The sequence below is a fragment of the Quercus lobata genome, chromosome 11, assembly GCF_001633185.2.
Source record: "Quercus lobata isolate SW786 chromosome 11, ValleyOak3.0 Primary Assembly, whole genome shotgun sequence".
Taxonomy (NCBI): Eukaryota; Viridiplantae; Streptophyta; class Magnoliopsida; order Fagales; family Fagaceae; genus Quercus; species Quercus lobata.
This window is the reverse complement of record NC_044914.1, coordinates 25275327-25347415: the sequence shown is the minus strand read 5'-3', so window position 1 is coordinate 25347415 and position 72089 is coordinate 25275327. Positions and strand designations below refer to the sequence as shown.

The window sequence follows — 72089 nt, the reverse complement described above, 5'->3', positions numbered from 1 at the left end:
CCAGGGGATCATTGTGGGGCTGCTTCACTCCTGCGGCGTCTCTTTCCCTGAAAGACATGTCCTGGTATGTTCGTCGGTGCTTTGACGGAGGTACAGCGTGGACGCTGTTCACCTGTCTCTGGTATGCCTTTTTGAGTGATCTAAACGACCCTCTTAAGAATGATCCTCCTGTGATTGTGTTTATCTCCCCGATCACCTTGTGTGGAGGCTGGGATGTATGGTCGTCATCTCGAGAGAAGGCTTCATGCTGGGTTTTATTGTTGTCCCTGAACTTACCATATTCTCTTTTCTTTACATACTTCTGTAACTTCCCTTTCCATATTAACTCCTCTATTTGCTCCTTTAGATCCCTGCAATCCTCTATATGGTGACCATGGTCTCTGTGGAACCGGCAATATTTGTTTTTGTCCCGGACATTGGGGAATGAGTGTAATGGCCTGGGCCATTTGAGGTAATGCTCGTCCTTGATCTGCGTGAAAATTTTATCAACAGGCATAACCAGGGGAGTAAATCTTACCGTCCGAGGACTTTTATCATCCTTCCTCCTGTTCCCGTCATTGTTCCGACGGTCTGGTCGATCTCTCTTTTGCCCCCTACGGTCGTCTTCCCTCTTGGCCCTGTCTCCTGGCTTCTCGGTATCTTTTATGGCAGCTAGAGCATCTTCCGCATTCATGTATTTTTGTGCCTTCAGGAGCATCTCCGCTATCGTCCTTAGGGGGTTCTTCGCGAGAGAGGCCACGAGATCTCTGGACCTCAGCCCTGCTTTGAAGGTCGTCAGCTGCACTTTGTCATCAATTTCGTCCACCTCCAGAGTTTCCCGGGTGAATCGTTTGACATATGATCTCAGGGTTTCCTTCTCCCCCTGTTTTATGGTGAGTAAGTAGTCTACTGGCCTCCTTGGGCGTTGCTCTCCTATGAAGTGGCGCAAGAAGGCACTACTCAGCTGATCGAAGTTGTCTATGGACGAGTTTGGCAACTTAGTAAACCATTCTCTTGCAGCTCCTTTGAGAGTCGTTGGGAAGGAATGGCACAGTATCTCATCAGGTGGTTGTTGAAGTTTCAGAGTCGTCTTGAAGGTATTAAGGTGATCCTGGGGGTCTTTTAGTCCCTCGAACGGCTTAAGCTGAGGTAAGCGAAATTTTGAAGGCACAGGGCATTCTAGTACCGCGGCGGTGAAGGGTGAATCCGTAGCTCTTACCATTTTGTCCACGCTTCGGTCCATCTTTTCTTTAATGGCGCTCCTCAGCTCGTCCATTTCCTTCCTCATTTCTCGAAGGAGGTCCGAGTTCTGCTCATCCGGAGTAGTTGGTCTATGAGGGGTTCCTCTCCGTTGACTATCCCCTTCTTCCTCCAAGTTATCTTTGGACCTGTTCTCTTCCTGTTGAGCCTGTTGGACTTGCTGGAGCCGAAGCTTCATTTCCTGGTTCTGTTTGGTGAGTTCTTCAATGGTGGCTGCAAGGGCCTAGACTTGCTGGGCCAAGGCTGCTGAGTCTGGGTTGGATTCCATCTGAATGTAGAGGGTTGATGGGAACTACGCTCTCAAATATGAATCTAAAAATATCGTCCCCACACACGGCGCCAAACTGATGAGGTGCAAACTCGTCAGTCACAGTAGGCAGACGGAACTCCCTGTCAACAACTGATTATCTTCAGGTAAGGGGGTCACCGGTGTGGTGCCTGCCACAGCGCCTCCGATGCCAAAGTTAGAACAATACAACAATTCACAGAACTAGAAAGAAATAGGTATTTTTAGTGAGCCTTAGTATATGTGTACCTTCTGCTGTCAATGTGAGGACTTTATATATGTGAGCTTGACTGCTAGCCGTTGGGGTGTTAATGCCTCTTTCTTGTAACGCCTTCAGCCCAATTATGGGGCTTTTATTAGGCTCCAACGGTAAGCTTTGCTGGTTTCGTAACTGTCCAAGTTATCTGCTGGCGCCATTGAATGATTTTCTTTTCCTCGTTGGTGATGACTCGTTTGTCATCAAGGTTTACCTCGTCACTAGTGTTGATCTCGTCAGGGTAATGTGATCTCGTCATTCCCATCAAGATCTATATATTTGGTGTATATACATTAGATTTATAGAATGTTTACTTGATTTGTGTAGAGTGTCTAACCCTTACATACAAACAAACCATTTCACGTTCTTACAAAAATTCAGTATGTTTCTCTCCTTACAACTGATTATTTAATTGGACTAGCCTTTTAGGCCTTTCCAATTGAGTTTTAGTATGTGGCTTAGAGTGGGACCAAAAGGGAACAAATAAGACACTAGCTCCAACAGGCCTTGAGCTTTTTTGTCAACTCTTGACAAATTCAAAGTTACCATTAATTATATTTAATACCACTATATAAATATAATTGCACTCTAGGCCTTATTAATAAATTATATCCCAAGACTTTATTATACATGCAACCCCTTCATAAAATATTTGTAGTAATACAAAGTCATTAATGTAGACTGCCACTTTGTAGATTACTACATCTTAATCCTTGAGTACCCGGTTTAATTCTTTTAAACTATTCATCATATATTTGTGAAAACCAATTTCATAAATATATATTTTAGTAATTCCTTACTAAAGTAGTTAGACCTAACTCTCTGAATAACCGAATCCATTAAACTTATCTCAAGAGAATATTTTATATCTCCGTTAGGAGATTATGAATTCCATCTTGAGAATATATGTTCCATCAACACTAAATGTGGCTGCCCAACATACTGAGGTTTTGACCATTATTTTAAATCTCACTTCTGATATATCAAAGCAACCTACACTCCATGATTAGGTCCATTATTCTCTCAGGATTAAGAGTTCATGTAAATAGAAGTTGTGAAATTTATTATTCATTTGATAGTCGTTAGAAAAATAATAAATCTCATAACGGTCTAGTTCAATATGTCTTAACTCTTAAAACATATCAACATATTAACTAGAAGTCTCCACTTCCATGATCAAGACAAATCAAATTAGTTGATATGTTATAGTTTTTGCAGATGAAATGCCCAATTTCATCACCGACTACGAACTAAAATTTTGAGTTTATAAAGAACTTGTGATTTATGTGAAAATTCACAGAAGATATAAATCACAAGTTCTTTATAAACTCAGAATTTTTACATAAATCACATACTATGCATCTCATGAATTATATGATAATGTCTGAATATTCATGTTACAATTATTTTAGATAATAGTAAAACAACTTTATTAATCACAACATTAAGTCATACATAGGGTCCGTTTGGATTGAGCTTATTTTTGCTGAAACTGAAAACTGAAACTGAAAACACTGTAGCAAAATAATTTTTAAATATGTTAATAGTATCGTGGAACCCATTTTTAATGAAAAAGTTGATAAAAAGTGAAATTTGTGGGTCCGTGAACAGTGCACGAATGCACTGTTCACAGTTGATTTAGTCCAAATGTGTGGCTAAAGTAAAAAAAAAAAAAAAAAAAAAAAAAAAAAATTTCAGAAAACGCAGCTTGGATTCAGCGGAAAACGCTGAATCCAAATGGCCTCATAATGTCATACATAATAACGTACATAGCATCATACAAATAACGTACATAGCATCATACAATAGGATTTAAGGGCACTAATCCTAACAAAATTTAATATCCATGCTTACATAATGGTTTGTCCTAGTACTTTGTTGAATATGTCATTGTTAAGTGATTTTCTTTTCCATTGGACATACATGAGCTTGTATGCTAGCTTCTTAGTTAGCATTGCAAGTTCATAGTCCCACAATAAATTGGCTTAATCCAAACTCTTTTTTTTTCAATTCATTTTCAAATAAGTACTCAAAAAAAAAAAAAAAAAAATTCCAAAGAGTATTTTCAAATTTTGCCTAAACATGTGTTCGTTGTTTCAAAAAAATAAAAACTCATGAGACATTTTCTTTAAATCCCTTCTAGGAAATTTTTATTTTTTTAAGGACAAAATTTAGTTACGAAATTAGTTATAATCTAAGGCTACAATCTTACTCAATATCTTTTTATTGGAGGTGAATTTTGATAAATTAATCATTAGATTACATTTTCTTCTTATATCCTTCATGCTTACAAAATTTCTAGAAAATTAAAGATCAATAGTTATGTCATCAATAAATAGTTTAAATTGCAAATTTTTGTAGTTTAAAATTATGAATGAAATATAAACTTATAGATTATATAGCAAATAATATCTTATTGTCATAAAATTTGGCATAAAGTACATGCAATTTAACGGTTAGATTTTCAAAATATATAGTAATGTTAATTTTTTTAAAGAAGGTTGTAACCTTAGGCTACAACTAATTTTGTAGCCAAACTTTGTCCTTTTCAAAAGAGTAATGAGATTTTTTTTTTTTTAATTCTTTATAGGGAATTTTAAAAGCAAAACTCATGAGATTTTTCATTAATCCTTTCTAGGGAATTTTTCCAAAATCCATGAGATTTTCACTAAAATTACCTAAGGTAATCTACCACCAAAAACCAATGAGATTTTTACTAAAGTCCCTTAAGGAAATTTTAAGCTAAAACTCATGAGATTTTCAGTAAAAAAATCCTTCTTGACTTCTTGGGATTTTTTTTTTTCTTTTTTTTTCATAAAAAACTTAGGAGATTTTTATTTTTTATTAAAAAAAAAAAAAAAAAAAAAAAAAAAAAAAAAAAAAACCCATCTAGGGAATTTTTCACCAAATTTTTTTAAGATTTTCATCAAAAACCCTTTGAGGGAATTTTTCATTCACAAGTCATGGGATTTACATTAGATGCCCTTCAGAAAATATTTTTCAAAATGAAAACCCATTTTCAAAAATATAAATTCTTTTCCAAAATATAAATCCCTTTCCGAAATAAAAACGCTTTTCAATACACAAATCCTTTTCCAAGGCAAACTCCAATATTCAAATTAAAAACCATTTTCCCAAGTGGTTTATAAAAAAGTGATGCTTGGCCCATGATTTAAATTAATTAAGCCAATATACCACAAAAGCAAGCCAACATATCTCCCCTAGACTGACCTTTTATCCTTGATTACTATTTTGCATGAGTAATTATACGGAGAGTAAATTAATAAAATTTTCTTCGCTTTTAAAGGAGTGAGGTACCACTGTGCACCTTTGACACGATAGTCATTTCACAAGTATAAGTGATTTTGAAGTGTAGGAGGGTAATGAATGGGGTTCAAGTCTCTAGAAAGGAGCTTCACACACATATACACTTAGATTGGGTTAGACTCATTAGAGTAGAATTTTTATCTTTGTATAAAAAATAAAAAATAAAAAGAAAGAAAAAGAGTGAGGTAACCCCTATTTAATTTATCTTTCTAGTCAATGTCATGCAATCAAATACTTAGCTATGCTCTTTAATCTTGCTTTCAAGAATAGATTGCTCACATGCTTGTGCATTTTACATGCCATTTTCTAGGATAGATTATGTGTTCACATATTTACATGCCCATGCATTTCACATGCCATTTCCTACGATATATTATATGTGTTCGCATGCTCACATGCTATCTGTTTGGGAAAACCATATTTTATGTTTTTTTTATTTTAAATTTATTGATCAAGTCCTAAGATTCCTTAACAAGTCCAAAACAAGTCCTAAGATTCCTTAAATGGATCTTTTGATATATTGGTGTAAAAGTTGATTTTATTTTCCTTTTTGTTATTGTATTTAAAACTTTAAAAAAGGAAAAAGAAAAAAAAAAGAGATTTCTGTTGAAGTATAGACACTCCAATTTGTAGTGGCCAATATTCAGAGTCCCCGGTCTTAATTAAAAAGATGTTTTTTTTTTGGGGTCAAGTTTGCACTCTTAAGGAAGCAGTTGGGGGATGTATTATGGAAAGAACTCTTGCAGCTTTTTAGCATTTATAACTTGGGTTCTAGCTATGTACACTCTGCTTGTTTTGATAAAAAAAAAAACCTTGTGTAAAGATAGTTTTTCGTGTTTTCTAATATTTGGCAGTATCAGAATAAATGAGTTAATGGAAAACTATTTTTGGTCAACAAAAAAAATATTGACTTATTTTTAGAGATTGTTTTCCCTTAATCTTTTTTGGAAAACAACTCTATCTCACAGCAAGCTAAATAAAAGAAATTAAGAAGATTGTTTTTCAACTCATTTAAGATTGCTATCAAACATAGGAAAATGAGATAGTTTTATAGAAAATACTTTTTGAAAAGTGACTCATTTTCTAGAAAATATTATCACCGAAACAAACAGAACGATAATTTGGGATGCTTTGAATGTGATAATGCAATTCATGGTTAGCCCTCAAAAGTCCCCTATTCGATTCAAGGTTTCGATATTAGTCTTTTATTAGAAACACTAGTCTTTTCTTGCAATACTAGTCTTTTATTATAAAATTTGTGGCTTGGAATTTTAATTTTATTCATGGATGTAGATAAAGGAATTCCTTTTCCTACAATGTTGCTAAGTGGGATTATGATTGTAATGCTAATGTGCCAATATTCCTCACTCTCCTTCTTCCTTGAACCTTTGATTGTTGAAGGGGAGATGGTCTTGGCTCATCTTGTGGTTTTTGAATCTTTGTCTCTATTAATAATACATTTTTTTTTAGAGAGTTTCAACCTATGACGTCTACTCTTGATGATAACTTTTTATCATCAGATTAAGACACTAATTAATTTTTGGTGTAAGTGGGGATTAAACCTCAGATCTCTTATACAACCATCAAGTATTAATAATACATTAATACTTGTTATTTAACAAAAGAATAAAAATCAAATCAAGTTTAGGTCTTTATGGACATGGCATAAATTCAACACAACAATATGCATACTTGTGTGATCAAAAGGTATCCTTTTAACTTTTCCATTAGATTATTTGGTCATTTGAATTTTCTATAATCATTAGTAAAGCAATAATGATTTTTAGTAAAAACTTGTTGATAGATAAGCATACAATATTCTCTTACCAAATTAAGCAACTATTATGATAAATTTAGCTAAACAAGTAAGAATGCTTATTGATAGCGAAGTCAATTTTTTTGCTATGTTAAATAAACTCAAGTCACACACACTCGTGGACTTGAAAACCTCCAAAAGGGTGGCATGCCGTTGGGATATATACCCATTGGCTAACAGAAGCCTATTTGAGATTTACATAGAAAATATAGTATTACTAGTAAGAATTTGCCACATCAATAGTTTGTAAAAATATTATGAAATAATTTATGCCTGTAGCATTACTCTAAAACTCAGTACATATCAAATTTCAAAAGTCCTAGTATGAAAAAATAGTTATTTATACAATTATTTTTTTAATTAAAAAATGTTGTGGAACTAAATTGGATTTTGAGCATAGTTTTCAAACTTTGACCGTTTAAAGAATCGGAAAAAAGAGAGAAGTTTAAGACTTTTAAGGTTGGACTGAGGATAAATATCGTGATGAAAATTTACCCAAAAAGATATAAAGCAATTTAAATAAATTTCAAATGAATTTTCATTATTTTAATAAAGTGAATAGAAAATAATAAAATATAAACAAGCTTTAAAAAACTGTGTTTACTAATGAAGCATTTTAATTAAAAATAAAATCATTTTTAACATAAATTTACAAATTTCACATTCACATTCACATGTAATGACGTAAAAACATAATTCTTGATCACAAATAAATGTAGCAAATATTATTAAGTAAATAGTGATAAAATTAAATGCTAAACTATTAATCTTATAAAACTAAAATAAATAAAATATAAATTCAATGGATGACACAAAGAAGTCAGCTAGTGTAGTTAGTTTTTACTTATGAAAGAATATTATTGAATATTATTTAATACATATTTATATATCATGCTTTTGGGAGATAACTCTTTGTACACCGTACACTTAGGGTATGATTGGTAATTGCTTTTTCCCCTTATTTTCTGTTTTCAAAAATAATTTTCTATTTTTAAGACTAAAAAACTTATTTGTCAACCCAAAATGGGCTGAAAACAAAAACTGTTTTCAAAACTCAATTTGTGAAGAAAACTGAAAACATGCAAAAAACTGTTTTCAATTTCTAATTTTCAAAAGTGAAAACATGCATTTAATTTAATGAATTTATCTCATTTAATGACTTAACATTAAAATTCAAATTCTAGTAACAACATATTTTAGTATTTTCTATTATTTTCTTCAAAAAACTATATTTTTTAATTTCAACTAACTAAACATGTTTTTTATTTCAAAAATACAAATTTTTTTTTTTATATTCCCAAAAACAAGTTTTTGAAAATAGAAAACAAAAACTATTACCAAACGTAACCTTAGTGTTTCCTTGTTATTTTTTGACATTATTTTTTAAAGATATTAGACTCTCAAGACCTAACAAATTGCATCAAATTAATATCAACAACTCAATTAATAAAGTTTATGATACTTAAATAAGAGATTTAGGGTTCAATTCCTGCATACACCAAAAACCAATTGATATTTTAGTATGATGATAAAGAGCACAATACACAAATCACCAAAACATATAACAATAAAAAAAAATAAATAAATAAATTTGAATGTAGAGTTAAGCAGAAGCCTCAATTCAATAATTTTTTTTTTTAAAAATCTTAATATCTAAAAATTAAGAGAGAGAGAGAGAGAGAGAGAGAGAGCGAAGGGAAGATGATAGCCAAAGAGAGAGGTTAGGCCTATAAAAATTGTTCTATGAATTGTTTTTGTAGGGGTAAGGGCCTAAGATCATATATTGGGATTTGGGCTTCACCTGGGACGTTGACAAGTCCGAGGAGAGGCAAATAGTTGTAAAGGGATCCCCAGTTAAAGTCTCATAAACAGAGAATGAATGGAAGATGATCCGTGGAGGAATACCTCCCTAGACGCAACGAATGTAGCTCAAGTGTGTACTCTAGCAATTAGAGGAACCCCCCAAAAGGCTCTAGCGATAAGAATGTGTCTCATGAACATACGAGAAAGAAGGAAACTCAAAATATCTAAGGAAAAGCTGCTATCACCGCATTAAATGCATTGCAACTACTTTTCTGGCCGCATTTATGTGGAGAAGACCTCTGAATAGTGCTACCTTGGTTACCACAACTCACAGAAGGCTGAAAGGGGTGTTTGATGGGATGAGCACTCAAGTAGGGACTCAGATGATCAACAAGTGTAGAATCAAGATGGTCCAAAAGGGGCTATATAATATGAGAGACCTTCCATGAGAAGGGGATCGGAAAATAGAGAAAAAAAAATAGTATAGCAATCTAAATCATTCTAATATCCAAGAGTGATCATTATGTACAGGTTTAACCTCCTCGAACTGAAAGTTTATTGATATCAGCATCCTTTATTTGTATTTGATCGTCATGCAATTCAATACTAGCTGTTGTCCAACTCATTAGGACCTGGTTCTTTGACCCATTCTCTACAAATTCATTGTGCTCATTGGACCAAGACTCCATACATTCTACGCTTAGGCCCTAAATTGTGACCCTACAGTTATATATATTTGTGTATTAAATACTGTTTAAAAAGAAAACTGTTAAGAGAAAGTTAATAAGAACAAAAAGATATTATTAATCTGATAGTAAAATGTTAATGGTAAAAGTTAATAAAATAATAATTATATATAAAAATTATATTAGATGAAGAATTCAAATTATAATCAAGTTAGGTTTTTTAACACAAAAAGTTTTTTTTTTTTTTTTTTTAAAAACACTTAAAAATTAAAGGAAAAGGAGATAAGAAATACATAAAGGATAATATACGTGACTGTGTATTAAAAAATATACATACTTATGCTTATATTGCTTAAATAAAAATATTAAAATGTCTTCAAACTTTGCTACACGTCCCCTGGGATATGTTCTTGAGTCTTGACTCCATTAGTAATAATCTCCCATTTGTGAAGAAGCTCATACTTCACAACTCTTTAAATTAGAAAAAGAAGCAAATGAAGTGCATAGTTCACGTTTTGAAAGTATATCATAGAAGAGGGTTTTTTTTTTTTTTTTTTTTTTTTTTTTTTTTTTTTTTTTTTTTTTTTGGAAAATAGAAGAGGGGTTGATTATAAGAGAATGAAACAATGTGGTTATAAGTGACCCAAAAAAAAAAAAAAAAAAATGAAGGTAGCGGAGAAAAAGGAAAAAAAAGTTAATAATATAATTGATAAAAAGATGAAAAGAAAATTGGTATCTATAATTAAACTTTTATGTCTATCTTAAAAATTGATAAAATAGTATAAAGAAGTTGTGAGTTCAAGTTAGTTCAATTGGTAAATTTTTTTATGATTGTATAAGAGATATGCCATAAGTTTAAACTCTCTTAAAAAAAAAAAAAAGTTGATTACAACAATTAATTAAGTTGTTAAGAAAGACAAATAATTTTTCTTACTTTTTTAAGATATAAAATTTAATTAAGTTTTATATTCAAGTTCGGCTACTATTTGTTTTTTCTAAAACGGAGAGATTGACGAAATTTCACATCAATGAACAGTTTTCTAGCACATCCAATAAATTTGTTTTTGGAAATATGCTAAAGATGCTAGCAATTTTACTACATGATCTTTAGAAATTGACGTAACAATTAATTTATAGTTTTAAAAAAATAATAAATGAGTGTTATTTTTTTTTTTTTTTTTTTTTTTTTTTTTTTTTATGATTGATGACACATCAATTGAAAAATGTCATGCAATAAAATTTGTAGTATTCATAACATTGTTCTTTTTTTTTTTTTTTTTATAAAAAATAGATTTTATTTATTGACTACTAATATTTGGGATTTAATTAATACTCTCACAAGTAAAAATATATCCCTATTGATTAAAATTTGGAGGTCTTAGGCAGATGTCTAATTGGCCTAGTGCTTGAGCCAATACTAAAATAGATCCTGAACCCAAGGGCAACCAACAAAAAAAAATGTAATGATGACATATTTTGTATAATATAAGAGAAATGCTACACCCACAACATTTTCACAATAAATCATAGGTGGTAAATTGTTATTAGTTATAATTTGAATCTCCAAATTAAATTACTTTTTTGCCTACCCATATATAACAACCAATAACAAATTACCACTTATAATTTGTTATGAAAATATTGTTGACATTGTATTTCTCATAATATAATGGCCAAAATGCAAAAAGACCTCCCTACACTATCAATGTTGTATTGCTGTTTGTTGACCCTAAGATTTAAGAATTTTATAAATTGATCCATTCTTGATTTTGTTAACTATAACTAACAGTCACATGATGTGCATCAAACCACTTTACTTTAAAAAATTATTTTAAAAATAATTTGTGCATATCACATAAACCAATTTCTATCTATTATAGTTAACGAAATTGAGATGGAGTCCATTTGAACAATTGTTAAACCTCGGGGTCAATTTTAAAAAATTCATAGCACAAGGGTTAGTTTGCAACAGACCTAAACTAAAAAAATTCATGGCACAAATGTTAGTTTGGAATTGGAAATGTCCTAAACTTTGAGGGATCTTTTTACATTTTGCCCTATTAATATCATGCCAAACTAACTTTCATGCAAATAATGTGTCAGCAATTTACTTAACAAAACGACTACTAAAGAAATTAGACTGAGGCTATTGATTCATTATCTTGTTCTCTGGCTAGTAGAAATCATGGCTTCTAAACAGCCACATTATGGTGTTCCCATGGCTGGCATTTGGCCATATGATACCATTTCTTGAGTTGTCCAAAAAGTTGGCAGAAAAGGGTATTAGAATTTCCTTCGTTTCTACCCCAAGAAATATTCAGAGGTTGCCTTCTATACCTCCAAATTTAGCGGGCAACATAAAGTTTGTGCAAGCTCTGATACCATTGACTACCCAGGAGAGAGCACAGCAGTAATATAGAAGCATAAACAATGATAAAATAGTTGATAAGGAAGAAAATAGCAAAATAGATATAGTCAAAATAGATTAAAACAGAGTATGGAATATGAAAACTGAAACAAATAAAATCTTACTTGAAAATACTTCTATCTTTGATTAAAACTGAAAACTTCTGTCTTTCTTACAAGCTTTGAAAATAAATACTGTCTGAAGAGTTACAAGATTACAAAGTAAAATCTGTAAAGGGTTACAAGATTGTCTGTCTGGAAAGGTAAGGTTACAAGATTGCAAAAAGAAAGTAAAGTACAAAAGTCTTTCTAAGGGAGAGTACAAAAGTCTTTCGGGGAAAGGGAGAAGGAAAGCTGTAAAGTCTTTCTAAGGGAGAGAGCTATCTTGGATCTATTGGACCTTGGAATTGAAATGGAAATTTTGGACCTTAGAACTGGACCTCTGTTCTAGACCTGTCTTCTGTCTTCGGAGTCTGTCCTTTTATAGATGAAGTGAACCATCAAAAGTAACTTGAGTTAAGTGAAGTGAACTCAAGTTAATCTGTCGATGGAATCTTGAACAGTAATAGTCTATCTGTCGGTAGAATCTTGAACAGTAAAAGTCTATCTTGAATAGTAATAGTCTATCTGCATGTGAATAAGAAAAGACAAAATATTAATAATATTAAAGATAAAGAAATAATAAAAAAAGGAATGGTAAAAGAGATGAAAGAAATATTTGAAAGACAAAATAGTGAAGATGTAGGGAAAGTAATAATGATGGACAAGCAAAAACCAAAAACAAATAGTAGTAAAGAATCTCTACATAGGAAGATAGAAATTGAAGAAAAGATGAGACATGAAAGAGAAAATGTCAAAGTCAACAAAGGTAGGAAAAACATTAATGGTAATTTAAAAGAAAATAATGATAGTGTAGTAAAAGTGGAAGTAAAAGACAAAAAGTGTAATAATTTAAAAGAAATGGTAGATGAAAGACTAAAATTAATTGAAAGATCTATAATAGAAACCCAAAATGATAGTTTGACAGAATTAACTCAAAAAATGAAAATTTTAAATACACCCTTACAGATAGACAGAAATAGAGATATAACAGTTTTAAATACTACTGAGTTATCAGATAATGAGAAAACTGATAGACATGTTAGTAATACTATTTGTCATAAATGTAAAAAATATGGACACCATGTTACGGATTATAGAAAGGAAGAAAAAGACAAGAAAGAAAAGATAAAAATAAAAATAAAACAAGTAAATCTACAAGACTTAATGACAGAAGCAAAAATGGTGAAAAAGGAAATTAAAGAAATTAAGGAAGAAAACTCCACAGACATAAATGAGCGAAATATTGCAGAATTGATAAACTTAAAAGAATTTTCTAATCCCACAGACAGAAAATTTGATAATGATGACAATATACAGAATTTCTTAAGTCTAATTGACAGAGTGATTTTCCAAAAATGGCTTACAGAAATTACTTTGGTAATTAATAAAGAGTTTTCTTTGACAGAAATTGCTTTGATAGATTCAGGTGCTGACATGAACTGTATACAAGAAGGATTAATACCTTTAAAGTATTATGAAAAATCATCTGAAAGACTAGCTCAAGCTAATGGAGAAAAATTAATAATTAATTATAAAATACCTAGTGTTCACATATGTAATGATGGAGTTTGCTTTGAAACAGTTTTTGTTTTAATTAAAGACCTTTCTTCTAAAATCATTCTAGGAAACCCCTTTATGACTTTACTTTACCCCTTTTTAAGGACAGAAGAAGGTATTAAAACTAATGTGCTAGGGAAAGATATACTTTTAAATTTATTTTACCACCAATTCCAAAAGATATTTATTCACTTAATACCATAGTAAAGGAAATTGATAGAGAAAGAATTGACAGAAAGAATAGACATTTGGAATCTTTAAAGACAGAAATAAAATATAAAAGAATAACTGATCAATTAACTGACCCCAAACTAAATAATAAAATAAAGTTATTTAGACAACAGATTGAGACAGAGATTTGTTCTAGTCTACCTACTGCTTTTTGGCACAGGCATCGACATATAGTACAGTTACCTTATGAAAAAGATTTTAATGAAAGACAAATACCTACTAAAGCTAGGCCAATACAAATGAATAATGAATTATTAGAACATTGTAAGGAAGAAATTGAAGATCTTTTAACTAAAGGATTAATCAGAAAGAGCAAGTCTCCTTGGAGTTGTGCTGCTTTTTATGTTAATAAACAGGCAGAATTGGAGCGAGGAGTTCCAAGATTAGTTATAAACTATAAACCTTTAATAAAGCATTACAATGGATAAGATATCCTATTCCCAATAAGAAAGATCTTCTTGACAGACTTCATGAAGCAACCATATTTTCTAAATTTGACATGAAAAGTGGATTTTGGCAGATACAAATAGATGAGACAGATAGATACAAAACTGCTTTTACAGTTCCTTTTGGTCATTATGAATGGAATGCTATGCCTTTTGGTTTGAAGAATGCACCCAGTGAATTTCAAAATATAATGAATGACATATTTACACCTTTCACAGATTTTTCCATTGTTTATATAGATGATGTTCTAATCTTTTCTAAAACAATAGATGACCATTGGAAACATTTGAATATATTTGTTAGAGTAATCAAACAAAATGGTTTAGTTGTTTCAGCCTCTAAAATAAGTCTATTTCAAGATAAAATTTGATTTTTAGGCCATAATATTTATAAGGGAACTTTAAGCCCTATTGACAGAGCTATTCAATTTGCAGATAAATTCCCAGATGAGATAAAAGATAAAAATCAATTACAGAGATTTCTTGGCAGTTTAAATTATGTTTCAGATTATTTTTAAGGATTAAGAAAGATATGTAGACCCTTGTATAAAAGATTAGAAAAGAATCATCCACCTTGGACAGATAGACATACTATGATAGTCAGACAGATTAAAAAATATGTTAAGCAACTTCCTTGTATTGTTATTCCCTCTCCTAATACTTTTAAAATTGTTGAGACAGATGCTTCTGACATAGGTTATGGTGGAATCCTAAAACAGGTAACAAAAAATGATGCTAAAGAACAAATTGTTAGATTTCATTCTGGCTCTTGGTCAGCTACCCAGCAGAATTACAGTACTATTAAGAAAGAGATTTTATCTATTATACTATGTATTTTGAAATTCCAAAATGATCTTTTTAATCAAAAGTTTTTAATTAGAGTTGATTGTAAAAGTGCTAAAGAAGTTTTACAGAAAGATGTTCAAAATCTTGTTTCCAAACAGAGTTTTGCTCGATGGCAGGCTATTTTAAGTGTTTTTGACTTTGACATTGAATATATTAAAGGGGAAACTAATTCAATTCCTGATTTTCTAACCCATGAATTTCTACAGGGAAGATGAGTTCCCCTGCAGATAAGAGCAAATCCCCAAAACCCAGAACCAGACAGTCTTATGCTGCTCCCCCGATTCCTCCTCCCCCTAGCAGATTCCTCCCTTGCCCCTCTTTCACTTCACCCACTTTCTCTTCAAATAAATCTCTAGACAGATCCCCATTAATCTGTAGTCCAAACCCTTTCCAACCACTCTCCCCCAGCCCCAATCCAACATCCAAACAAACTTATGCCCTACCCTCAACCTCCTCAACCCCTCCTTTAAAGAAACCATTTAATGTAGTTGCATCTTCTTGTCCTCCTTTGGCTTCTCCTTCCAACCAACCAAAATATAGATCCTCTACCTCTCCTGAAACCCAAACCCAAATCCCAAAAAAATATCACAGCATTGAAATCCCAAAAGACTCTTGGAATTTTATTTTGTGGATTGAACCAAAATACCAGCACATAAAAGACACCCTCTCCCTTGTCAGACAGCTCATACCCCCATGATGGGAACATCCTAAGACAGAAACTTTTAAGACCCAGACATTTTATGAACATATTTTAGTAGATACAGACTCAATTTTAGTTACACATATGCCTTGTTCCTAGGAACCAAACAGAATTGGTTATTCTAAAGTTGTTATAAAACAGATTCTCACCCCTTCTCAGTGGAAAGCACAACCCTGGATCACCAGGAACTTTTCTGTACCTTTTGAGCCTCAGTTTTATAATTATTATGACTATATGGAAGCTTGGGACAGATTCCTTTTATTCCAAAATAATATTAACAGGCATACTTGGTTTTTCCGGTTTGATATGTACAGAAAGAAAGACATGATGATTCCAAGATGGTTCATTGACTGGTGGAATTCCTATGGTCCTGAAGCTATGATTCTTCCCCCTGATCTTTTAAAAGCTTATGAGACTTTCAAGAAAGAACCTAACATACTGCATCTTAGGGATTTCCCACATCTTTTACAGTTCTTTTACAGGTTTTCAGATCTCCCATGGATCATTAGATGGGAATACAAGATAGAAAAGCATCCCTAGTATCCTTTTCCTATGCTCGCCAGAAAGTTTAAATTAAAATGGTGGAATAAGTTTAATTTTGATCATATTTGCCAAGAATTACAGAAAAAGACCTCTTCCTCCCAGACAGAAAGTTCTAATTTCTTTTTAGAAAAGAGTCAAGTTCAGTGCCAGCTTGCCTTTGTTTTAGACAGAAGACAGCTTAAAAAGCAACAGCTTGAAGCTGCATCACAAATATCAAACGATGAAGATGACACAGTAATGGAATCCTCTTCTCCAAACTACAGAACTCATCCAGAAGCATTTCAAGATTCCCAAGACCCCTATGACACGTGACAGATAAGACAAAAAGAAGACAAGAGACCAAAAGATAAAATGACAGAATGCAGACAGATATTTTGACAGAATATTATTGTGACAGATAAGACAAAAAGAAGACAAGAGACCAAAAGATAAAATGACAGAATGCAGACAGATATTTTGACAGAATATTATTCATACGCAGATTCTCACAGACAGAAAGTTACTATTCACTAGCATGCGTACCCGGACAGACTGCCAGCTAGACTACCTTTGCTGTTCAAGATTCTACCGACAGATTAACTTGAGTTCACTTTACATAACTCAGGTTACTTTTGAAGACTTACCATGGTTCACTTTATCTATAAAAAGACAGGCTCCGAAGACAGAAGATAGGTCCAGTTCTAAGGTCTAAGTTTCCAGTTTAATTCCAAGGTCCAAGCTTTAGAAAGACTTTACAGCTTTCCTTCTCCCTTTCCTCGAAAGACTTTTGTACTCTCCCTTAGAAAGACTTTTGTACTTTACTTTCTTTTTGCAACCTTGTAACCTTACCTTTCCAGACAGACAATCTTGTAACCCTTTACAGATTTTTACTTTGTAATCTTGTAACTCTTCAGACAGTGTTTATTTTCAAAGCTTGTAAGAAAGACAGCAGTTTTCAGTTTTAATCAAAGATAGAAGTATTTTCAAGTAAGATTTTATTTGTTTCAGTTTTCATATTCCATACTCTGTTTTAATTTATTTTGACTATATCTATTTTGCTATTATCTTCTTTATCAACTATTTTATCATTGTTTATGCTTCTATATTACTGCTGTGTTCTCTCCTGGGTAGAATAGCAAAATAGATATAATCAAAATAGATTAAAACAGAGTATGGAATATGAAAACTGAAACAAATAAAATCTTACTTGAAAATACTTCTGTCTTTGATTAAAACTGAAAACTTCTGTCTTTCTTACAAGCTTTGAAAATAAACACTGTCTGAAGAGTTACAAGATTACAAAGTAAAAATCTGTAAAGGGTTACAAGATTGTCTGTTTGGAAAGGAAGGGTTACAAGATTACAAAAAGAAAGTAAAGTACAAAAGTCTTTCGGGGAAAGGGAGAAGGAAAGCTGTAAAGTCTTTCTAAAGCTTGGACCTTGGAATTAAACTGGAAACTTAGACCTTAGAACTGGACCTGTCTTCTGTCTTCGGAGTCTGTCCTTTTATAGATGAAGTGTACCATCAAAAGTAACTTGAGTTAAGTGAAGTGAACTCAAGTTAATCTGTCGGTGGAATCTTGAACAGTAATAGTCTATCTGTCGGTAGAATCTTGAACAGTAAAAGTCTATCTGGCAGTCTGTTTGGGTACGCATGTTGGTGAACAGTAACTTTTCTATCTGTGAGAATCTGCGTACGAATAATATTCTGCTAAAATATCTTTTTGGTTTTTTGTCTTCTTTTTGTATCTATCTATCTCTTGTCTTCTTTTTGTCTCCTTTTGTCACATGAGTCCTGTAGTTTGGAGAGGATAAATGAGGATTTCATCTGTCTGTATCTGTTGGAAACTAATCTGGCGCATGGGGATAGTGACCTGGCGCAGTGTCTGTCTTGTCTGTTATTTTGTCTAACCACTTGAATACACTGTCATTTTTGACCCTGTATTCTGAAGGGATATTATCTCTATTGAGACGCCTTCATGCTTTAATTGAAATCTGTATTAAAGATTTCTATTTTTGGCAGAATTTGGTCTGAGATTTTAGCCTTAGAATGGCTATCTTACTTGCCAGGCAATTGACCGTTAATTTTAAAATTAACTAATTAAAGGTTATTATGAAATGGTAAAATATATGATGAGAAAGGACAAGAATAAACTAAAGTCATGAACCTATAGTACAAGACAAAGATCCTGGCAAAGGGATAGGAGAAATGATGGAAAGATACGTAGGAACAAAAGAAAGACTAGAATAGTCAACAAAAGTAGGAAATCATCTTTCTTCTTTCTTTTTCTTTTTTTAATTTTTTTTATATATACATATACATATATATATATATATATATACATACTTAAGTATATATATACTTAAGTACTACTGCTACTGGGTAGAATAGTATTATCTACCATTGTAGGAATCTCATCATCATCTATCACTAAGTCTGCCATTGTAGGAATCTCATCATCACTTTTATCTTTTGAGATGGAAATTTCTTTCAATAAGTGTATATCTTTGGGGAATGGGGGTAGGAGGAACTTAAAGAAAACTTCTGTCTTTAAAATATTAGTACATATTCCATTATCTGTCGTGAAGAAAGGGTAAATTAAAGCCAAAAAAGGATTTCCTAATATAACTTTAGAGGACAAATTATCTGTTAAGAAGAAAGGTGTTCTGAACTTGATTCCATTATTATATATGTATGCCTTGGTTAGCTTATTACTTATTTTAAGTCTATCACCATTAGCCTGAGTTAATCTGTCTGTTGTAGATTCATAATACTTAGAGGGTATTAATCCTTCTTGTATGCAATTCATATCAGCACCTGAATCAACAAGGGCAATAACTGTTAATGAAAATTCTTTATGAACTACTAAAGTTATCTCTGTGTACCATTTTTGAAATATCATTCTATCAATTATATTTAAAAATTCATCTTTATTATCTTCTTTATGAGAACTTTCACCAGTATAATTATGTCTGTCAAGAAGAGATGAGTCTGTCAGAGGTTCATTACAATATTTAATTCTATCTTTTATGCTAATTACCTGCGCTGTTATCTATTCTACCATGCCTTTTAATATGAAATTTTCTGATTTTAATTTTTTCAGTTCATTTTTTAGGCTATTAATCTCTATTTGTAGGTCTGTCACAGTTATAGGTTTATTGAGTTTAAATCTATCAGTAATTTTTGTAAAATTATAAGTTGACTTATAATCTTTTAGATCTATTTCAAATCTATCAGTTTCAGTTAAAGATTCTTTTAATTTAGATAAATAGTCTTTTTTAGATTGTAGATCTGGAAGTTTATCTATCAAATCCATTATTATGTCTTCTTGTTTTGTTAAGACACATATCTTTAATTTTCTTTTACAATAAAAATTATCAGGATTATTACAGTTACAAAACTGAACATTTCCATCATGTGAAGAAACATCTGTAGAGGATGATGAAGTGCTGTTACTATTATCTATCTGGTGAATTCCATTATCTGTTTCATCACTATCTGTCAGTTCTATTATACTCATTAATTTATCCTTTAATTTTCCTGATATATCAAGTTTATTTATCTATCTTTGAAAGTTACAGTATCTGCTAGTGTGTCCCTTTTTCCCACATTTGAAGCAAATAATGTCACTTTCCCTACGTCTATCATGTTTCTTTCTTTTGGATTCTTCTTTCTTGTCTTTAGACTTACTTTTATAATATCTTCTATTATTTTTCTTATATCTATCACTTCTGTCATCTTTCTTTTCTTTTCTTCTTTTCCTAGAGGGAGCAATCAATGGATCAAAACCATATTGCTCACAAAAAGTTCCTAGCTCTTTTTTAGCAAATCTTTTTTCTTTTTCTATCTGGTTTTTTAGCCTTAAGTCATTACATGGCCATAAACCTGTTTTATTAATTGAAGATATTATGTCTCCATATGTTAGGCTAGGATAGTCTATAGTTCCGTCATTATTAACTATATCAAGTCTAACTTTCTGAGCAAAGAAATAGGGTAAACTAGCAATGAATTTTTCTTTCTAGTAGGACTGTTGGCAATCATTCCTACTTAAAACTTTTGAAATAAAAACATCTTTATACCATCTAAAATCTGAAAGTTGTGGACATCTTAAATTAATTAAAACATCTGAAGCTCTTTCTTTATATTGATTGGGATCACCAACAAAATGTTTAGTTATAGTAAAAATTAAAGTATTAACTGCATCTTGTGAAGGCTGTCTGTCTGTCATTATAACACTTCCATTTGTTTCTCTTTTAACAGCTGTCAATATTCCATTTCTGTCATCATTATTTAAATAATGATCCCACCAGCCTTTCAACTGGCCAGTAAAACCAATGACTATTAAATGAGCTATCTGATGATTCTATTTTCCATGATTTTTATAAACATTAGCGAGCAAAGTCATCTCATGTAAAAGGTTTATTATTTCATATCTGACATTCCATCAATATTCCATTCATAAATTAAATCTGGCGAATAAGACGAATTAACATAAGTATGTCTTTCTTCAAATTGTAAATCATGGGGAGTAGGTTTAGGATACCAATTCTTTCTGGGGTATAAGTCGTCAATTCTTCCCTTTTTACGATCTTGTGATGAAGATGCTAAAATTAATTTATTAATTCGTAATTTATCTGTAAATTGTGATTCCAAATTATTTAAATCTGTCAATTGATTGTCTTCTGATTCTTCATCCTCTAAAGAGTCAGTTCTTCCTTTTGTATTTAATGTTATAATATTCTTATTTTTTAATGGCTCCATATCCTTTGATGATTCTAATTTCATTAAGTCTAATTTTTTATTTATTTCATTAAGTAAATTATCAGTTTTCTCTGTCATGGGTTTCTTTAAAGGTGCTCTAAGGTGAGGAGGTATCTCATGAGGGATAAATAAAGGGGTATTAGACGTGTTTTCTTTTTTTATGGAAGTAGAAGGGGGTATTAGTCTATCTTCTATATCTTGTAACTTTTGACCAATAGTTTTTAGATAAGTATTGGTGTAATTGTTCTGTTGAATTATACTGTCTAGATTCTTATTATCATCACTTAGACTGGGTCTTTTAATAGGTGTAGCCAAAACTTGGACTCCACTATTTTGACTCAATATAGTTGATTCAAATGGTGGATAAGTCTGATACACTTTCTCATGATTTTCTGTCTTTGTCCATGATAATATTTTCTCTATTACACTTATCTTTTTGTTATGATAGTCCAAAAAGTCAAAGAAACTAAAGTGTGTCTGTAAGTCTGTCATCATTTCAAAATACTTAGTTCTTAAATTGTTTCTTTCATGTTCATTATATTCTTCAAAAAATTGGTTCTTTCTGTCATTATTTTCAGGTTTTAAATAATCATATTTTAGTAGTTCTTTATCTAAAACAAATTCTTTAGATAAAACATTAATTTTTCTATCACCTGTAAATCCTAATATATCTGTGTGGGTAGGAGAATCAGGTTAAGGTTGGGGCTGATAAAGAGGTTGGTGAACATTAGGGGTAGGTTGTGTGGTATCTGTCAGATAATAAGCTGGCTCTGTTTGAATAAGGGTTTTCTTAGTATTTATAGGGGGAAGGTGTATAACTGGAGGAAGATTCTGGGGAGGTAAAGGTCTGGAATCAGAGAAAGGTGTCGTAGAGGAAAAGGAGCTTCTAGGGGTAAACATCATTGGGGTCTTTTTGCCTGTAGAACTACTAGGTCTTATGAGACTATCAGTATGTCTGTCATTATTATTAAAAGAAATAATAACTGTACCATCTGTATTTTGGGCTATGAAGTCTGGTTCAGTGTTTTCTATTTTTGGTGTGGGGGCAATAGCTTCAAGTTGCCATCTTTCAGGAAGGGTTATATCTTTCCACTGTATTTGTTGAGGTACCCGTAATCTAGTATTCCGGGTTGAGGCTTGCATAAGGAGAGTCTGTCCTTTAGGGGAAGGATCAACTATGGATTGAGGGTCTAAAGTGGTTTTCATTAGTTTATAATAAATCCTATAAATAATAGCTAAAGGTTCTGAGCCTTCTTTCATGTAATAACCATTTGTTTTTACATTTAAAGTTAAAGCATCCATAATATTTCTGTCAGATAGGCTTAAAGCAAAGTTAGGATAACAATTAAAATATACTGGTCCTTTATGTAGACTTGTTTCCATCATTCCAAGAAGTGAGTCATCAAATCTTAAATGTCTGTCATCTCTTAAGCAAAGTAAAACACTTGCATTTAAAGCTTCTCTTGTTAATGGTTTAACAGCTACTTGAACCAAACCAACATGTAAAAATGCATATTTTTGTCTATGTCTGTCAATTGAATCTATTGAGAATAACTGAATTGTTTCATATTCATTAAATAAAGAGTAAGTTCTTTCAACAGTTTTTATGGTATAATCTGTCAAGAAAGATAATTTAGAAAAAGTAGTCTGTCTGTAGATTTTATCAGTTCTTTCAGTTGGTATATTCCATTTATTCCATTCTAATAAATTTCTGTCTATATCTCTCATGCTAAATTCTTCAGAATTAACTATCTTATCACTTTCCATGTTCAGATTAGTGTGTGCCTAACCTAAGTGTGTCTTAGCAACAGATAATGAGCGACTAAACATATTCATTTTAGAACTGTCATACCATTTAGCCTTATGAGATAACCATATATCACCTGTCATGTCTTCTGTTCTGATAAATGCTGTAGAGACTAATACTTTAAAAAGATACATCCATCTGTCATAAGAACTTGTTATAGCTTTATGAGTTAATATATTATGTTGGATTTCAGGGGGTAAAGTTCTAATAGCAAGTCTCGTTTTTTGCTGAATCTTAGGGTGGAGCTTTGAAAAGCTTGTTCCCATAAGATAGCTTTTTAGAGACTGTAGTTCTATCTTTTTGGAGCTTGAATCTCCATCCTCCTTGCCAGGGAGTTGACAACCGAGTGCTTCAATAAATGCCCCGGTGCTAACAAGATGTAATTCCAAAGCTTGAAGGGTCATTTGGAATAAGGATTTCTGTCTGAGGGTGAATGCTGCCTGTAAATTATCAAGAAGTAGTTTAGTAAGAAGAGGAAGGTCTATAGATTCTCCGTCTTGAAACATAAGATCACTGTCGAGCACTTTTTGCAAAATTACACTTTTATTACCACATGAATACATTGCCTCTGCTAGCAACATGTCCTGAAGGGATATTGTCTCTATCGAGACGCCTTCATGCATATCCGAAATTTTTACTGAGGGCTTTCGGAAACCTCTGGGTTGCACCGCTGGTGCCTTGCCCTTGTCTTTCTGAGAGAATCTTTTACTCGTGGTAGTCTGCAATTGGGTTTTGGGAAAAAGATTATGTTTGAAATAAATATTTTCTGTCAAAGCTTCTTTAAAATTTATTTTTGAAATTCTTTTGCCAATGTCTTTCTGTGAAATTCTTTTGAAATGTTTTATATGGAAAGCAAGAAAAGCATTTATAAAACAAACAGCATTTATAAAACAAACTTTTCTTTGTACAGTTTTGTGCTCTTTCTGAGTAGCAACAGTATTAGAGTAGTCATGATGGGATCTGTCTGGGTAAGTGATATTCAGAATATTTCTAAAATCTAGTATGATTCTATCCATGCATGTACAACTATATATCTCATCGTAAAGTCTTTCACTAATAGGACAATCTATCAGGGGATTAATTCTGTCATTATTCAAGAGATTACCACAATTAATATTTTCTTTAATGATCAATAAAGAAGAGTCTGTCAAAGATTCTTTTATTAAAATATGAATATTTAAAGATGCTATAAAGGGTGTACATTTGTCATTTATTATTATTTTGTTTAGTACTTCTATCAGTCTTATGAGACTATTAGTATGTCTGTCATTATTATTAAAAGGAATAATAATTGTACCATCTATATTTGGTGTAGGGGCAATAGTCTCAAGTTGCCATCTGTCAATCCATATACTATTAGTCCATGCATATTGATTACAAAAGATTGTATTCATATTTCCGTCTTTTATAAGTTCTTCTGTAGATTGGACTTTATGTAAAAAAGCAATAGGAGAATAAAAACATATCTCTATCTCTTTGTCTTTCAAACATTTCTTTTTGTCATTTTCTGTCAATTGATTAACAAGTAATATTTCTGTCTTTAAAGATGACAAACTTCTTTCAGTTCTATAGATTCCTCTTTCGTTGATATCTGTTAAAATAGTAACCTTTTTGGAAGAGTGTATTTCTTTCAAGACAAGTGGTACAATGAATTTAAAGAATATATCTTTTTCCAATATATTAGTTTTAATTCCTTCATCTATTACTAAAAAGGGATAAATTAAATTCATAAAAGGAGTTCCTAAAATAATTTTAGAAGGAAAGTCTTTAATTAAAACAAAGGCTGTCTCAAAATATATTCCATCATGGCATATATGAACATTATTAATCATTAGTCTTTCTCTATTGGGCTGAATTAATATTTCAGAATATTTTTTATAATACTTTAAGGATATTAATCTTTCTTGTATATAATTCATATCAGCACCTGAATCTGTCAAAGCAATTTCTGTCAAAGAAAACTCTAAAGTAATTTTTGTATGCCATTTTTTGAGAATTACCCTGTCAATTAAACTTAAGAAATTCTGTCTATCAAATTTATTACTATTGTTTGAAACATTAATATCTGCAACCTCTTTATCTATGGGAGGATCAGGGGGGTCTATCATGGGTTTAGAAAATTCTTTTAAACTTGTTATTTCTACAATATTATGTTCATTTATGTCCGTCGGATTTTCTTTTTTAATTTCTTGTTTTACTTTCATTTTTATCTTTTCTTTCTTGTCTTTTTCTTTCTCTTTCTTTCGGCATTCTGTAACATGGTGTCCATATTTCCTACACCTAATGCAAGCAATAGGTATTTCTATAGAGTCTTTCAATTTTAATAAATATTCTTTTTTGTCTTTATGGTGATTCGGTAGATTGTCTATCAGTTTTATTATTATGTCTTTTTGTTTTCTTTTTGTTTTATTAATTTTAAGTGGGTTGGTTGATTTTAACTCTTTCTTTAGTTGATCTATTTCTTCTTGTTTAACATTAAATATTTCCATCAATTCTTTTATAATATCTTTCTCAAATTCTAATTTACTAATTTGTTTAGTAATTCTATTATGTCTATCACATTGTTTTTTAGTATGTCCATATCCTTTGCATTTATGACAAATAGTGTTATTAACATGTCTGTCAGTTTTCTCATTATCTGATAACTCTGTAGTATTTAAAACTGTTATGTCTCTTTTTCTGTCTGTCTCCATTGGTAAACTTAAATTTCTATCTTTTTAGCCAATTCTATTAAACTGTTATTTTCAGTTCTATCAATTGTTTTAAGTCTCTCATCAATTTCTTCTTTAAAACTATTACACTTTTTGTCTTTTACTTCCATTTTTACTTTTACTACACTATCACTATTACCATAATTATTTTTCCTACCATTGTTGACTACTTTTTCACTATCTCATTCTATCTCTTTTGTATCTAACATCCTACGTACCATTTCATTGTTTTGTCTTTCATACAATTCTTTCAAGCTATCATCATTATTTCTAGGACTATCATCTTTTAACTCTTTCTTTGTCATGTTTCTTTGTTTTACTATATCTTTTCCTATATCTAATCTTTTACGTAGAGTTCCATTGTGTTGACTTTCTATTCTTTCATACATTTCTTTCATCTCTTTTACCATTCCTTTTTTTTATTATTTCTCTATTGTAATCTATTAACTTCTCATGTAGAAATTCTTTCTTGTTTGTCTCTATTAGGCTCTTTTGTCTATCTGTGTCTAGCTCTTTACATATAATTTGTACTGAACTAGAAACTTTTCTATTATTTTGCTTTTCCACTATTTCTTTTAGTCTGTCATTTTCTATAGTACTTTTTTCTTTTGTGAGATCTTTTATTTTATCTTCTACACATGTTACTCTTTTCTTAATTGGGTCAGTTTCTTCATCAACTTTTCTGTCAGTTGAGTGATATGAACTTACAGATGTTAAAAACAACTGACAGAAAAGTTGATGAAGAAACTGACCCAATTAAGAAAAGAGTAACACGTGTAGAAGATAAAATAAAAGATCTCACATAAGAAAAAAGTACTATAGAAAATGACAAACTAAAAGAAATAGTGGAAAAGCAAAATAATAGAAAAGTTTCTAGTTCAGTACAAATTATATGTAAAGAGCTAGACACAGATAGACAAAAGAGCCTAATAGAGACAAACAAGAAAGAATCTCTACATGAGAAGTTAATAGATTACAATAGAGAAATAATAAAAAAAGGAATGGTAAAAAAGATGAAAGAAATGTATGAAAGAATAGAAAGTCAACACAATGGAACTCTACGTAAAAGATTAGATATAGGAAAAGATATAGTAAAACAAAGAAACATGACAAAGAAAGAGTTAAAAGATGATAGTCCTAGAAATAATGATGATAGCTTGAAAGAATTGTATGAAAGACAAAACAATGAAATGGTACGTAGGATGTTAGATACAAAAGAGATAGAAAGAGATAGTGAAAAAGTAGTCAACAATGGTAGGAAAAATAATTATGGTAATAGTGATAGTGTAGTAAAAGTAAAAATGAAAGTAAAGTACAAAAGTCTTTCGGGGAAAGGGAGAAGGAAAGCTGTAAAGTCTTTCTAAAGTCTTTTTGAGGGAGAGAGCTATCTTGGATCTATTGGAATCAACCATGTGCCTAACCTTGGACATATGAAAATTTATTTAATGATTTTCTTTTTTTTTTTTTTTGGGAAAGTTTCTTTAATGAAACTTGACCCTTGGGAAAGTAAAAGAAAGCATGGTCCGTTATTTCCTGAACTCTATCACTAACGTGACTCGAACAAATATAAATAGTTTCACACTTTGAAAGTCTAACTAAACCATTCAAGTAATTAAAAAAAATGGTTTAGGTTAGGATCTAAGGGTGTCTATGATGTAGAAATTGGGAAGGGGGAGATCGAAGAGGGAATAAAAGAAAATGAGCTAAGTATAATATTTTCTAGTTTGGTTTATAGACAGAAGAAATTAAAGAAAAGGACGGTTTAAAATTAAAATACAGTTGACACTTAAGATTGTTAAGGAAATACAGTAGTTCATAAAAAATTTAAATAAAAAAAAGGAAATACAGTAATTAGGAATAGTAAAAGGCTGGCTAGCAAATTGTGTTGCTTCAATGAAACGGTGTCGAAAGCAGTGAAAAGACGCATCTTTTCTTCATTACTCTATTTCTCATTTCTATAAAAACAAAATAAATTTAAAAAAATTTAAACATTTTATAACCAACAATGTCATATATTTTTTGGGGACAATCAATAAAATTGGAGCAAAACAAAAAGATGATATAAGAAAATAATGATTATTTTATTGTAAAATAAATTTGACCACTATAGAAAACCGAGGGAAAAAGAAGTTTTTTTTTTTTTTTTTTGGGAAATTTTAAATTACTATTTTTTTAATTGTAAAATAAATTTGACCACTTTATAGAAAACCGAGGGAAAAAAGAAGTTTTTTCTTTTCTTTTTTTGAAAATTTTAAATTACTACAAATTTTATTATATAAACAATTCCTTACAAAGTGATGACAAAATATCAATGGAGAGAGAGAGAGAGAGAGAGAGATACACTTGGTATATATGTGTGAAACTTTCTCCTGGAGATTTGAATCCTGACCCTTGCCCCCCACACCCCACAAGTACTTATTCTTGTGGAGTTACCATAGTACCAAGGGTGTGTCGTGGTACCACTCAATATTTTTTAATTGGATGAAAATTTTGATAAATCTACTATTAGATCACATTATCTTTTTATATTCTCCATACTTGCAAAATTTCAAGGTAATAAAAAATTAATAGCTATGTCATCAATCAATTATTCAAATTCAAGTTTTTATAGTTTAAGATAAAGTATAAAAGATGAGTTTATGGATCGAATGGTAAATAACATTTAATTGATATGAAAATTGACATGAATGTTAAAAATATATAGAACATGTAATTTAAAGATGAGATTTTCAAAATATGAATTTTATAACAAGTTATTGGGTAATGTAATATTATTTAGAGTTATATTAGGTGTAACTGGAACTCAAATATATATTTAATTACATTTTTTTGTGTGTTTAATACTTGATACATTAGTTTGTATGGCTTAAATAATAAAATTTATAATATCCTTATTATCACTTATAAACTATAGCCTTCAATGCAGCAAAAGACACTTTAAAAATTATCAAGATGTCAAATTGATGAGATCAAAAGGTACGGCCTTCAAAGTGGTAAAACACACTTTAAACTAGAAGTGCACATGAGTTGGGTTGGAGGGTTTTTTCAACCCAATCTGACCTTGTCAAGCTGAGAAATTCTCAACCCATCATAAGTGTTGGTGAGTTGTGCATAATGCATACTTGTTTTTATGCCTTGTAAAAAATTAGACGTTGATCATTTATTTAAACACTTTTTTCAATAAATTATTACAATTCATATAATATATCTGTTGATGTTCATTTTTGGAAGCCCGATAGAAAGAAGAAGCCCAACAACATGGGCAGAAAAGAGTTAGTAAGTGGATAGAAAAACCATTAAGCCCAGATGACAGGATTAATGGATTATAGGCCCATAAAACAAGTAAATGGGCCTTGAGGAAGTAGACGGGCCTAAAAGAGCTTGGAAAGAGAGAAGAAGCAAACCCATGGGCAGTATGTGATGTAGAAAAGTGAGAATGGACCACAGCAGGCCTGAAGTAATGAAAGTAAGGAAAGTAAGGGGTTGATGGAAAGTCCATGAACCCCAAAGATGAAGGATAAGTTAATTGGACCAGAGAAGTCCAAAGGAGTTAGTAAAAACCCATGGGAATGCAAAGTCAGGAAAATGGCCAAAAAGGCCCAAGGAAAGTAAATGAGCCAAGGATGCCCAACGTAACCAAAAAAAGCTCAAATGACTATACTAAGTCATTGAGGGAAGAATAAGCAACAAGCCCAAAGAAGCCCAACGGGCTTGGGTCAAATAACACCACGGCAGGAATGACAGGGCAATACGACAAGACACACAAAGATTGCAGAAAAGAACAAGAGAATGGGCCAAAGGAGGAAAAGCCCATGACCAAGCAAAAGTCCAGCCTCGAAAGGAGCAGGCTTTAAAGAATGAGAAGCTAGAAAATGGTTCACGCCATAAGAAGCCAAGGAAGGGCAGCAAGATGTGCAGACAAGTCTCCAGACTACGGCAGACACGTGAGCAGCAAGCAGATTTCGGATGTACATGGAAGTGAAGCATGCGCAAGGCTTAGATCTCGCCAGCCTATACCCAGCCAATACAGGAGGTGGTGAGGTCATGGGTCAGAGGTAAGAGGGCATGGTCTGGCGGTGGGGAGAGGGGAAAACCTATTCTAGGGTTCCTACTCGGGCTCTTTTGGGGGATACGTCCTGCTGGGATGACATACCACCTAAAGGAAGCAAGGATGAGCTGGGACCACTAGATGCATGCCATGAGGGATAAGGAGAGAGAGAGCACTCACTGTAGCACGACAGGTAAACAAACAAAATAGCCTTCTTTGCCTGGTGCCATGGCCAGCGCAGGTAAGTGGTGGTGGCTAGCAAACCAGTAAGTGGTCAGCAAGGACACCCAGACCAAACAAAGGTTGTTAAAGGCTAAAATAGTAAAATCCAGTCACAACAGGCACTATAAAAAGGGGCTTTGCCATGCACAGTGAAGGGGGGGCATCACAATCACAATCACGATCACAAACACTATAATAATAACCTCTAAAAGTGAATCGCAACAAAAGCGAGTAAACACTGAGAAAGAAAAGGAAGAAAAGAAGAAAGAAAAGAAAAACTAGGAAGGATAGAGAATAGAGAGTATAGAATGGCAGGCATGCACCGATAGGTGGATCTCCTCTCTCCCTCTAAGGCCCTGCTCTCTATCAAAAAGACAGAGGATCACCCATTAAACATAAACCATTCATGCCCATTCCCTCAAAGCAATTAATTTCTTTCCCCTGAGAAATTAGTTGCATAGAGGAAGTGGTTTACCTTCTTGGTTTCAATTCCACGACATTACTTGGCATGGCAGATCGATTTTCCCCTCTTTAATACAATAACCCCATTATTATTATTCCTCGTTTATTTCTCTATTTTCGGCCTACGAATTGCCTCTTGTCGCTCCATTTTATTCATTTTTTCTATCATTTTTCTTGTATTGTCTTTGTCATATTTGCCTGCCATAACTTACCCGCAGTAGTTCTGCCTACCATAGGCCTGTCATCAAAGCCTGGCAAACGGGGCATAGTTTGTGCACAAGTCGGACCAAAGTGAGTTGCAGCTAGACTAGTCCCAACTCCCTCACTCAGAACATTAGGGTCTAATACCGCAGGAGGCAGCCCAGCCCAATATTATAAAAAAGGCCCACTACAATACCCAAATTTCCAAATTCAACAAAATTAATTCTCCAAATACGAAAATCAATTAAACTAAAAAATCAAAATAAGGATTATAAAAAATAAATTTATATACATAGTAGGTTGAGTTGAGTCAAATGAGTTGAAAAAACTATTACCCAAACCCGATCCAACCCAAGGTTCAAAATAAAATTCCAACCCATGAAAATTAACTCGAGGCATTAGGTTGGGTCGGTTTCGTCAGGTTGGTGGGTTTGATGCACACCCCTACTTTAAACACAAAATAAAAATTAAGGACCTTAAACCAACTTGATTAAGCTGACAAAATAAAACAATATCACAACTCACAGCACACCTTTTTTTTTTTTTTTTTTTACTTTCCCTTCAATCCTTTAACTTTCTTTCTAACTAGATAGGTACCTCAAGTCAAATGTGGCCAAGCTCAGGTTTTCAGTCTTTGTTGCTTTCTTCTTTCTTGCTCTCTTTGTTGATTGTAAAAGGAAATGCTGCGGTGTAAAGCCAGATATTGTCGTAACAATTGAAAATAAAAATGCCCACCTAGCAATCCCAAACAATTGGAATCCACATCGTTGCACAGTCAGCTGATTATGCTGTCCTTGACCCGATGATTGTATTCATTTTTACCAATGTGATGGATTCTAAAAGGGTAAAAATTGGCATGACGGACCTTCGTTCAGTTGGGCTTGACGAATCCTAGCCTATGGGCTGACAGTGGGTAAGCCCAGGGCATAGCAGAAACCCTGACTTGAAATACTTGCTACACACGCCTGAATCCTGGTAGAATCCCAAAGGAAATAGGAATTCTAATACAAGAAGAATTCTGGAAGATACGCGCGTTAATGAAAGACCCTCTCTACAAGGAAAAGTCCTGTCCATCACATTTGGGATTATTCAAGAGGATTCCTATAAGGAAAAGACTTCTACATCAAGAAAGAGAGGCCAACCTTCTACTACTATAAAAGCCCTAATACCCTCACAAATCAAGGTACACATAATTTACCCCTCTCTAGCACTCTAGAGTTGAGACTAGTTCTAACTTGACCTTCAGATGATATTTGGTCGGCATCACACCGATGCCCTCTGTTAGATCACTTCTTTCTTCTTGCAGGTTGCTATTTCAAGCGTGCGAGGATCATGTAGCTCACTGGTGATTTTACGGCATCATCAGTTGGTGCCGTTTGTGGGAAACGTCAAGTTTAGCCAGACTATCGCTTCCCGGACATAAGAGTTGCATGGTACTCACTCGCTCGATGGCTACCACCAACAACGTTTAAGGAGACGAGCCACCGCGATCCACTGCATTGGAGAGGCAGATCCAAACTTTCATGGCAGCAGTGGAACGTCTCACAAAACAAAACCATGATCTGGAGGAACAGCTACGCCAAAGGGATGCAGGACACAACGTTCAAGAGAAAAACCAAGAAGGTACCAGTGCCGAACGAATGGACCAAGAGAGGCCAGAGGGTAGTAATGCCCCAAGCAGACCAAAACGGCAAAACATGAGCCTTCCATCTCTCATGGATACGGCCCCCTCACCTATTGTCGCAGAGATGCAAGCGATGAAGGAACAGATGGAGGTCATGATGAATGCCCTCAAGGGACGAGTGTCCAATGATCTCGATGACCTAGTAAACAGAACCAACTCACCGTTCACTACCTCTGTCAACTTCTTCCCCCTACCACAGAAATTTCGCATGCCCCAGATTGAAAGCTACGACGGGGTCAAGGACCCCCTCGATCACCTAGAGACTTTCAAGACCCTAATGCACCTTCAAGGAGTACCAGACGAAATCATATGTAGGGCCTTTCCTACGACATTGAAGGGTCCTGCAAGAATTTGGTTCAGTAGACTGACGCCGAATTCCATCAACACTTTCAAGGAGTTGAGCGCCCAGTTCACCTCGCACTTTATTGGTGGACATAGGTACAAGAGGCCTACTGCGTGCTTGATGAGCACAAAGCAGCAAGAAGACGAGACGCTGAGATCCTACATAACTCGCTTCAACAAGGAGGCCCTTTCAATAGACGAAGAGGATGATAAGATACTCGTAGCAGCATTCACTAATGGGTTACGGAAGGGTAAGTTCTTGTTTTCTTTATACAAGAACGACCCAAAAACCATGTCGGATGTACTCTATAGAGCCACCAAATACATAAACGCGGAAGACGCATTGTTGGCCCGCGAGGAGAAGCCTAGAAAGAGGGAAAGACAGGAGGACACACGACAGGATAGGGGGCGAAAGATGGCTAGAACCGGAGATCGACGAGATGAAAGGCGCTCTAGACCCCCCACTGGGAAGTTCACGAGCTTCACCCCATTAACCGCCCCGATAGATCAAGTCTTAATGCAGATCAAAGATGAAGGAGCCCTGATGTTCCCTGGTAAGCTCAAGGGAGATCCCAACAAGAGGCCAAGGGACAAGTATTGCCGCTTCCACCGTGACCACGAGCACGACACAGCCTACTGCTACAATTTGAAACAGCAGATTAAGGCTCTTATCAGACAAGGGAAGCTACAGAGATTCGTTAACAAGGAAAGAACTGATCCACCCTAGGAGCAGGCCCCACAGAGGGAGAATGAGCGCCCTAGACCACTTATAAGGGACATAAGAATGATCGTAGAGGGCACAACCGTTGCCGAATCTTCTAAAAAAGCCCACAAAACCTACCTCAGAATGGTCCATAGCATCCAACTTACAGGATCCGTACCTAAAATGCCACGAATAGACAACCCCATCATCGGATTTTCAGAAGATGATGCTCGGAGACTTCGCCATCCGTATGACGACGCACTTGTGGTCAGCTTGCAAATAGGAGATTTTAACATGCATCGGGTCCTTGTCGACAACAGCAGCTCAACGGATATTCTATACTACCCGGCATTCCAGCAAATGAGGATTGACAGGGGACGATTACCCTCGACGAATGCCCCTCTCATGGGATTTGGAGGAACGAAGGTGTTCCCCTTGGGCGTGATCACACTATCTGTAACGGCGGGTGACTATCCTCAGCAGATCACTAGGGAAGTAACGTTTCTCGTAGTCGACTACTCGTCCGCCTACAATGCCATTCTAGGACGACCCACTCTCAATTCCTGGAAGGCGGTGACTTCAACATACCACTTGATGATTAAATTCCCGACGGATTACGGGGTGGGAGAACTGCGAGGAAACCAAGTCACAGCGCGGGAATGCTATATTGCCATGTTAGAGATGGAGGATCAACAGCAAACGATGTGCATAGGAGAACAATGAGCACTAGAAGAGCCGGTTGAGGAACTGGAAGAGGTGAAGCTTGATAACACACGGCCGGAGCGGACAACTAGAATTGGCACACTAGCTAGTTGGCCAGTACGCCAAGCGCTCACGACGTTCCTCAGAGATAACCAAGACGTGTTCGCCTGGAGTCACAAAAACATACCAGGAATTGACCCCTCAATCATAGTTCACAAGTTAAATGTGTCGCCCTCATTCCCTCCAATCCGACAAAAGAAACGAGTGTTCATTTAGGAGCGAGACAAAGCCATAGCGGAGGAGGTTCGGAAATTATTAGAGGCAGATTTCATCCGAGAAGTATACTACCACGACTAGTTGGCAAACGTCGTCATGGTTAAAAAGGCCAACGAAAAATGGAGGATGTGCATGGATTTCACGGATCTCAACAAAGCTTGCCCTAAAGATAGCTACCCACTCCCACGAATAGATTCTTTGGTAGACTCAACTGCAAGACACTAGCTCTTGAGTTTCATGGACGCTTTCTCGGGCTACAACCAGATCAAAATGGAAGAATCTGATCAAGAGAAGACCTCCTTTGTCACAAGCCAGGGACTATTCTGCTACAAGTTGATGTCATTCGGACTCAAAAATGCTGGGGCTACATACCAGAGGTTAATGAACAAAATGTTTGCACACCAAATTGGTAGGAACGTACAAGTCCACGTTGACGACATGTTAGTAAAGAGTCTGCATGAAGATGATCACCTCAACGACCTCAGGGAGACCTTTGACACGCTCCGGTCATACAACACGAAGCTGAATCCAAACAAGTGCGCATTCGGAGTGACGGCAGGGAAATTCCTAGGCTTCATGGTGTCTCAAAGAGGTATAGAGGTCAACCCGGAGAAGATACGGGCCATAATGGAGTTAGAACCGCCAAGGACGGTTAAGGAGGTCCAGAGTTTGAACAGAAAGGTCGCAGCCCTGAACAGGTTCGTCTCAAGAGCAACGGACGGATGTCTACCCTTCTTCCGCACTCTAAGGAAATCATTCGAGTGGACGAACGGATGCCAGACGGCATTTAACGACTTAAAGGCATATCTTTCATCTCCACCATTGCTCAGTCCATCCAAGCCAGGAGAAGAGTTTTACCTATATTTAGCCGTTTCACAAGCTACTGTAAGCACAGCTTTGGTAAGAGAGGAAGACGGATCTCAGAAACCAGTCTACTTTACTAGCCGAGCACTCCGAGGGGTAGAAGAGAGGTACCCTCAAATGGAGAAGTTGGCTTTCGCGTTGATAATCACAGTGCGAAGACTTGAGCCATACTTCCAAGCGCACACCATCGTTGTCTTGACGGACAAGCCCTTGAGAAAAGTTATGAGTAGTCCAGAGGTAGCAGGAAGAATGGCTTTGTGGGCAGTAGAGCTTAACGAGTTTAACATACAATACCGTCTGCGAACGGTTGTGAAAGGGTAGGTAGTGGCTGACTTTATCGCCAAATTCACCATCGGAGACGGCCAGGGGGCAGAGGAGAAGAGACAATGGAATATTTATACGGACAAATCTTCAAATAGACGAGCCGGAAGAGCCGGCGTGGTGATCTAAACCCCGGAAGGAGATAAGATCCAGTGTATGATTCGACTAGATTTCCCTACAACCAACAATGAGGCAGAATATGAAGCCTTGGTGACAGGGCTAGACCTTGCAAAGGATGCAGGTGCGGAAAACATGGTCGTACATTGCGACTCACAGGTGGTAACGAGTCAGATCAATGGCGACTACGAGTGTAAGAACGAAAGAATGAAGAGGTATCTAGAAGAAGTGAAATACCGAATCGGTGACCTCGAAGTCCAATTCGTTCAAATCCCAAGGGAAGAAAACGAATGTGCTGACCATCTAGCAAAAGCTGCCTCAGTCGAATTTATGCTTGTCCCCAAATAGGTATTATCATTCGTTCAACTCTCCTCACTTATCGATGACGGAATAAGTATGCAAGAAGTAGACTCTGAATACAATTGGACTACGCCGTTGATATCCTATTTGAAAACCGGTGTATTACCAGACGAGAAGGACACCGCAAGAAAGTTGAAGGTCCAGGCATCACGGTTGTGTTGATAAAAGATGTCTTATACAAAAGAGGGTTCTCTCGACCATACCTGAGGTGTTTAGGCCACGAGGAAGCAAATTACGTAATGAGAGAAATCCACGAAGGTATCTGCGGAAACCACTCGGGCGCACGGTCATTAGTACACAAGTTGATCCGAGCAGGATACTACTGGCCCACAATGCTGAAGGATGCCCAAGCTTATGTCAAGTCCTGCGACAAGTGTCAGAGGTTCAGCAACTTCATCAAACAACCGTCCGAAGAGCTGACCCCGATGACAGCACCTTGGCCGTTCGCTTAATGGGGACTAGATATCATAGGCCTATTCCCAACAGCGGTCAAGCAGCTCAAGTTTTTGGTAGTTGGCATAGACTACTTCACTAAGTGGGTAGAAGCAGAGGCCTTAGCCACCATCACGGAGAAGAACATTCAAAGCTTTGTCTGGAGAAATATCATATGCAGGTATGGGATACCCAGAGTGCTGGTCTCTGACAACGGTAAGCAATTCGACAACAGCACATTCAGAGACTTCTGCTCGGAGCTAGGGATCAAGAACCACTACTCGTCGCCCGCACACCCACAGGCTAATGGACAAGTCGAAGTCACGAACTGATCCTCGCTCAAGATAATCAAGACCCGGCTCGAGGGGGCAAAAGGTATCTGGCCGAACGAGTTACCAAGCGTTCTGTGGGCATACCGGACTACAGCAAGAACACCCACTAGAGAAACGCAATTTCGACTAGCATACGGAAGTGAAGCTATCATTCCCACAAAAGCAGGGTTCACAAGCTACCGGGTGGAGAACTACAGCAAGGATAAGAACGAAGAGGCCATGCGCCTTCAGCTCGACCTAGTGGACGAAGTCAGAGTGGCAACAGAGCACAGGTTGGCGCGTTATCAAAATCTCATGACGAAACACTACAACTCCAAAGTAAGGCATAGAGACTTTCAGGTCGGTGATATTGTACTACGGAAGGTAATGGATACCACTAAAGACCCTTCACAAGGAAAGCTCGGCCCCAACTGGGAAGGACCCTACAGGATCACTTCATGGCAGAGGAAGGGCACCTACCACCTCGAGATGTTGGACAGACAAAAGCTGCAGCACCCATGGAACTCGGAACATCTACAAAAATACTACCAGTAGAGATAATATGAAGAACAGCGACAATCCCTATTTTCCCAGTTTATTTAATTTTAGCTACAATCACTAGTCTTTCTTTGACAATTTTTGCTACAATACTTTGTGCCTTTTTAAGCCCAAGGGGGCAGGTACTTTTTCCTACAAACATATTTTTATTTTAAAGAGGAATATTCAGACACAACCATGTTTTTCTACTTGAATTCTTACAAAAGTTCATAAGAGAACTAGAGAAAACAACGTCCAAAAAGTGGACGGATCACCCATAGGGTGAATTAATTATCAAGTCCATAAAGTGGACGGATCACCCATAGGGTAAAAAACTACTATCAAGTCCACAAACTGGACGGATCACCCATAGGGTGAATTCATTATCAAGTCCACAAAATGGATGGACCACCCATAAGGTGAAAACTACTATCGAGTCCACAAACTGGACGGATCACCCATAAGGTGAATTCATTATCAAGTCCACAAAGTGGACGGACCACCCATAGGGTGGAAACTATTATCCAGTCCAAAAGTGGATGGATCACCCATGGGATGAATTTATTATCAAGCCCACAAAGTGGACGGACCGTCTATAGGGTGGAAAATATTATTATTTCACTAACCGGACGGATCATCCCATAAGGATGAAGTTTCTAAAAGTCCATAAATATGGGCGGTTGCACAAAAGTCCACAAAATGGACGAATATTCCTAGACGGGTGATAGTCAAAGTCCATAAAAATGGACGGATAACAAATAAAGTCCGGAAGATAGGCGATTCATCCCTGACGGGTAAAGATTTACTTAGTCAAAAATGTGGACGGCTAGAACAAAATCCATCAACTAGACGGGTAGTCCCGGACAGGTGAAACCCCTAAAGACCATAAAAATGGCGATTAATATACAAAGTCAACGAGTTGGACAGATCATCCCAGACGAATGAAACTTTCAAGTAAATAAAATGGACGGATAGCAACAAGTTCTCTAAGTTCACATAAATGACGGACACAAGCCCGCCAACTACACGGATCATCCCATAAGGTTAAAATTCCAAAAAACCATAAGGAAGGACGGGATAAACTACATAGTATTTAAGGACAACAGTTCGTCCACAGACTAAAATTATGTACATAAAGATGGCCGGTTCTCCATATAATGGACAACTTAAGAGGACAGATATTTATACATGTTCAAATAATAAAGATAGATAAAGCAGGCATAAAATTGTGAAATAAAGCAACATTGACGGATAAAACCCTCAAAGGGCAATTGTTCAATACACAAAATTAATGACGGATTGTTCTCAAAAAAAAATATATATATATATATATAATAAAATAAAAAGAACTATCTACTCTTTAGGGTCGGCATCTTGAACATTTTTTGTTGGAGCTGACTCTCCGTCGCCTTAAGCTGATTCCTCAGCGAAGAGGTCATCTGTGTTCTTTGAGGCGACGGGCAAAGCAGACGTCTGAGCTTGATCGTCGACGTTTATCATGGACACATCCAAGGCAGGGTAGGCTTTCTTAACTTGACGTAGCGCATCATCAAAACCTTGCAGGAATGAGTCTCCCAGCTTGGCCAATAAGGCGTCGGAGTCACGGTATTCTCGAACCCTTACCTCCTTAGCCTGACGGAGCTTTTCCTTCAGGTCTTGGATCTTCTTATCTTTGACCTCCAAGGCCTTCCTCGCCTCATCCGTCTTTTGCTCAAGCTCCTTCCTCACCTGCTCTGAAAGGTCTAACTTCTTCTCCATAGTGGACTTCCACTTGTTAAGTTGACCCAACTCATCCTCTGTCTGCTCTGCCTTTGCTCGCACACGTTCCAGAGCCGCCTCACGGTTAAGGCACCGATCCATTAAGCCCTTCATCATAATCAGGGACTAGAACAAACAAGTTAGAAGGGTTAGATAAAAACTAGGCAGAGCGGATGGGCGTAAGTCGATGGACAAAGATTACCTGTGCAACAGCAAAGAGACCCATGTCCCCCATTGCCTCCGTCGAGTGATTGCCCAAATCCTCATAGTCCTCCGACGTAATAATAGATGAAAGTTTCTCCAGGGCATATTTGGAGTCGTCATGAAGGAGAGGAGGTGGCTTCTCTTGGCTAGTGGACGGGGCCTTCATTAAGCCCTTGCCTGACCCATGCTTTGCTGGGGTGACGGTCTTCACACCCTCAGCCATCAACCCTACGACCGGTTCCAGAGGGACTTTTTGTTGTTTAAGGGGACGGTCCCCTTTGGACGATTGCTTCTTCCTTTTAATGGATGGAACCGTCCCCTTAGGAGCCACATTGTCGGACTCCTTTCTTTTTGCAGCCTGTGTTTTGATCAACGCCCTCCTCTTAGCATCGTCCATCTCTGTAAAGAAGGACGAATGAAGTTATTAACTAAAAGTTAAAGCCATTTATGCAAAATAAAGGTTGACGGACTTATGTCTGTGAATTTTGGCGTTATATCTGACGGCTTCCGGTGTGGGTTCAGGACCGTCACAATACTAGTGGATGGTATCTGGATTTACTAACTTTGCCCAAGTCCTTTCCTCCGGCTTGGTCTTTGAAAAAATCTTCTCAAGAAAACTAAACTCTTCAATACTAACTTGTGAACGCCGTCTAACTGCAGAAGAATTGGACGGTTAAGAGAGATGGAGAGATTATAACTGAACGAATATAAAAAGAATCTACAAATTAGAACGGATGCATACTAGACGGATTTAATACTCCCCAGGTTGTGTCGACGGGCATATACTCCGTCTCCCCTGGACGACCCATCCACTCGTCACCCTCTAAGAAGAAGTAACGACTCTTCTAGTCTCTATTTGAGTCGGGTGTTTCAAATATGACCTTCAACAACGGACTCCTACTAGCAAAACTATACATTCCCCTTGACCTATCAATTTCATCTGAACGGTAGTAATGAAGGAATTCACGCACCATCAGCCTCCTAGCGCCGTCTGTCATAACACCATAAAGAATCTCCATTGCTATGAAAACCCTCCGGGCATTTGGGGATATCTGGGTGACGGACAGACCTAAATACTTTAGAAGTTCTCTATGCAGGGTACTTAGCGGAAACCTAAGTCCTGCCTTCAACATCTGTTCGTATACTCCAACACCTTCTACCCCCTTGTAATAACATTTCTTTGATACGTAGGGTAGACGGATTGGAATGTAGTCTGGAATTTGAAAATTAACCCTAAATGTGTTGAAGTGTTTCTCCTTGATGACGGATGTGAATTTATGCACCATCCACTCTGGTAGCATGATGAACTCCCTAAGTCCATCAGCACCAATGACGGATCTCAATGGTTGATCCTCGCCGTCATCAGAAATATCTTCTGGTTCAGCCATCTCCATATCCTCATTTGTTGAGGATGAGGAAGAGACGAACGGACTCCTCTTCACCTGGACTCTCTTGGTCTTTATGACTGGACGGGTATACTTTCTCGTACTGACTGATTACTTAACGTACTAGACATTGCCTACAAGTGACAACAAAACCTAAGACTGACGGATCTAGGAGTGATGACGGGTGTGTATAAAAGTCTAGGAAAATGAAAGTACAAATGCAGGACTTGTAAAAAATAATAATACTCACCAAGTCTGAATAACTGAAGGTCGACGGTTGTATAGATAACGGGTACAACTATTCGACAGATCACTCTCTGACAAGGTTGACTATGGCGCTTTGACAATATGTTTTAGCTGAAAAGTGGAGAAATGAAATAAGAGAAGTGTGATATATATATATATATATATATATATATATATGAAATGCACGGAAGACGAAGTGACGCTTCGATCCGAGAGAAAATCCAATCAAAAAGTGACACGTGTCGTACCTCATAAATGCTTGACAACCTGTCAACAAATGATCGTAGTTCGCGTTGTCCTCTTTGAGAACCATCAACTCCAAGAACCTTAAACCATCAACCCCAAGAACCTTAAACCGTCAACCCCAAGAATATTGAACCGTCATCCTATTGGTCCGTCCACTCAAGCATGACGGACTATAGGGTGAAAGGGGCAACTAAAGCGGTAAAAATTGGCATAACGGACCTTCGTTCGATTAGGCCTAATGGATCCTAGCCCATGGGCCGACAGTGGGTAAGCCCAGGGCATAGCAGAAACCCTGACTTGAAATACTTGCTACACACACCTGAATCCTGATAGAATCCTAAAGGAAATAGGAATTCTAGTACAAGAAGAATTCCGAAAGATATGCGCGTTAATGAAAGACCCTCTCTACAAGGAAAAGTCTTGTCCATCACGTTTGGGATTATTCAAGAGGATTCCTATAAGGAAAAGACTTTTACATCAAGGAAGAGAGACCAACATTTTACTACTATAAAAGCCCCAATACCCTCACAAATCAAAGTACGCATAATTTACCCCATCTCTAGCACTCTAGAGTTGAGAATAGTTCTAACTTGACCTTCAGAGGGTATTTGGCTGGCACCACACCGGTGCTCTCTGTTAGATCACTTCTTTCTTCTTGCAGGTCGCTATTTCAAACATGCGAGGATCGTGTAGCTCACTAGTGATTTTACGGCATCATCAGATTCTATGCCTTAGTGAAACCTCTTGTCTCAGCTATTTGGTGTTTCTATTGGTTTTGGTGATCTCATAGTGAATCAAGGTGTAGTGTGACATTTTGCAGTGAAACAACCACCTCAAGGAGTATAGAATGTTTGTGTCATCTGCGCTGTAATATTTTCATCTATATCTTCATGTAAAAGCTTTTACTAAAGAAATGTTATTCTATTGGCCTTGGAGTGAAATTAATGCAGTTTCTAGAGGAAAAGGTAATTCAGGCATGCTACAGTTTTATTTGTTAATTGTGAATTCTTAACGCATCAAATAGTGTCAACTCCCATTTTCTCAAAACACTTTGCTGAGTAAGTATTCACATAATTAAGAAGAGTAATAATCACTTTACCATTGTTCTCTTCTAATGCATGTATCCCTCATGACATCTTAATCCTTATTACTATGACAGTGTTATGAATTATAAGCTGACTTAGCCAACCAAAGATTATTACACCATATTGCTCATCATAATCTCTAGAGATGGCAATAATCTCTTTAAGTTTTAAGAATTTCAATATCATTGGTACAAGCTCTTGTTTGATACTGGACAGAACTTTGCAAATACATGTCAAAATAGAATACTTTTTATTACAGAAAACAAATTACACAGATCATAAAGAGTATACAATCTTTACATGAGTGAACTTAAAAATTTACACAATACATTTTTTGACCATGGAAAGAGGAAGAAAGACCTCTTCTAGGCTTCTAGTTTTTCACATCTAAACTCTTCAAGTTACTTTAATTTCCTGAGAAGATGGGTATGATGAATAGCAGAAACAAACAACAGTTAAGAATTTTACAATTCTTGATAGTTGGAGTGGCTAGATTATACATACTTGTGATGAGAGGTCTGAATTCTTGATAGACAGAGAGTTTTAGTGACACAAAGCAAACCCAGGTTGATTTACACAATAACCAATGAAATTTTGGGATTACTGTAGCATCAAACTTCATAACCAGGATTTACTCTCTGTTGTACATCCCCGTAACTCTCCAACTCTTCCATGTCCTCCAAACTTCCAAGAAACAGTGGAAGTCTTTGATGCAGCTTAACTGGTTGAATTGAAAGAATCCTACTTTTACCATCAGATCCTCTGCCCCCAGCTTGCTCTACAAGAAAACTTAGAGGGTTTGCCTCATAAACCAGACGAAGATGGTCCCTTGGATTCATTGCCACCCCTCCATACATTAGAGTCCGATGGAGATCAGCTACCAGAGAACAAATATAACGGGCCGAGTACTTCTTGGGGTATCTGCCTTTTCCTTGTCTCACAGTGTCAATGTATCGCCTTAACCCTTCCGGCCAGTCGAAATATCGTGCATCATTTACTGAATAGATTTGTCCTGACATGATAGAGATTTGTCTTTAATAGAATCAAAAGCAGCTTATTGACATTCGTAGTATTTTTCCTCTTTTAGTAAAAATATATGTTGTATACGTAAATTCTAGATGTGAAAATATGAGGGATTTGTCCATGAAAAGCAAAGCATGAAACTAAAACTCTAAAACTAAAGGTTATAATATAGTAATGCCCATCAGATTTATATTTTTGGGTGCAATGATTCATATGCTAGGACTTCTAATGTTGTTCCTGATAAAGATGAAAAGTTTAAGTCAGTGTTTATTCCAAGGCCAAGCCCTAGGTGATTGAGACTGACAAAAAATATTTCCAAGACAAGAGTAGAAACCAACAGACAATTGTATGTATTAAAAAAGTTTACCACACACATACAAATCCATTTGGATCATTCTTATGATTTCTATTATAGGCAAAATGAGTGATAGTGCATAAATAGATTTGGTACAAATAGCATTTATGCATTATTAGCATACAGTACACATGGCTTTATTAATAATTACCTCGAGGAGGAATTTTAATGCTTGGATGTGTGAGAATGAAATCTCCTGTTGAATGATCCAGTGTAAATGCATGTGTCCCCGAACCAAAGCTGGTGCAGAGAATTGTAGCTGATGAATAGAGAACATAGCCAGCAGCTACAAGCCTAGCTCCAGCTTGGAGTGAATTCAGCAAAGCCTTCTCCTCCTTGGGTAGATGATCTACTTCCACAAGGCGATTATAAATTCCAAAAATTGTTCCAGTTGGAATTGATGCATCAATATTTCGAGAACCATCAAGGGGATCCGTTACCACTACAAATGGTCCATCATCAGTTAACCAGATCGGAGCATCATCTTCTTCTGAAGCCATGACTGCAACTTTTCCAGAACTGCGAAGAGACGACAAGATGATTTCATTCTGCACATTTAACAAGAAGAAATATTGGATGTCATGATTGTTTGTTCCTTACTTACCATCATTTGTGGCAGAGAAAACATAGTTTCCCTAGAAAAAAAAATTTATTGAAAGAAAAGGGTCAAAGAACTTAACAAAACAGTAAATTTCCTAGAAGTAAACAGTCTAAGCTTTTATAAATCAAAAGAGAGAGAGAGAGGAGATGGCCTATAGCAGTCATCCAATCATACAACCTCAGAAATAAACTTAAGCTTCTTCCAGAAAAGCTCAATACCACAGGTCTGGTTAGTCCTCTTATCCTAGATTGTCCAGATAAGGCAAGTCTGGACAGTGTTGCAATTCTTATTGCTTCTATGTTGGCCAAACCTCCCTTTCTGAACCAAGTACCTCAACAACCATCGTAGGCATTATCCATCAGACTCCAAAGAAGAGAAAACACTCACCACCATAGGCCCCTTGCATGGTTACGTACCCTATAAAAAAAATGAACAGCTGCTCCCCCCAACCCCCCCAACCAAAAAAAAAAAAAAAATCACAAACAATAACTTTCTCTCCTGATAAGATTTCCAGCCGTTGAGATTTTTCCTGAAGCAGATGTCCAAATGAAAAAGAGCAACTCTCAATGGAACTTCCACAGTCCACACATCCAAAGACGCCATTAGACCCTGCCAAAACCTTATTTAAACATGACCATCAAACTTAGCGTTTCTGGTAAGCCTCCAACAAATGTCCTATCCACCACCCAAAGGCTGATTTGGTTACAATAAATTAAAAAATGAACTAAGCAATTCTACCTGTAAATCTTGGAAAGCTCACACAAACCTAGGATTCCAATGTGCCCAAATACCAAGCTATAGATGCATCTTTATCCTTTATTATAAGAAATACATCACCAAACAAATCCTTCATAGCAGCCTCACCAATGGCACCAAAAGGCACATCCAACTACCATCTCCCACCATCCACCTGAAAACAACTCCCACCATCCCTTAATGCCTTTTCCAAAAACCAAGACATAACCTGTTAGTCCGAACCGCGTTAATTCTCTTATTTCCAGTCTCTTCCTCTCTCTACAACATCTTATTTTCTTTTTTCTATTTTAAGACACACTAAAATCCAATATTTTCCTCCCCAAATGAAATCCCACAATTAAAATAAAATCAAAGCCCTTATAAGACTACCAAACCAGGCACATTAGACCATATAAATAAAGTATGCAACAACAACAAAAAAATCCAAAATTCAACAACAATATCATTGGCATTCAATTCATTGAGAGTAAAACTTACTGAGACAATATCAAGTGGTTTTGGAGCATCCCTGCCAGACCCAGTACCAGTGCCAGCAAGAGTGTTCTGTTTCCCAAGGCTGGAATTGAAAGGAGAGGCCACCAAAGCTGCAATTCTCTTGCAAGCATACTGAATATGATGAAGCAAGACCACCATATCATCTCCCACATTCAATCCTTCCTTACCCACATACTCTGTCAAAGTACACAACCCATTAGTATCAACCCCACTTGAAGAAGAAGAAGAAGCACCACAACCCACTACTTGTGACCTCACACCAAAACCAAACCCACCAAGAGAAGCCATTTTTGGTGGTCTATAGAATAAGCTTTGAGGAAGGAGATGAAGTTTTGGAAGCAACTTCAACTGGGTATGGTGGGATTTTGGAGGGAAGGTTGAACATGGGTTGAGAGGTATTGTGGGTGTTTGCATATTATGGCAGAGAGTGGTTCCAAGGTTGGAATTTTAGGAGCTGTGTCATTTGAGATGCAGTGCTCGGTGCTGACTGATCGGGTCTGCTACTCTGCAGAGTTTGTACTTGGATTGGAAACCAAAGGAAAAGGATAAGATGACAGCAAAGTGATTTTGGGTATATAAAAAACAATGAAAAAATATATATTGGAATTGAAATATAAATTCACAACCAATAAAAAATTTTATGATTGGATAAGAGATTTAGGATTAGTCTAATAATAAAGAACACAGTTATCAAAAGTGGATGCGAGGTTGGTCTAATAATAGAGAACACAGTTATTGAAAATAGACACCATATGTCAAAACTTTATAAATTTTTCAAAAATAAAAATAAAAAAATTGAAATTGTTAGGACATATGTGATTTACTTGTTAGAAACATATGTCACTATTTTATGTAATTGGCTTATCTTTTGACAAAATGCACTTTACTTGTATTTGGGTAAATCTAGAATGTGTTTAATACTTCAAGAAACTGTATTTCAAGATCAAGTGTTGAAGACATGAAGTCTGTCTAAAATTCAAGCTAAAAAAGTGTTGTTCATTAAAACTCGACAACTAGCTTGACAGCTAGCTATCCATCAAGTTTAAGAAACTGTTCCAACCTTGAGACTCGACAGCTGCTTGATAGCACCTCAATAGACAGCTATCTGTCGAGCTTTATGAAAAACAAAATTCTAGTTCTGTTTTGACTCTAATCCGTGATTATGTGTTTGGGACTTCTTTTCTTCTAACCCTAGACATATAAAATGATTATTTTAAGGGCAGTCAAAGGTTATGCAAGTTGTACAAGTGTTGAGCAAAGTTTGTTCAAGCAATTTGTAACCGGAGACAAAGTTTTGCCCTAGTTCATCATTCTTGTGAAGAAGTTGCTATGTATGTGCACCGTAGGGTTTTGTGATCAAGTATCTTCTTGATCTTCATCATTGGGATGAACTGAAGAATTTTGCAGCCAACAACCTTCTCTAGTTGGTGATTGAAGTCGCGTACTGGAATCCGCGCATTGGTTAGTCATGTACTTGGAAGCCGGTGCATCGAAAAGGGAAATTGTCACTACAAAATAAGTCCAATTGAGTATTGAGGTAAAAGTTCAACTGTACGTTGGTATAAAATACTGAGATTCCTTTACTTGTAATCGCTTGTTGTGATAATAGTGGAATTTCAGGAGTGGTGACCTAAAAATCACCCAGTGGGGTTTTTGCTGTTAGATTTTCCCCATTCGTAAACAAATCACCGTGTCATTTATTTTCTGCTGCATATTTAGTTATTTGGTGATTTGTTTGTGCTACCATGCATTTGCATGTTAATTAACTTAATTAATTCACTTGACTAAATTAATTGGTTAATTTATCACAAGAGATCAATTCGTTTTTTGCCTATCAAGTGGTAACAGAGCAGGCACACTCTGATTAGGTTTTAATCTTTACTGTGTTAATCCATTGACCCCTGTTTGTCATGGATAGAGGACAGTCATTAATCATACCTCCTTTATTTGATGGCACTAACTATGCATACTGGAAAGTACGCATGAGAGCTTTCTTGCAGTCTTTAGATGAGAAAGTGTGGCAAGCTGTTGAGATAGGCTGGACCAAGCCGAAGGAAGCACCGGCTAACTGGGATGATGCCAAGATCAAGGCGGCAAACTTCAACAGCAAAGCGTTAAATGCCTTATTCAGTGCAGTCACCAATGAGGAGTTCAAACAGATATCCTTCACTGAAACTGCTAAGGAAGCATGGATCATCCTCCTAATAACCTATGAAGAAACAAAGGCTGTTAAAGATTCAAAACTTCAGAGGCTCACTACAAGCTTTGAAGAGATTAAGATGGAGGAGGATGAATCGTTCGATGAGTTCTATGCCAAGCTCAAGGACATAGTGAACTCAGCTTTCAATTTTGGGAAAACCATTCCTAAACCCAAAATTGTGAGAAAGGTGCTCAGATCTTTATCTGAGAAATTCCATGCTAAGATTACAGCAATCAAGGAATCAAAGGACATTGACAAGATTCCTTTGATAGAGTTGGTTGGAAATCTGCAAACCTGCGAGTTAGGGTTGACTAGGATTGGCAAGACGTAAAGGCAAGAGCATGGCACTGAAGGCCAAGAGTAGTGAGACAGATGAGTCTTCAGATGATGAAGATTTTAAGATGAAGTCCTACATCACCAGATAGTTCAAGAAGTTTATAAAGAATGCCAATGGAAAAGACTTCGATAAGGACTGTAAGCAATCCAGTTCTTCTCAATTTAAAATCCAAGATAAAGGGAAGAAGGATTCAAGGGATGGCAGTCAGTACACTGTTCCTGCAGGACCTAAGTGCTTTGGGTGTCAAGGCTTCGGTCACATGAAGCAAGAGTATCCTACATATCTCAAAAGCATTAGGAAGAGTAAGGCACTTGCTGCTACCTTGAGCGACACCGTGCCTAAGGATGATTCTGATAATGAGGATGACGGAATTTTGAATGCCTTCATTGCCACTGTTAATCCTACTGATGGGATTGTTGAAGATGTGGTTGAAGAAGAGGAATTGGTGGAATCCAAGTTTGAGAAAATGGATGATCAAGATGATATCCATACAGCCTATGAGAAATTATACAAGCTTTCTGAGAAACATGAGAAACTTTACAGGCTGACCACCAATAAGCTTAGTGATGTGAAACTTGATCGTGAAGAGCTGTTCACAAAGTTTGATGAGGCTAATCAGACTATTGGAGCACTGAGGTACGAGAACAATTTCTTGGTTGAGAAGACTAAGAAACTTAAAACGAAGCTGTTTCAAGTCAGAGCTCAATTGGAGAGGACTTCAAGTGCAAAGCTTGATGAGATGCTCAGTCTTCAGAAATCTACTTCTGATCGAACAGGTTTAGGGTATGGTTTCTCTTCCTTTAATACTGCTTCTACTAGTACTATTGTTAAGAAGCAGCATCTCTGTCATCATTGTGGAGTTGCCATTCATATTCGACCAAATTGCTATAAGTAGTTTACTACTCAACAGAGTAACGACATGATAGCATCTGGAAGCCAGAATCAACTTTAATCCTCTCTTGCTCCCCTTGGAGATCTTCTCAAAACCCTCATGTTCCTTTCAAACTTGAACGGTCTTAATTCTTCCTCCTCACCGCTGGTTCAAAAGTTTAATCAAATGAAAGGTTCTTCCAAGGTGTGGAGGGAAAAGGGCTCCAAGTGATTCTATCACTTTTCTCTCTATCTTTTCTTGTTTTTGTGTGTGCATTACTTGTGTGTTTTGCTTTCTAATTTTGAGTCAGTCTAGTTTTTATACTTTGCATTGATTAAATTGTTTTTGTTTGTTTTCAGTTTTGATTATTTTGTTTTTAATATAAAAATTAAAAAAAAATTGAAAAATCAGAAAAATACAAAAACAATGTGTGTTATGTATACATTAGTACTTGTGTACCTTTAATGACCATTGAAACAAATTTTTCTAAACTTTGTATTTCTTGTAACTTAGATGAGCATCTCTATGCACAACTACGCAAGTGAGCTTTGTGGCTCTTGTATATGATAAGTAAGATTAAGTTATCTCTTGTACTTAACACTCGTATCACTCTTTTTGACGGGAAGGACTAGAAAATCCTAAGAGAAAGGCATAAATAACCATCTCACCACTGTTGCCTACCAATCATAATATGACACATATATGCTCCGGCATAGCAAAAGTGCAGTGTCAATGACATTTGTGTGCCTCGACATAGCAAAATTGGAATGTCAAATGCTTACCATCATTAGGTATTTCTTTCTCTCTCTTATATGCCCATGCATGATTTGCCTAAATAAAATATGCAAAGAAAATGAAAAGCAAAAAGATCAAAATGCTTTAAATATGATTGCAAACGTGTATTCTAGAAGACGTGGGAGTTATAGGATGTATCTCGAAGGTGATAATCTCTATCAAACAGTTATGATTGTGTGTGAGTTAAAGTGATTTTCTCATATCTCAAATCGTCATAACATGTATATACTTATACAATCTTGCGATATTTTTCACACACAACACGCAATATTCTTTACTACTTTTGATACATGTGTAGGTACAATGTGATTTAGTCATCACAAGGTTTTACATGTGTTAATATATGCTCACTAAACTGTCTTGATTTGTTTTTGAAATATAAAATTGGTTAGACTTGTTTAGTGTGTGTGTGTGTGTGTGTGTGTGTTTTTGGGATCATTGTGCTTAAAATTTTTGTTGAGAGATGATTTTGAGAGTTTAAAATGTTGATTGGATCCTTGGTTGAGTTGCATGCTTGATTGCATGCATATCTGTGTTTTTCCCTTCTTGAAAAACAATTTTTTAAGTTATCTCAACACCTCCTCGACACCTGGCTATTTGTCGAGCTCTTAAGGTCTTTTCTTATCGCAATCTCGACAGATCCTCGACAACTGGTGGATCAAACGAGAAAGTTCCTAGATCCTCGATAGCTTCTCGACACCTGGTGGATCGATCAAGCCTCATCTCTTGTGTCTAATGTTTTTGTACCTTGACACTTGCTCGACACCTATATCTGTCTACGGCAAAATCCTTGACACCTATCTCGACACCTTGCTCGACACCTCATCTGTCAAGCTTTACTAAGGTTCTATTTATACTTCCTCGTGCAATCCGAACCTCATTTCTCTTGTTCTCTCTCTCGATACTTCTATCTTTTCACCTCCCAAACTTTTCTCACTCACTCTTAACCTCTTTCCCAAGGGATTCTCGAGCTTAATCAAGTTTTTCCTCACTTGGTATGTCTCTAATCCCCCATTTTCATGCATTTCATTATCTAAAACCTAAGTTTTTGGGGATTTTGAAAAATTTTGGGGTTTTTCAAAATTGATTAGCGTTTGTTGAAATTTTGGGCTGGGTTTTGCTTAAATGAGTTTAAAATCTCATGCATTGTATCATATTAGCATAATAACAGTATTATCATGCATTTTAGATGCGTGCAATTAATTGTGTGCTGGTAGGATTGGATTAGGCTGAGCCCATGATGCAATTTATTTGGCATATCACATGTTCATGCATTCCCCATGCATACGTACTTTCTTTTCATTATACTTGTTATATTTGAACTGCTTTAGAGCTTTTCTGATTGTCTTTCTTTCTCTCCCCCCCCCCTCCTTCTATTTACGTTAGTTGTGTCTATGGCACCTAAGCGTAAGTCAGCTCCGTCCCAGAACCCTTTGCGTTCTAGGACATCGTCTTTGTCTGATCCTACTCCTTCTCATATTCGGTTCCATGATGAGGATACCTGAAAGGACTTCTCAGAAAACTTTTCTTGACGAAGTGTTCATTCGGAACGCCGAGTCATTTTGGCAAACTTCACCGACACTGACCTTCCCACTATCATTCATAGTTGGGGATAGGAGTCACAGTGTGACGTCCCAGTCACTTGTTCGACCATGCTGATTCAGGAGTTTTACTCCAACATGCATGGTTTCGATTTTTCAGTACCTCTCTTTTCTACTCACGTTCGAGGTACGTGTATTGTAGTCACACCGCAGCTTATTGTGGATGTGCTTCATGTTCCGAGGGTAGAGCATCCTAACTACCCCGGTTGTGAGCGTCTGCGAACTGTGTCCAAAGACGAGATGATATCCGCTTTCTGTGAGCATCTCGCAGATTGGGGTGATCGTCAGTTCACACCATGTCGGCCTTTTGCTAAAGGTCCTAGATTCATGAACATGGTGATGACTTTTGTTTTGCACCCACTATCTCACTATAACTCTATCATAAAGCCTCGTGCTCAATTTTTGCTTTCTTTATTAGAGCACCTCACTATAGATTTTCCTTCACATTTCATTCTTTCTATCTTAGATGTGTATAGGGATACAGCTACCCGAGAAAAGCTCATTTTCCCTTCGGCTATCACGCAGATTCTATGCCATTTTTCTGTTCCATTTCCCTCTTCTAATCATTTTCATGTCATGTGTGCCATAGACTACGTTACTGTTAAACGTAGCAAGGCGCAGTTTCGATCTCGGTAGTCGGATTTAGCAACTCCTCCCTCTCGTTCTGCTCCGTCTCATTCTGTTCCATCCACATCCGCTCCCTCTTCTTCTTCGGGCAATGTGACTCTAGGAGACATCATGGCGCAGTTGCAGCGCATGGATGCTCGCCTTGATACACTCTTTACAGAGTTGTATCAGGTGAACGTTCGTGTTGAGGATGATGATGATGGTGATGACGATGATGCTTCGGACGATGATGATGGAGATGCTAGCTCTACCGATGAGATGTTTACTTGACACTCTTACCCTTTGTCACTCACGACAAAAAGGGGGAGTAGTTTTGGATATGAAAGTAGTCATTCTTAGGGAGAGAGTTAGTATAGGATATTTTGTTAGGGGGAGTGTTGATATATGAGGGATGTAGTGAGGATTACATGTATCTTTTTATTTTCTCTATTTTAGATACATTTGTTCTTGTACATGGGTCTTGTGACCATTTTGACATACATTGTACTTATCTTCTTTATATATGTTGATATATGTTTTTTTCACCTACCCTTACATGTGTTGTTTCTTTTCTCTCTTTATGCACATGCTTCTTATTACGTGTATGCAATCTATTATTTCAGTTTCACACAAAAATACCTTGATGAGTTTTATTTAAAGTGTTTCAGAAATACAGGTTGTCAAAGTCTACTTGCCATAAACTCTCTTCTTGCAAAGTTTTTCAAAAGTTTGTGTTAGGATAGATTTTATTGTATTCAATAAGTGAATATAAGTTGAGTGATTTATGACTTCTTTCATATGTTTATTTGTTTGTTATGATTTTGTCACGGATTGCCAAAGGGGGAGATTGTTAGGACATATGTGATTCACTTATTAGGAACATATGTCACTATTTTATGTAATTGGCTTATCCTTTGACAAAACGCACTTTACTTGTATTTAGATAGATCTAGGATGTGTTTAATACCTCAAGAAATTTTGTTTCATGATCAAGTGTTGAAGACATGCGAGTCTGTCCAAGATTCAAGTTGAAGAAGTGTTGTTCATTAAAACTCGACGGCTAGCTATCCATCGAGCTTAAGAAGCTGTTCCAACCCCGAGGCTTGACAACTGCTCGACAGCACCTCGACAGACAACTATCTATCGAGTTTTATGAAAAACAAAATTCTAATTCTGTTTTGACTCTAATCCATGATTATGTGTTTGAGCCTTCTTTTCTTCTAACTCTAGACATATAAAATGATTATTTTAAGGGCCATTAAAGGGTATGCAAGTTGCACAAGTATTGAGTAAAGTTTATTCAAGCAATTTGTAACCGGAGACAAAGTTTTGCCCTAGTTCATTATTCTTGTAAAGAAGTTGTTGTGTATGTGCATCGTAGGGTTTTGTGACCAAACATCTTCTTGATTTTCATTGTTGGGATGAACTGAAGAACTTTGCAGCCAACAGCCTACTCTAGTTGGTGATTGAAGTCGCGTATTGGGATCCGCGCATTAATTAGTCACATACTTGGGAGCCATGCATCGAAAAGGAAAATTGTCACTACAGAACAAGTCCAATTGGGTATTGAGATAAGGGTTCAATTGTAGGTTGGTATAAGCTACTGAGATTCATTTACTTGTAACCGCTTGTTATGATAATAGTGGAATTTCAGGAGTGATGACCTGAAAATCACCCGATAGAGTTTTTGCCGTTAGGTTTTCTCCATTCGTAAACAAATCACCATGTCATTTATTTTTCGCTGCATATTTTGTTATTCGGTGATTTGCATGTTAATTAACTTAACTAGTCAGAAACCCGTGCAACGCACGGGAACTTACCTATTTATAATAGACTAAAATAATTTTATAAAATTTTAAATTGATTATGAAACTATACTATTGCGTGAATTGCTCCTATCTTTTTGAGTTATAATTTGATAAATAAGTCAAATTTAGATATCGAAACAAAAATAACTAAAAAGTTCTGATGTTAAAATGTTCGAAAGGGGAAAAAAAATCAGAAAATTTATTGACACTGCCTAGAAATTATTGAAACAAAACAAAATATATATGACTACCAAATAGAGAAATATAAAAGAAAGATAGGTTACCTCTAAGAGAATAATCCATAATTATAACAGTTGAAATTTGCTAAACTGTTTCAAATATTGCAAAAAATTGAACCCAAAAATTTAGATGGTCAAACTTTCAAAAGACAATAAAAAAAATCAAAACATTCAGAACCTACAAATTATAAAAACAAAACAAAAAAAAAGTCATTATTGCGAGACAATTTCAGTAAGGATGGAAAGCTTTGTTTTTTTTATCCAATTCTTCCTAATTGATGAAAAATTTGGTTCAAACATTGTCGAACATTTTGAAGGTGCAAATAATATAGGTTTCCAACATAATCTTTAATTAATAAACAAAGAAGCATGACACCATAAGAGAAAACATAAGATAACATATAGTGCATATACCTTACTCCACAGCTGTGAGAAAATATCCATACAAAAGGAATTGAAAACTTGTACATACGTCTCCATAAGGTAAAGCTTAAGGTTATATAATCTAAAATAATATAGAATATAGCATCTTTGAACCACACAAAAAGTTAGCAAACTTACTACAATACTTGTAGTTATACTATATATTGTAAAGTACTACTCCATACAAAACAAAAGCAAAAAAAACTAATTCACAAAAAAAAGAAAAAGCAATAGCAAGCATACCAAAGAAATTGAAACTTAGGGTTTTCTCTCTTAGTGGAGACGGACAGAGGAGATTGCTTTAGGGTTTTCAAAGATTTTGTCTCTTATATATATATATATATATATATATATATAAAAGAGACTCCTGTTAGGACTCTCTCATTATTTAGTTTTAAAAATTAAAATTTTTTTAAATTAAAATGATGATGTGGAAAATTGTGGGAGTTTCAAAGGCTTCGGTTTTATATATATATATATATATATATAGATTAATTCACTTGGCAAAATTAATTAGTTAATTTATCACAAGGGGTCAATTTGTTTTTGGCCTATCAGAAATGCTATCAATAACATATAATAATATACAAAATAAAATTTTAAAATTATTTCTTTATTTTATAATTTAAAATTGACACTTTAATTTCTATACTTTGGATGTAATAAAAAAAGCTTGTAGTTTTTTTTTATTTTTTTATTTTTTTAAGATTATAATAATAGCAACATCTATTTTTAAAAAATAACACACTTGTTTTTTTAGGAACTTCAAGACAGGGTGGGGTCACTTTGACATTACTAATGAGATGAATTCTTCTTAATTAAAAAGGTTATATAAAAGTTACTAAATAAGGATTTTCGTTTTTCATGAAGCAATCACAAACCTTGAACTCCTATTGTTTTATGTATCGTCCTATATAGAAATATATTTCTATTTTAGAAGATTTTTCATTGCACATGCTCTAAGATGATCTCAAGGTTTTTTACCATTATATTTAAGTATTTAACCTCTTCTAGTGAAAATTTTAAGCATCTCAATCTTTTACAATAACACTGGTTGATGTTTCTATATAATACCTCGAAGAGTCGAAGTTCGTATGAAATTTTTTTTTATTCATAAAAATAACAGTGTTGATACCCGTTTTTTCATGAACTCTAGCCCAACAAGACAAGGCCCATAGACACCAAGGAGGTGGGAGCAAGAAGATTCAATGGGCCAACCTAAATGCCCAAAGAGGAAAGAGAATAAGTAAAGACTAAGCCCACACTTAGTCCAAAATAAAGTGTAAATAAGAGTAACTTACAACAGAATAAAACGGATGAGCCACCATCCCTTGAATGAGGAGCAAAATAAAAAAGGATAACCATTGGAAAGGGGATCTTCCAAGGAGAATAAAACTTGGGGTTTGTCATGACCCAAACACCAAGAGAAGAGAATAAATCCCAAAAGGGGTCTTCTGCAGAATGACCTGGGCACCTTAGAATAAATTGGGCCCACAGACCTTGAACTCAGTAGAAAACATCGAGCCTACAAAAGCCCGATTCCCTTTTGTACAAAATGTTAAGATCAAGCCCATGCCTCCAGCAAAGAGGTACGGTAATGGGAGTGGGTTCCATGACTGGTAAGGCTTAGAAGGAATGATTGAAATCAAGAATATACAGCTGGATATATATTGCTAAATAAGTGATAAGTACTGTAGAGAGGGCTTATACATAGAGGCCAATTGACCTAGTAGTAAAGTACAAGTGTGTCATGTTAAGCAACAAGCAAACAAACCAGTATATGTATTACTCAATATGTTAAGGATGTTTTTAATTTTGTAACTTGGATAGAGGAAAATTATAGTATGATCGAGCCCTTATGGGCTCAAGATGTATTAAATTTCTCTTCTTCTTGATGAAAGTTACATATTTCTTATAAATAAATAATAATAAAAAATTCTAATGTTTGTATAATATATGTGTAGCATTGTAGTAGAAGTCAATAGAATAGATAGTCATCATAGTATAATGATTGTGCAATGGGTCCAAGAATGGGCTTGGGTCTAAATGCCAACACTACTAAATTTTGCAGATTACTTTCAAGCATCCAAATCGCTCAAGTTCAAATTCTAGAAGGCAGCATGTGATTTTAAAAGTGATATCAACATTGTCATTTTTTCATTGTTGTCATCACCATTACCATCATGCCATCACCCACTGTCATCAACACCACCATAATTCTCATGTCATAGCCACCACCAACATGACCATACCATCCATACCACCACCATCCTCTGGCATTATCATAATTGTAACAATTATAATACTCTAATTTCTTAATTTTTAAATACACTCATTAAGTAATAAAATTTTATTCCAATAAATTAGAAGATTCATAAGATTTTATTAAATTCTTCTCTGAGTGCATTTGGAGAATATCAATATAAATAGATAGGAAGCAACTTAATTTCCATATGAAACAGGGTGCGTGCTTGGAATTCTACGTACGTAGTTATATATGGAGCTGCAAAAGCATGCTCCCTTGTTTGAGACTGAGAGGCCCTGGACCGTAGCAGTGGACACTTGAATAAGGTTGAAGCACTACACAGTGAAAGCAGCCTCCTAGCCCTAGGATATATCTTCAACCACCAGAATGTGGCAAAGAATCCCGGCCCGCAAGCATGGATTTTAGACAAGGAAGACAGTCTAGGTTTCGACTCAATCATGCTGATGAAACCCAACTCAGAAAAGCATATTGGGTAAGAATATCCATGTTAAACCTGGTTTTTACTGGTTAATAATTAGAGTGGGTGGATAAACCAGCCCAGTTTTGGACTGTTAATTTGGATGGACATGTATACTTTTTTGCCTCTTATCTACATATGAAAACAATAAAGTTTACAGTTTTTGATCTTTGATGGCTGATGTTATTCTCATCCAACTAAAGTTGAGTGTTAAGTTGGATTCACATGGGGATGATGAAGATCTACTTGGACGCATGTGCACATTTCTATATGTTCTTTGGACTTTTCTACCAAAATGACAAAGAAAATCAAATAAGTTTTCCAAATTTGGATTTTAGTGAGTGGAAAATAAAATGAGGGTCCAGATAATGCAACCCCACTTTCTAAATAAATATGCGCATGTACATAGACATGGCAAAATAGTCAGGTCGGGTCAATCTGGTTGTAGGTCAAACAGGGGTCATTTTAAGCGGGTTAAAATGGGTTCAGGTCAATCATGTTACGGGTCAGGTCGGGTTTACCCGTATTTTCACATGAAATTTTTTTTTTATAAAGAAAAAATCATGTATTTGCTATTTGAAAAGTCATGCAACAAATTACTTAATATAGAATGCATTACTTTGAATTCACCACTTATATAAAAAATGAACTTAGTTAAACTTATTAATACTTATTCAATAATTTTAAAATTATACAAATCCTAATATTGCTATTTAAAACAAAATAACACAAAGATAAATAAAACAAATACACAAGTTTTATTTCTACACAATATCAACATCCCAAAATATAAAACAAAATTACAAATGACTTATTGGATAACTCATTTGACAAAGAATAAAAACATATAAGAAATTTACAATCTTGAAAATTAATTTTATAATTTCTAATTGGCATTCTATTTCAACTTGAGATAAACATTAAAGTTTGATTGTTTACTTATTTATATATGGTCTTTTTTATGAATATCATATCATTGTTAAGCAACATGCACTCTAAGAAATATCATAATTTATTTTGAAAAGCCGTTATTTTATACATAAATTGTTAAAAATTAGGTCTAAGCATTCATAATTTATGCTAATTTGATACTTTGCCTTCACTATTTTCACACTTGTGAATATTTCTCACACATATCTACAATTTTAAATCTATGTTTTTAACTCTATTGTAACAAAATTATCTTAGCATGTACTTTTTTATTTAATATCTAAAAATCTTTACTTATTATAGAATGCTCAACTATTCATCTTCAATTAATTTGCATGTAATTATGTAAATATCTCAATTGTTTCCTTAAAACTCACAACAAACAATTAAACTAATATTGTCTTTATTTTATTTTATTTTTTTCACCAAAAAAAGAGTTTTAAAAAATGGTTTGGATTCGAGTTGAGTTGCGGGTCGGGTCGGATCGGGTTGACCCTTAAAAACCTTGGTCAGGTCATAAATCAACCCGTTTTTGCATTGGGTAAAAAAAAATTCAGATTTAGGTCAGGATTTTGTTGGGACCGGGTCAGAAAATTCTAACCCGTTTTTGCCATGTCTGTTGTACAGTGGTGTTAGTCTCACTAACCCATTGTGTATTGCAATTTATCTCTGTTTGGTTGATTTATATCTCTGCGAAGTGAATTAAGTAACTAGAACTTAAAATGGTATCTCCAACAGTTGAGCTTTTGAAGAGTGAGATTCCTCTTGAACAGGAATCGGTGGTTTTACCCCAAGATGTGACTGGTCTTGTACTTGTGGACATCAGTAATGGTTTCTGCACAGTTGGTGCTGGAAATCTGGTAAGCTAGCTTTAAATGGCTTTCTTTTGTTGTACATCTTTTTGTTTTGAGTTGGATGAGATAATTTTTTTTCTTTTCATTTTGCTCAAGCTGTTTCGCTAACGGCAACTTTTTTTTTCCCCTTTTACTTCATAAAGTCATATCAATTAAGGAAGCAACATAAAGTATAATTTCGAATAAAGAAAAATAAGTCAAAATAATAACTAGTCTGTTGAAGATCAATACCTTCAAAATCTTTAGACAAAAAATTTGTTGTTGTGAAGTCATGGATTTTGTAGTTTAAAAAAAAATCCAAAAGGATCTATATCACCTTTAGGTATATCATGGATCCTGGTTAGAACTTGTCTTGGGTTTGACTTTTGGCAAGATTGTATTTAACAAGAGCCGTAGAATTGGAATTTTAATAAGTGTGAAACATGTTGTGTGTTTTCAGGCACCAAGAGAGCCCAATAGTCAGATTTCAGAAATGATCAAGGAATCAGAAAAGCTGGCCAGATTGTTCTGTGAGAAGAAAAGGCCTATTATTGGATTTCTTGATTCTCATCATCCTGATAAGCCTGAGGAACCATATCCTCCTCATTGCATTGCTGGCACCGATGAGGCAAATTTGGTTCCTGGTATATAATCCTGTTTTCTCTTGTCTAATGCCTTTGTACAGTGTCTTTCCATGCCTATTTGTTCATATCCAAGCACATGGTTACACACACACACACAAACATGGCAAATTAATCTTTGCAGTTGAATGATTACTATGTTATTTATGGTGTCCAAAGCAGTTGTCTGTTTCTCTGTATATTTGGGTTTGCATAGAAGAGCAAATTTTTTTTATCAACGATGAATGATATGCATATAATTTATCACTGAGATCAGACTATGCTTGTTAGAAAAGGTAATTCAAAATTTCCTATAAACCTGACCCAACATTAATAGTGGTATAATATGTTTTTTTAGTTACTAAAAGAGGGAAACGCAGAAGCAGACTTCAAGTGTCTCCAACCAGAAATAAGGTGTAGGATTGTAAAACTTGGAGTCAAGAAGAAACAATAAACATGAAATAAGCTTTTGGCATTAGCCCTCTCCAAAATTTGCAACATATGGCATATGCTATGGTTTAAGGAGCAAAACCTGGCTATTTCCCTGCCTAATTTTGGGGAAAATATTGTATATGATGAGTGTTTGTCGTTTATTTCATCTTTTGATTGAACATGAACTGCATTTACAATTTGGATTTAGGATCACACTTAGTGGAGTTCTGAAGAAGTGAAGACTGTTTAATTAAGAATTAGAAGGTGTAGTTCTGTTTTAGCTTACAGCTTATGGTTAAGGTGGCAAGTTAGCTTTCACAATAAACTAATTTTATTGTTATGGCATGTCTTGAATTCTCTGTTTGTATTGTCTATACATGCTTTGCCAATTGCCATAGCCTATAGGTGGTATAACTTGAGGATGAAGAAGAAAAATTCTTCCTTTGCCCCCAAGCAAATCATTAGATTGTATAATCATCTCCATGTTGGCAGATTTTCTGGCAGTGTTTCACTCATAGATTAAATCAAAGGCCTAACCATATATGAGATGTGTACTTGTGTGACTGTTATGTGTTTAAGTATTTAATATGCCAAGCTTCAAACCCTCCCAACTTTTCTCTCTCTCATGTTACTTTCTTCCACTAAAGTGCAGCTCTGAGATGGTTAGAGAATGAGCCTAATGTAACAATCAGGCGCAAAGAATGCTTTGATGGATACTTGGGTTCAACTGAGGATGATGGTTCAAATGTTTTTGTGGATTGGGTGAAGAAGAATCAGATCAAAGGCGTAAGTATTTTAAATATTTGCTGGAGCTTGTCTAGCCTTATGTTATTTTCCTTGGTTAATTATGAGCTGTTAGTGCATTTTATCTTCCTAATTTTTTGGTTTTTATAAGCATGATTTCTTTTTGGTGTAGATATTGGTTGTAGGGATATGCACAGATATCTGTGTTCTGGACTTCGTTTGCTCTACATTATCTGCAAGAAACCTTGGTTTTCTCACCCCTCTTAAGGATGTAGTGGTGTATTCCCATGGATGCGCTACATTTGATGTTCCTATCCAAGTTGCCAAAAATACCAAAGGAGCTTTAGTTCATCCCCAGGTAAATAGGATTACATTAACCTTCCTCATACACTGCCTTCTCATAGATCAAACAGGGAATTTGAAATATACAAACTTTGGTACTTTAAAAAGGACTCGTTATGAATCTAAAACCTGTTTGTAAATGGAATTCATAGGAACTTTACCAAGGAAAAAGAAGACCTTAACGTCACAATATTTCTGCCAAATTTTGTAACATCTATATTTGCCAAATCCCCAAGCTATGGACATGATTCAGAAAACTAGCTATATTTAATTGTATATGTGCTAGCCTCACTATATTTAATACAAAATGAGTGAATGAACGAATAGAAGCCACTCTCAAAGGTATTCTTGTGTTACTTGCAGGAGTTTATGCATCATGTCGGCCTATACATGGCTAAACAAAGGGGAGCAAAAATAGCAAGTGAAGTGTCATTTGATGCACCAAAGAAGCTATGAGCTAGCTAGGATGCAACATTACTAATATAGAACTTGTGTTAATGGAGTACTTTGTTAAAAGGATTTGTATCTTCTGTTCTGAATAAAGTTGTGCAGGTATAGGAATGGAGCTTGACATAAAGAAAGTTGTGTTGGAGTGTGGAGATATGAAAAAAAAATTTATAATAAATATATATATATATTGATTATAAATATAAAAGCAGAGACTTCATGTGGGAGTGCATGAGCTCCTATCATGTGACACTCTAATATTACATTTAGCCTTTTAACCTTTTCTCATTAAGTTGCTTTTACTGTTACCTAAAAATCACGTTAACTTCTTTTTACTATTATCTAAAAGATGGGTTATTGTTGAAAATTAAACCAAACCTTATGAAAAGTTCAAGCCCACTTATTCCCTAACATATTTTGACCTAAGCATAATCATTTTCCATGTGTAGATGAAAGCCCAAACCCTAACATACTTACTATTATCTAAAAGATGGGTTGTTGTTGAAAATTAAACCAAGTCTTATGAAAAGCCCAAGCCCACTTATTCCCTTACATATTTTGACCTAAGTATGATCATTTTCTATGTGTAGATGAAAGCCCAAACCCTAACCCACTTACAGACTCTCTTTCTCCTCTCACATGTGTAGATGAAACTTGAAAGCCAAGACCCTGACTCATTTAGAAGCTCTCTTCCTCCATACAAGCTTCCCTTCAGACTATACACTCTCTTCAACTTCTTTACAAACAACAATTTGTAGTTTGGATTCACTAATCCTATCTAACCAAACCAATGTTCCTACTGATTTTTCAAGTCTTAATTCAACCATTTTATGTAAAGAAATGGAGATGTATGGTCAAGGAAGATATACAATCACTCTAAAAAATAAAAATAAAAAGGAAATGTACAGTCTGATCTCAATAGTACCACAACTCTATTTTCTCTTCCTCTTCCAAAACTTCTCTCTCTCTCTCTCTCTCTCTCTCTCTCTCTCTCTCTCATATATCTTGAGTGCTATATTAGGATTCTCCAAATTGAAGATAATATTCATCTTACCAATGGACTACACATTGGAAGGATTGTCTACTAAGATAACAAATGCTTCTCTTGCTGTGTTACAAGAGTAATTCTTAGGTAGCTAAAGGCCTTGTAACTGAATTGGCACCTCCCTATATACAAAGTGCTTAGGAGTCTAACGGGGAAAGGATTCGAATTGCAGGATTAGCAGCATATTGTAATTATTTTCTCAACAAAAATAAATAAATAAATAAAGAGTAATTCTTAGGTATTCCCGAAGCATAGTAAATAGTGCTTCCTTATCTTACATTTTTGGTAGAATCTACTCATTATATTCATGGTGGGGTCCATTATGAATGTGAGAGGAGGGAGAACCATTTTACTATACTCTAAGAATACCTAAGAATTTTCCATGTTAAAGAAAAATTCAAATGCTATGTGATATGGCATAGTCACCAATAGTCATATTGCATTCAACTATATTCATATTAAATTTTGAGTCGTCTATGATGCTATGGTACTAGATATGAAAACCAATTTGTTAACGACTTTTGGTATGCTCCTACAACTGATTCAGAAATTCACAACAAATTGAAACAAACTATTTGTGTGCCTTCGCATTGCAGGTTTTTTTAAAAAAAAAAAAAATACAAATGCATGAAAGTGGTAGGTCCATCATAAGCGTAACGATGATCATAAGTTCAGATATTGACAAACAATTGAGATACTAAGGTAATAGATTCTAATAGCATAGAAACTAGAGAGAACTACAGAAGCATTTAGTTAGTTGCACACCAAATTTTTTTTTTTTTTTTTTAAGTCTTCATGTAGTATTTATTTCAATTTGAGACCAATATAATTTAATTATACTTTTTATGCAAAACTTGAGACCAACATACTTTTAGACAAAGTTTTCCCGTGCATCACACGAGTTCCCGACTAGTATATATAATAATGGAAACCTTGTAATAAATTTTGTAAAGCTCCTATTGCATCACGTCATCAACATTATTTTTTTTTAACTTTGTGCAACCTTTCATCTCCTTTGACCGTTGTCTTCTTATTTTAACATTTCATCTTCTCCAATCATTATTTTCTTAAATTTTCCATTTTATACACTTTATACATTTATAAATTTTTATATTTATATCTTTTTAAATTCTACCATTTTACCTTGTTCAACCTTTCATCTCCTTCAACCCTTCCTCTTCTATTTTATTTTTCATATAAATATCTTAAACTTCCTTTCCACCTCTCTTACATACTCCTTCCAAGTTCTATGCAAAAAAAAAAAAAAAAAAAAAAAAGGTCAATACTCTCTATTTTTTCAATTTTGTTTATCTTTTGGTGAATTTTTTTTTAATTGTTTCTACAACTTTTTTCCTCCACTAATGGTTCTTTTTGTTATTGTTAATTTAATTGTCAAATAGATTTTTTTTTTAACAAATATGTTATGGCTTAAGCATTTAGGCGTTTTCTTGTTTCAATTCCTGATCACATGTTCTTTCTTTATATCACTTAGATTTGATTTGAGTTTGGTATAATAATTAGTTGTTGTGGAAGTGAGAATTTGATTTTTATTTTTTTTTAATAATCTGTTTAAATGTTGAATTATGAGACTTTGCTAGGTTTTATTTATATCCCTTTGGATGTAGAATTTGTAGTTTGTATAGAGAAAATACTCACAATAGTTGTTTTTAAAGTACTCTATAGTGGCACCTACTCAGGTAAAAAAAAAAAAAAAAAAAAGGTTAATTAAGAAAATAATCAAATAAGTGACATATTTAAGATTTTGCAATTGGATTTTTTTTTTTTAAATAATGATGTGTATAGAAGCTTAATTATGAGATTTTGCTAATTTTTTTTATTTGATAATCTTTTTGAGTGTGGAAATTTGCAGTTTCTGTGGTAAAAGTAATCTTAATAGGTTATTAAAAGCAAGTTATTTTCTTAATTGGTGCACTTAATCACTATTAAGCAAAAAATCTTAATATGACATTTTGCGCTTTTTTCGCAAAGCGTATTCGTATGGGTATATTTTTGAATTTGGAAGATATTTATGAATGTATAATGTACGGGGCAGGGTCCCAGGCTCATTGCTCCTTGGGCCCTAGCCTTGTGGTACTGTACATTGGGCCTTGGGCCCTGACCTTGTGGTACAGTACATGACCCTGTCCCCGTTGCACCTATGGCCTTGATTCGGACACACTATAAGGCCCAATCTGAACCCAAAAACCACAATGAGTTCATCCTATATTGAACTTGTCAAAAGCAAACCCTTGCTAATCAACTTTAACTTGGTCGGGAGCGCGAGTGCTTGGGGGTAGCCAAGTTCTCAGCAGCCTGATATTGCCTTAGGGTTTATCGCTGTCAAGCGGACTTTTAGAGGCTGGAATCAATTCCAATGCCATTACCACTGTTTCGATCAAAGCGCATTTTCATCAGGAATAATTAGATTGGACCCCATCCACATGAGTGAGCTGAGGGAATAATCATGACGCCTCCACCAACATGAAGCTATAAAAAGGAGAAGAGAATAAGAAGGTAGGGGGTTAGCAATCTTGATAGGAAAAGAAAAAAGGAAGAAAAGAGAGAGAGAAAGTAAACAACCGAAACCCGGGAGTGAGTAACACAAAGAGGAGAGTAAGGGTATTCATTGGGATTAAGGGAAGCCATATTGTGATTTGAGGTGGAACTGCCCATAGTAGGAGAAATTATAAGATCCACATAGTGGACAAGTGATGTGGTTCACCATTCCACTAAAAAACTTCCACTTGTTTAAAATTGTTAGTTAGAAATTTTTTTAAAATAGAAATTAATTACTGACTCAACAATTTTAAACAAGTGGAAATTTTTTAGTGGAATGGTGAACAAGTGACATGGTCCACCAGATGACTCTATAATTTCTCTCATAGTAGGAAATACTAGGCTCACTATACAAGTAGATTGTGAGCCCAATTCTAAACCTGATCCACATAGCAAAATTTGGGTACGCACATATAAAAAAAAGAAATGTATTTGGTAAGAAATGTCATGGTCATACTTTTCTATACTTAAATAAGGTATCAAACTATAATATTAAATGATAATGTACTGGATTGGGATTAAAAATTAACATTAAAATAGATGATTACAAGTTGAAGTTTTGAAAGGTGGGAAAGTTTTACTTTTCTCTTTCCTTTCTAACTATTGTAATTGGAAAACAAATTGGTCCTACAAAGGATTCAATTGGTACCTTATTTGAACCACCAATGTTCCTTGATGACCAAGCAAAATTATTGATCTTCCAGTGTTTTGAAGCAAATATTTCGCAAGCATTACTGATCATAGCAGTGTACAAATATTTCCTTTATAGTGAAGAAATGATTGAAAGCAAACAATTGATTCAAAATGTTGCTACAACTACAAGTGGTGATATAAACGCCACATACATTTATGGGAATAGATCACATTTTGCATGTCTTGGATGACAAACATGGCAAACATAGAATTATGACTTGCCAAAAAACCCTTTGATGACAAACATGGCACTCCTATCTGAATCAAAATTCATCAAAATTAATCTCTTTAAAATAAAATCACACATGGATGGTAGTGCTTGCTTTGAAAAACTTGGTTCTCAAGATTCAAGAGTTCTTCTCAATCCCAACTCTTGATTTCAAGAAAATCAAGAAAGCGGAAATTAAATCAATTAGGTAGGGCCATAGGAGAGCTTTTGTGTTGATGATTTAAAAAAAAAAAAAAAAAAAAATCTAATTAGACGTTGATGAATATGAATCTAGTAATATTTGCTCTCTCTTCACGTAGAGCTCTTTGTATTTCTTTTTCTTTTTAAAAAAATAAATAAATAAACAGAGCTCTTTGTATTAAATAGGTAACTATACAAAATACAATACGTTTTCATAAAGCCATGTACAGCAAAGAATTTGAAATTAAATAGATATAAAATTCATCAAATGGAAATTATCATTATATATCTGTGTTGATAAAAGAATAAGCTTAATTAATATTAATATTATCTTTATCTTCAACGTTGAGGTTGAGGTTAATTTGAGCTTGAACTCTGCATTGTAACTGTATAAAACATCAATACTCATTTGCTCCTCTCATCCCTGTATAAAACCTAACTCCTCTTCTCTAGTTCCCACTTTCCCTGCTTCCTAAGTGTTAGAAATATTGAATGAATGTATTGTATCTCTCTCAAATAATAAAATATACATGAGTACCTTTATATAGGAGGCTGAGTGTGTAGTACAAGTAAACAAGGTAGGCCTAAAGCCCACAACCTATTACACATTCACAACCCCTCTCAAACTTAATGTGGGTGTGAGATCAACTTAAGGTTGTCAACCAAAGTAAGAAGGCGTCCCTTAGGATGTGACTTGGTAAAGATATCTACAAGTTGATCTTTAGAGAAGACCAAGAACAGCTTGAGAGCACCATAAACAAAATGATAACAGATAGAATGACAATCAATCTCAACGTGTTTAATCCGTTCATGAAAGACATCATTGTGAGCAATATGAATGGCACTCTGGTTGTCACAATAAAGAGAAGTAGCAGAGGATGTGGATACACCTAAGTCCTTAAGAAGCCATCATAGCCAAAGGAGCTCAGATGTGGTATCAGTAAGGACACAATATTCTACTTCAATACTAGAGCAAACCACAAGGGTTTGTTTCTTGCTTCACCAAGAAATCAAATAAGAACCAAGAAGAAAGCAATAGCCAGTGGTGGACTTGCAATCAGTGGGATCTCCTGCCCAATCAACATCAAAGAATGCATGGAGAACAAAAGGAGACTAAGTAGAGCAGAAAAGGCAATGGAAGAGAGTGCCCTTCAGGTATCAAAGAATGCGTAAAACAACAGCATAATGAGTCAATCATGGAGCAGACAGATACTGGCTCACCTAGTGAACAACATAGGAAATGTCTGGATGAATGACAGTGAGATAAACTAAGTTGTCAACCAAGCATTTGTAAAGAGAGGAATTAGACAATGGTTTCCCCCCGAGGGAGTCAGATGCGCATTAAGTTCAACTAGAGTGTCAACAATCTTGCTATCAATGAGTCCAACTCAAGACAAAAGTTCAGAAGTATACTTGGCTTGATTAATATAAAGTCTATCTGTAGAATGAGTGATTTCAAGACCCAAGAAGTAGCTGAGATATCCAATATCTTTCATTTCAAACTGCTAACTGAGCCTTGAGTTCTTGAATGCCACTAAAGTCATCACCAGTTATGATCATATCATCCACATATTGGAAAAACAAAATAGTGTCTTTGTTAGTGCAACGAAAAAATAAGGCAGAATCATAATGATTGGCAATGTAACCTAAGTGAGAGATGGTAAAGCTGAACTTGGTAAACCAAGTTCGTGGAGCTTGTTTAAGGCCATAAAATGCACGTCGAAGGTGACAAACCTTATTTGGTTCAATAGAGAGACCAGGAGGAGGTTGTATATAAACTTCTTCACTTAAATTCCCATTAAGGAAGGCATTTTTAACATCCATCTGAAAAATGTCCCATTTAATGGCAGCGACAACAGCTAAGAGGGCACGAACAAATGAGATTCGAGTAACCAGAGTAAAGGTCTCTTCATAATCAATCTCATACTCCTGTGTAAAACCTTTTACAACAAGATGAGTTTTATATCGCCCAATGGATCCATCAGAGCGAGTCTTGATCTTGTAGATCGACTTACAACCAATCACAGATTTCCTAGGGGGGAGTGTAACACCCGCCTCACTTAAATTTAATTTTATTGCTTCTAAAGTGAAATTGATGAATTATTTAATTTATTGTGAAGGTGATATTATTTTATATTATGATATCTACAAAGAAAATAAATAAAAGATGTAACGTGAGAGTTATTTTGTGGATTATTCATATTAAACTTCTAGTCTCCTTATCAATTAAGGACAAGGATAAGAGACTAAAACCTAATTGGATTAGGAGTTTAAATGTTATTGGAATTCTTTAGAGTTCTGGCCCATCTAAACAACCTTAATATGAGTTTAGTGGGAATTGAAGTCTTGGGAGGCTTATTTAAGCTTTTAGTGGGTTTTATATTTGAGCCCAAGTGAAAATAATTTTAACGTGTTAGTAGGTTAGGGTTTCCTGCTGAAAGATAGAGAGAGAGAGAGAGAGAGAGAGAGAGACGGCAAAGTTACAAGAAACAAATCCTGCATCCGTATGGTCGTGTGGTCAGGTATACCTCTCTCTCAAACCCTCATGGAAATAACCTAGTTGCTAGAGCTTACGTATGGTAGTGGGGCTGGACTTTTGAATCTTGTAATCTATATTGTGGTCAAGTTCTAAACTTTTATCAATGCATGCTTCAGGTCGCTAAGTCCTACGGGTAGGAATTAATTGGTGAATCTATTGTGTTCTTGCTATGGCTTACGGGTAGGATAGATCTTTGAATATTATATATATATATATATATATATATATGTTAGATAAACTTTCTAACACTCAGTACATACTATAGCTTCTATGTCCTACGGGTAGAATTTTCTGTGGATGATATATATTATTTTGGGTTAATATGATCTACAAGCATGTGATCATTTGGAAGCCAACTTGTACTGGGAGAATTTAATAATATAGAGATTTACATATTCGGCTCATTAGAATTGTTTACTAGGTATTGATTTTGGAGTACTTGATAAAGCAATTGAGTACTAGATTAGCTATAATTTCAGAATAAGTAGTGAGATACGAATTTAAAGAGTGAAATTTATATTTTGTTGCTGCCTTAGTGTATCCATTCTTATTGAGTCGTCTTGTGTTTATTTAGGTTCTAATTGATATTGTTTCAGACCATTGAGTTGAAGCTTGGTTTAACAACTAGAGGTAAGTGGACTTCAGAACATGACGTCTCTCAAGGCGTGTATATTTATATATATTTTTGGTAAAAATATATTTATATATATACATAATTGCAAAAGTGAAGTTTTCAAAAACTCATACCATTATCAATACTTTGTACACATACTTGAATCTTATTATTTCTTGAGTATTACCTTGAAACTGTATATGTTATGAATGACTCAAAACTATATTTTTGAGAAAGTATTTGTTATATGATATATGATTGGTATTGACAATATTGTAATAACGTAAGAATGTTTTCGAATAGTCAGTTAGACAGTCTGCAACCTTTGCCAACACAGGGTTAAGTGTTGGCCTTCGGCCGATGTAGTGTTATTGTGGTGTGGTGTAGTGTTATCGTTTGCTCTTTGGAGCCAGTATTGCCTCTTTGAGGTTAGTGTTATTATTCCCTATGGGAATCACCCACCGAGTGTTTAGCAGCTTATGTCTTTGTCTGGCAAATGTTTAATGTTTTCCACATCAAACTATTGTTTTATTGTTAATGGCTGTTACAAGTGGAAAAATTGTTTATTACTATATTAAATTGTTTCTACCTATCTAGTGTATTTTGGCCAATTAAAGTGGTTACTATTTTATTTATTGGTTACAGTATTATAGTAAAGGTTTTGTAAAGACTATATTTTGTTAAAGATACTAATGTTTTGTTTTGAAAGACATCCTCATGTTATGTAGTCTCTTATTGGGCTTCTAGCTCACCCCCCTTTCTCCACCCTTTCAGATTAGAGCAGTGGAATACCTTTTGGTGGTAGATCATTGGAGACATAGATTGAAGACTTCTTTTGGAGCTATGTTAGTTGAGGGATTGTTTTAGTATATTTTCTTAGGATAGTAATCTTGGCATTTGTGGAACTCTTTGAGATTGTATTTGGAGACTTTATTGTTAAAGTTTTGTTTTATGGATTTCATAGGAAAGATTTTGATTATTTGAAGTATATTTGTGGATATTTAATTACGCTATGTTCCATTATATTATTGTTGAGTATTTCTAAGACAGGTTGTGCATCTAAATCCTTGGTATGGGTTTGGGGTGTTACAGGGAGAGTCACCAAATCTGAAGTTTGATTTTTAGATAATGCATCAAGTTCCTTTTTCATTATAAGCTACCATAAAAGGTCAATGGAGGCCTCACAATAGGTGTGAGGTTCGTGCAGTGTAACAAGGGCAGTGTAATAATGATAGTCAAGTAAATGTGTAGAAATGGATCTTACCCGAGTAGAGTGACGAGGTGGAATATCTTGTGCAAGATCTTCAGGTGGAGCAGGAGTAGGGGACCCAAGCTCAAGGTTGGGTGGCTCGTCTTCAACCTGTTCATTAGAGGGTGATCTAGGAGAGGTATAAAAAATATTTGGTGGTTGGACAGAGAAGTCTATAGGAGGATCAAGAGCAACTATAGAAAGAATATGTGGCTCATTTGGAAAAAAATCTAAGACAAAGGAGGTCAATAGGGAGGCATGAACGTGAGAGAGCTCTACAAAGGAGCGATGTTCCCAAAAGACAACATTGCGGGAGATACGAAGACGATGAGAGACAGGATCATAACACCAATATCGCTCTTGAGTTTCACCATAGTCAAGAAAACAACAAAGTCTAGACTGAGGCTCAAGTTTCTTATGCTCATACGGCTGAAGAAGAACGAAACAGGCAGAATCAAAGGAACAAAGGTGGTGATAATCTGGAGGTGACTCAAAAAGGCGCTCATATGGAGTTTGATTTTGGATGATAAGACTGGGAATATGATTAATGACATGAACAACATGAAAAGTAGTTTCACCCCAAAAAGGAGCAGAAACTTTGGCAGAGAGAAGGAGAGCACGAACAGTGTCAAGAATATGACGAAGTTTTCATTCGACTCTACCATTTTGCTGAGAGGTACCTGGACAAGTTAGTTGATTCATAGTGCCATAGGAATGTAAAATAGCTTGGAAAGCATATTGAGTGTATTCAAAAGCATTATCAGATCGAAAATTTTTTATTTGTTTGGAAAATTGAGTTTCAATCATTTTTGCAAAATTAAAATATACTTGCAAAAATTCATAATGATATTTCATATGAAAAATCCAACTATAGCGAGAATAATCATCAAAAAAGACAACAAAATATTGAGATCCACCAATACTAGAGACAGAGGAAGGTTCCTAGACATCAAAATAAATTAGGTCAAAGATATTAGTGGATATTGATTCACTAGTATTGAAAGGCAAGGCTGGTTGTTTTCCTAACTAACACGAAACACAATCAAAATTTTCCGAGGGCATTGATCCTAACAAACCTCTAGAAGCAAAGTGTTGTATTCAAAGGAAGATGAGTGACCAAGTTGGGCATGCCAAAGTGCAAGGGAAGGAATAAAAGAAATTGTAGCAGTTGCAGCAGCAACAAAATCCAAAGCAACAAGTGGAAGTTGAAGGTTGTCCACGGGAAACATACAGCCAATTCTAAGACTGGTCCCAAGCTCTTGTCTCGTCCTCGTATCCTGCACAATACACCAAAATAATCAAAGGTAATGCAATAACCCAACTCAACTAATTGTCCCACAGAAAATAAATTGTAAGAAAGATTAGGAACATTAAAGACCCCAGGAACCGAGAGGTTGGAGGTCGAGAGAGAACCTATATTATGACCAAACATTGTGGAACCATTAGTTGTGCGAATATTAAGAGGGTGTGGTGCAGGTTCAAGTTGAGAAAATAAGAATGAGTGAGGTATCTTGTGGTTACAATAAGCAGAATCCATAAGCTAAGAGGAAGGAGACATACCATATGAAACTGAAAGAGAAGAGGAATAAAATGCATTACCAACCATATGAATGGTATTAGCGATGATGTTTTGTAGGTCGACTGTGAAAATGGAGATAATAGATCCAGAAGACTTGGACTTTGCAGATACGGGAGCCATTGGTTGGATACTCTTAGTTTTAGCAATAGTAGCAGCAAAAATGGAAATAGTTGATTTGTTGCGTTGATAGCAAGTCTCAATATTATGGCCAAGACAT

At 35.2% G+C, this 72089-nt stretch overlaps 3 protein-coding genes and 1 long non-coding RNA gene across 4 annotated transcripts; 3 read left to right on the top strand and 1 right to left on the bottom strand.

Annotated features, from left to right (window-relative positions):
- The first annotated feature begins 31958 nt into the window (after window positions 1-31958).
- Window positions 31959-33188, top strand: LOC115966617. The gene has a single exon (XM_031085817.1). The coding sequence runs from the start codon at window positions 31959-31961 to the stop codon at window positions 33186-33188; it is 1230 nt and encodes a 409-aa protein (XP_030941677.1).
- Window positions 33189-42235: 9047 nt separating this feature from the next.
- Window positions 42236-45807, bottom strand: LOC115968968 (fructose-1,6-bisphosphatase, cytosolic). The gene is made up of 3 exons (XM_031088516.1): window positions 45221-45807; window positions 43538-43934; window positions 42236-43020 (listed from the first exon to the last, which is right to left on the bottom strand). The coding sequence occupies exons 1-3, from the start codon at window positions 45650-45652 to the stop codon at window positions 42620-42622; spliced, it is 1230 nt and encodes a 409-aa protein (XP_030944376.1). The 5' UTR covers window positions 45653-45807; the 3' UTR covers window positions 42236-42619.
- A 12571-nt stretch (window positions 45808-58378) lies between these two features.
- On the top strand, window positions 58379-61367 carry LOC115967588 (nicotinamidase 1-like). Its single transcript, XM_031086709.1, has 5 exons — window positions 58379-58631; window positions 59065-59248; window positions 60309-60442; window positions 60573-60758; window positions 61106-61367. Exons 1-5 carry the CDS (start codon window positions 58494-58496, stop codon window positions 61196-61198), a joined length of 735 nt encoding a protein of 244 aa, XP_030942569.1. The 5' UTR covers window positions 58379-58493; the 3' UTR covers window positions 61199-61367.
- Window positions 61368-68221: 6854 nt separating this feature from the next.
- LOC115967703 lies at window positions 68222-69965 on the top strand. The gene is made up of 3 exons (XR_004086519.1): window positions 68222-68414; window positions 69006-69061; window positions 69819-69965. It is a non-coding gene; the product is annotated as an uncharacterized LOC115967703 (long non-coding RNA).
- The last annotated feature ends 2124 nt before the right edge of the window (window positions 69966-72089 follow it).

Bases quoted from the DNA above. Each gene is read 5' to 3' on its own strand.
- LOC115968968 (XM_031088516.1), bottom strand. From the start codon at position 45,652: ATGCAAACACCCACAATACCTCTCAACCCATGTTCAACCTTCCCTCCA. The intron at 43,935-45,220 runs GTAAGTTTTACT...TTAAATGTGCAG, and splicing joins AACCACTTGATATTGTCTCA to AATGAAATCATCTTGTCGTC. The intron at 43,021-43,537 runs GTAATTATTAAT...CTATCATGTCAG, and splicing joins CATTAAAATTCCTCCTCGAG to GACAAATCTATTCAGTAAAT.
- LOC115966617 (XM_031085817.1), top strand. From the start codon at position 31,959: ATGGCAGCAGTGGAACGTCTCACAAAACAAAACCATGATCTGGAGGAA.
- LOC115967588 (XM_031086709.1), top strand. From the start codon at position 58,494: ATGGTATCTCCAACAGTTGAGCTTTTGAAGAGTGAGATTCCTCTTGAA. The intron at 59,249-60,308 runs GTATATAATCCT...ACTAAAGTGCAG, and splicing joins TGAGGCAAATTTGGTTCCTG to CTCTGAGATGGTTAGAGAAT. The intron at 60,759-61,105 runs GTAAATAGGATT...TGTTACTTGCAG, and splicing joins GAGCTTTAGTTCATCCCCAG to GAGTTTATGCATCATGTCGG.